The following is a 64544-nucleotide window of genomic DNA, read 5'->3' as shown; positions in this document are numbered from 1 at the left end:
ATTTTAAGCTTCGTCTATTTTGTTGTTAGTTTCTTGTTTCTGTTTTGTCGTAAAAATTATATTTTAAGGGGGCCGACTATAGTTTCCATTGCGCAATATTTCGCGCATCATAGTAAAATGAAGCGTATTTACTCTCTTAAAGCAACTTTTTTCACTTAACTCATAAAACTAAACACACTTAAGAAATTACAGGTCGATTATAATTTTGAATAATTGATTTTTAATACGATTTTTAAACTGACAGGTAGATTGGTGTCGTAATAGTGTGTTTTTGACGTTAGATAACGTGACGCTCTCAAAGATGGGGTAATAAAAAATGTTATAAAAGAAAAAGTAATAAACATATGTTCTTGAATTTTAAAACATAGGAATTTGATAATCTCTCCGTCATATTTATAATTTTTTGAATAAATCCTTTGCATGGGTCATATTTTGTAGTACTCTATAAAAACAAGGAAATTCGTTATTTTTTGGCATTTTGAGACGCCCCCTCAGGAAACAGGGCTGTAGAATTTTGTGGTTCTTAAATATAATGTACAATATAGTATTACCCATCATATATTATAGTTTGAGCAAAAAGTCTATTGTAGTATTTGTATAATTTGCTTTAAAGTGCGAAAAATTGGCACTTTCCTATATAATCCTATAGTAAATGTACCTGTATTTTGAGACGGTCCCTTAAAAATACCTGGGCGGTAGATTTTCCCCAAACTTTGCATGTACAATTAAGTTAATGTAAGTTATAAATAGTATAAAAATGAATAGTTTCGCTATTGTAGTTTTCACACAATAAAGCCATAGTCGGCCCCCTTAAAAAATCTCCCTTTTTATCTCCAGTTCTCTAACTGTGATAATTTTATTATTATTTTTTTCAAGAAGCCACTTCTGTTATATTTATCTGTGAAATATATGAAAATAACGAACAGTATTCAAGCTCAAAAGCCCATTAAATAATACAATATAGGAGCAGAGCAAACACAGACCTCCAAAACATCAGAGATGGGACCAGGTGCCATTGAAAAGTGAGCATCCCCTGCCGACTGGTCACACCCGCCGTGAGCTAGTTGTCATGATTGGGAAATAACAGAACATCCGTCGTAAATTCAGTGTGTAAATAATGACCTAACATTTAGTATGAGAAACGTCAGTCAGTATTTGGCTCAATATTAAATTTTATTTGCTGACAAGGTCATATTATTTGATCGACAATAGAACTTGTCTTACTAAATTATGACTTTATACACAACTGCTGACATTCTTGTTTCATCAACTTGTTTTTCAATAAATTACCTCGTTTTAGAATTATACAAATGTAGAGAATGCTCTTGCGTATCGAATCAACTGAGAGACATAAACCCCGTATGCAGAGTTCATCACTTATATCATAAAGCTTGGTAGTTAGGTTAGCATTAACACCTTTCTCAAGTAAAATATCCAAATTTGAAACAGACGTGTCAGACTCTGTTGTATTTTTATCTCAAGCTTACCGGGATATATCGTATCGACATAAGAATGGAAATAGCCATTGTTAATTGACAATACCTGGTCGATATATCTAAATGTCAAGTTGAAGGCCACAGCAAGTGTTTTCTTATATGCACGCATAAGATTTTTGAGAAATTCTGCTTCATGTGAATACAAAATAGGTCTGCTAATAACGGAGCGCAATTGATTCCGTTAAGAATTACAAAAGCTTGTCGGAAGACCTGGTCTCGAAAAGTAGATAGATATTATCAATCAGAAACTCAAGCATCAGTATATAGTCAACTTCAAAGTACTTGTGTGCACAATCAGAATGTTTTTAACAAAATAATTTTGCAAATGACCAATGACATTAAGCTGTTATTCGAGGTCAAATCTTGTTATTTTAAATTTTCCAAAAGAAAAAAAATCAAGATATATCTGTTAATATGAAAAATTATTCCTACAAAATTATTAATAGGTAATCCCGCCAATGATATGTTCTCTCAGACTAGTATACAGAAAAAAAACATAATTTTATGAAAACAGATAATTAAGTTATGAGAGAGAGAGAGAGAGAGAGAGAGAGAGAGAGAGAGAGAGAGAGAGAGAGAGAGAGAGAGAGAGAGAGAGAGAGAGAGAGAGAGAGAGAGAGAGAGAGTTTTTTCTGTTATTTAAAACTGTTATTTCTTGAATATAAAGATATAACGAAAATAAACAGTGATTTTCCTCTTATCAAAGAGATATCTTCGAGACACAAATTTTCTTTAAAAATTCTTCATCAATTAAATATAGAAATGTTCAGCAGGGAGAAAAGTCTTGTTTTCACCAAAGTTCACCAAAGTCTTGTTAGGTTTGGACAATTAACAATGAATCAAAGAGGAAGACTCACTTCCAAAACAATTGCTTTACTTCAAAGGGGGAAAAAAAATAAACAACAGAAAGAGTCCGGTGATGGTCTCAGATGACAATAAATGAATAAAACTGAATCAATTTTAATAAAAAGAAATCAAGACAGTAGCCGCTGTAGTGATGAGAAAATGTTGCTGCAGAGCAGGAGCTTATACCAGTATTATTCATTGATTAAATATCATCCTAGTTTTAGGGTCAAATGTATTAGTTTGTTCGTCATTATCTGAATTATTTATTTTCATTGTTAAACCTTGTTGATTTGTATTTTGTTTTATTGGGTAATTATCTATTGTTGTTATATGAAGAAATTAATGACAATTTTTCCTTTTTTCATTTTTATTTTCTGCAACCTTTTAAAGCAAATAAAGAGCATAAAAATTACCAAAATAAAAAAAAAATAGTGTACATATTTTTTAAGGTAGGGTACTCGTCAGCTTTTTGGAAAAGTTCACGCAGAACCTCTTACTTCAAAACTATTTATCATATTCAATTTTTATAACATATTTAATTTCAACAATGTTAATGGTTTAACATTCAACGAAAAAACTGCTCAAAAAGCTACAAAGAAGCAAGATTTGTGAGGGACTATTTTTTGTGGTGGAAGGATATTTAGCAGATAATTCTGCAAATCTGCACAGTTATTATATTTAATATCTTGGAACTTTAGTTTCAAATATTTTTACTCAGAGAATATTTTCCATTATGATATTACTAGGAATATTAAATACAGGTCTTCATTTATAGTTTTAGAACAACACTGTAAAAATAAATAACTGTCGTGGTTAATGTTACGAAGAAAACATAGTAGATTCACTGTCCATACAATCACTACCTTAATAGTAATTTTACCAGATATTGGTATATTTACTAGATAAGATTAGTAAATTTAGAATTGATGAGTAACTTTCACTAGGTATCCAAGTATCTATACGACCCCCGCTCCACAACTCACTATCTTAACCAGTAAACTGAAAGTTTACTAATCACGACCAACGCTTTACGAAACACACTAGTTAAATTCACTAGGTTTTTCTTTCAGTGAAGTTTTACACCTTCCTTCAACAAACTTTGCCAAAAAATGAAGATTTGTCAAATAAGTCAATATAAAATTTACACCATTTTTTGCCTTAACATCACATATTTTGACCAATATTTCAAAACTGACATTACTAACCCCAACTTTTTCTTTCCTTATTTTAAAGTACTCGATACTTGTGACTGATCAGCACTTAAGTCGTAAAAAGCTGGATTTAAGAAAATGTTTAATTGCCTATTTAGTTTTTTAATACCCAAAAACATGTTACTTTTTAGTGCAAAAAGCTCACACAATAATTTACGCTCATTAATTTGGCAATTTCACAAAATGTTATATTAGAAGAGGACTATCTAAGTTACTGAACTTGTGTCTGATCCTTTTGACTTTGTCAATAAAATATGTTCAATTCAATTCATTAATTTGCAAGATTTTTTGCATTGATAAATAATATTCAAAATATTTTACGTAAAATAAGATCGTACTTTTAGCCATGGTTACATCTGATAAAATATAATTAAGGTTTAAGTAATTAACTAAATAGTTAAAATTTAAGTGCATAAAGGTAAACGTCATTGTACCGTAGATCAGTAAGATGAACACTGACCATCTATTTTCTCTGCGATTTTGAGTCACTCTATATGAGTACTTATCCAAAATATACTTCTCAATAAATCTATGATTTAACAAATTTCACGAGTGACATAACTTAATCGAAGAACAATGAAAGAAATCAGATGAGTGTTTTGATTTGGAGTAAAAATAATTAACACCAAAACTTTCAATTTTCAACTTTGCAAGTTTAACATTAATGATCGAAAACTTTCTGTCATGGACATACTCCGCTTGCTAAAACACTTGTTATTTTGACATCTTTCACTAGATTTCATGAATTCCTTTTTTTCTTTGATTGGCGATTAAATGTTCGTAAATCTATTTTTCTTGCTCTAAGAACAAGTCCTCAGATATCTGGAGGTCCTGCTTTATTTCTACTTTTTTCAGAATTTTGTAAGACGTCCTTTCTTTTGTCGGGATCTGCCACATCCTGTTGTGTGTTTGTGTTGTCAGAATCCCGTGAACTTGTCTTCAGTTCTTTGTATGTTTCATTGTCAAAGCACTGGATACCAGGTCCCTGAACTTCTTTGAGTAAATCACTCTGAGAGTCCTTGGGCTGTAGGCAGCTATCGTCTGTGCTCCATTTCTTACGTCTATAGATGAAAAGAAACAATCTAATTGCAGTATATTAAACTAGTAGGTGTTTGTCGGTAGCCTGGTTGAGCAATTGACTTTAGGCAGAATATTTCTTGCTTGTCGAATAAGCATAAGCTTAATGTATGTTTTATTGCTACATGTATATAAGTGAGGGAAGTTGATGATAGTAAAGATCAAGTCGCCAGGTCTATCTTAAATTAATTGCAAGTTTGCTATATATCAGTTTCTTTATCAAGTAATATACGAGTATCTAATAGTATGAAACAGAGGTGTCAGACTCCATGCCTTTTATTTCGAGTTCAATATATGAAATGAACTAGCAATATGAATTGATAAAACGACATTGATAAGTAGATCTTAATCTCGAATTGAATGTCACAGCACTTAATACACTTCTTCTTTTCATATGAAGTTTTTGGATAAATTCTGCATCATGATAATAAAATAAACAAATCTGCCAATAAAGGGGCACCATTGGCACCCATGGTTATTCTGATTGTAAGAGGATCAGGTCTCCAAAGATTCCATATACTAGTAGAGATATTGTGAAAGAGAACATTTTGTAAAATTGAAACTTCAGAGTACGTTTGTGTAGAATAAGAAAGATTTTCACAACTTGAAGATAACTTTGAAGATCTATGGCAAATGACTATATTAAAAAAATTCAGTTCCACAATAGTTAAAAATGCAGATGTCTGTGTCTTTAATTTATCTTGTGGGATCGTGGAATAGGTCTTTAAAGCTACGTTTTGATGCAATTGATTTAAGCGATATTTCGATTTTCGGATTTTATAAAAAGGTCGTGGAATTTTTTTTTAAATTATCTTCATTTCATTATGGATTTAACAGTAAGACTCCGTTGTATATAGTGCATTTGCTGCTTTTTTTTTCATGTAAGCAAGCAAACTTTTACCTGTGCATAGATGCTCTAGAATTAAGATTAATATTTAATGAAAACATGAATCAAATTGATTAATTGCGTAAGGCGGATGCCTAATTTGTTTTTTATATAATGTAAAATAGAAAAAAGAAAGAAAGAATTATCCAAATATCAGCAGCATACGAATTATAATAATTTGATACCCCAAAGCTTACCTATATACCCACACAGCAATCAAAGTTCCCGGTAAAATCACAGAAAACAGCGAAACTAAAACAGGAAGCACCACACTGGAGGTGTTCGGTACAGATGTACTCAGCCTGTCCTTGGGGGGCACGTGACACTTTTCCGCGATCCTCTCTATCTCCCCCTCTGTCAGGTTTACCGTTGGCGGGGTCCGGTAAAGCAGGTCCGGGTTCCAGGGAGGGGGACAGGGGGCCAGATTTAACCAGTCGTTCACAGTTAACTCCGACATGTTGTAAGCATTATCGAGTACCTGCTATATTTTCAATAAATTTCCCGTTCATAAGGAAAATCAATAATAAAAAATGAGGATGTGTTGCTCTATTATTAATATTCCCTGTACTTAAATAGCCAATAAATCGTAAAAAGGAAATATGCAAAACTCATAACCCCTACCACAATTATCCTTAATTAGCATTTTTTCTTTTTTTTTTCTTTTTTTGACAAGGCATTTATGAATCAACAATATCATGTATATATGTACGCAACAGTACATGCTCTAGAGTCGAGAGTTCGAATCCCATTGTGGAACGTGGAGATCCTTTTTTTGGACCATGCAGAGATAATGAACAGTATTCAAGATCAAAAGTCAATTAAACAATACAAAATAGGAGCAGAGCAATCACGGACCTCCGAAACATCAGAGGTGGGAACAGGTGTCATGGAGGAGTGAGCACCCAAGGTCCCGTGTCGCAGTAGGTGCTGGCAAAAAAAGATCTCTCACTGCTTCATTGTAGCACACAATTACAATACATGCAGTAAGAACTTTTCCAAGTATAATTCTTTTGGACACTTGTAATTGGTCGGCTTTTCTGGCCCTTACATGTGCGATAATGCCCAACTTTGGTGCCAGGCACATTACTGGAAGAAGAAGAAGAAGAAGAAAAAGAAGAAGATGATGATGTAAGGTGCATACAATAATGTTTGATCTCTATTGGACCTAAATGTCGTTAAGGGTAACATGGGTAATTTATCTCTTAGACTAGAGGGATTAGTGTATCAATTGTGATGTCTTCCCCCAAGAGGCTTCCTTATAAGTTTCAGCTTTTCTGGCTCAGTTGTTCCTGAGAAGATTTTTAACCACCGTTTATGTCTTTTGTTAATAAGTGTCAGATCAAAACGTTAATAGTGGTATAGGAGAAGTTGGGGATAAGAAATGGGTACTCCCAGTATCGAAAGAAGAACATTTTCCGTTTTTTTGCTTTCGGAAACCCAAAGTAAACATATGTGCGATCAAAAAGTAAAAAGTCACAATTACATATATACATGTAGCACTGACTATGTATAAGTCTCATTAAATTTGAGTGGTATAGGAGGAGTTGTGGATAACAGATGAGTACTCCATTTGTATTTTTACTACAGATACCACAGAAGCATATTTTTGTCGCTATTGAATATATAATACGTCCATACAGATGAAATGTGAAAGCATCTAACAGTAACCTTTGCTCAAGTAAAAGAACTATAGGTGTTCTAGAAATAATGAAAAATGAGTAGAAATATGATGGAAAAGATAACGCTCTTCTTTTTCCGAATTGTGTTTAGCTTTAAAAAGTCTTTGAACTGAGTAAATGTTGAATTTGATTTACTTCTCTTTGGTCATGCCCTTCGTAACAAATGCTCATACAAAGACTAATTTTTTATGGATTTGCATCTTTTAGGAGCTAGATTCAACTATATCTTATTCAATTAATTTCCTGTAGTTATGAAGAATTCGAACTTTGATCACATAAGTATCAACTGCAAGTTACAATGCAAAATCATCAAATAATAATCTCTCCTCCCTCGTATTCAGAAAATCGTCAAAAGAATATTAATTAATATAAAGTACTATTATATTTACTAATTTTACTTTTCTATTATTTTTATACAAATAACGTGAATATAACAACATGTAACTCTAAAAGGAAAATAACAATGGAAGAAGTCAGAGGTAAATTTTGATTTAAAGGGTAAAGTGGAGTAAAGCTAATCTACCCTAAAATAACATTCTATAACAATTGTTGGCATACCACCATAGAATGAGACATTGCATGCCGGTGTTCACAAAAAAAACGAGAACTTTCTTGCAAAACACACAACAAAGTTGATATGTACGAGTTGCCAGATATGTCCACAGTGGATTCAAAAGGCTCACTATCTCCTCAGGATCACTTGCCTTTTTGTTAGCTATGCCAATATTCATCCATTGCAGAAATGATTGCGAAACCACATTGCACTCTGAATAAAACCAGCCCCATCACTCCAACATACTCCGCTGCCCTCCATCTCCGAACGATGTCCGAAATATCTGATGTTTTCCAGGCTTTTACGATTTTGATATTTTACATGCCAGGTTTTCTTGGTTTGTAAAATATATATCTAAATCGTAAAAAAGACTTGGAAATCGTCCGATTTCTCGGACTACTCCAAACGATAACGGAAAGGGTTGGTTTTATAGAGGGCGGAGCCCTCTCACGGGCCCGAAGGGCCCGTGAGAGCGAAGCTCTCCCTATAGGTAACACGTATGTATATGAAAAATAAAAGAAATCTATTGTAAACTATATGTCATTTACAATACCTATGGAACTGAGATTCTTGTCGCCAATATGGCGTCGTCGCTAAAATGGCGTCGATTTTATCCACGCGCAAATTCTCGTTGTTGATGAGACTTTCATCAAAGTAAAAAACATTTAATCCAAGGATAATGTGTAGTATTTCTTTTTTTTACTTCAAATCAAATCCAGTAATCAGGCCCTTCCTACTTTCGTTTTAGACGTTTGGATTTTATTTATAGTTCGCGCTAACAAGTAAAACGGCATTTGATTGGTCAGAATTTCCCTAAAGGCGGCGCTGTCGTCTGCACTATGGAGGAGCGGATCTATCTGTGGCCCCTTTCACAAGAATATCAATATTTATTTCTTAAATAAAATTTGCCAATAATAAATGTCTTCAGGATTATACTTGTCAATACATACCAAGCTAGAAATATAGGATTTTTTTTTGACATTATAATTTTTAGAACAGTTAAAAATGTTTTAAAAGTGATAAAATAAAATACCCTGTGAAAAGTCTCACAGGGGACTCAATAAGAGTGTGTGGATTTCTTTTTTTCTTTTCCTTTTTTTTTAAGGTATCCAAATTATTTATGAATATCTACTTGTTTATGAATACATAAATATTTAGCAGATCTATGGAAGTCTGAATCTCATTTTTGTTGTGATTTTTTAAAATTTAATATTTTGTTTTATAAAGTTTTTCAAATGACAAAATTTCAGTTTCTTATAAGGATCACTATCAAAAGAAAAATCTAATAGTACGATGTATGCATTTAAAAAATTCAAAAAGAGTTTTGTTTTTTTTTTGACAATTGCAATTACATATAAAGTCTAAATTAAAGCAGGAAAAAATAAGTTAAACAATGTATAATGTACAGTCTGGAGAGGTAGTTGTTCAGTCTACATACATCTTTCAGTAAATGCATGAAAATATCCACAAAGTTATACGACTTCAAAGTGCAGTGCATGCTCTTAATGTATACATACCTATATGTACACTACAATACTCAAATTCAATACACATCAAGCATATTATTTAATATAGTTTTCAATCCTAATAAATCTGCTTATCTATTAAAAACATGAAGCAAATATTCAGAATCTTTGTTTGACATCGATAAAATATTCTATTCATAACTTCTCAAAAGTGTACCCTATTATTATATTATTCACAAGTGCTGGTTTTGAAATTATATAATTAACTATTTATGACAAGGGTATCAGAAAATACTTTTAATTTTAAAGTTTTTTCCCCAGATATATAACCGTTTTCAAAACAATGTTAGATTTAGAAAATTCTAAAGGCTATTTAAATCATATTTGTTTTTTTTTTAAATTGAAAGGTGAACTATACATTTTTCATTAAAATAAAGAAAACAATAATTATAATTTATGGGTTACCAATAATGTAAAATAAAAAGAAATAAATAAAAAGAAAAAAGATATGTCACAACACGCACATTATGATAGTATTAAATGTCCCTGATCATGCATCCTTTAGTTTGCAAGTTTTTTTCTCATAAAAGGTGTGCTGCTTCTATATTTTCAACCTTGTGATATTAACTCAAGTCAAATGAAGTTTGGGTCCCAAGTTCGCCTTCTGATCTGGTCTTGACAATAATATTGTTCTTACTTTAGATGACATCATAACCATGTAATGGGAGTAATAACAGTTGAGAAATGACTTGAGGTTTCTAGATAAGTGTACAGTTGTTAAATAAGCATATAAATCGAGTAGTGAAAGAAAAAGAAATTGGTGCTCAGAAAAAGTTTATGAATTGATTATTTTTTTGAATTATTATTTGTTGGATATACTAGTATTTTGGAACGAGTTTACTGTTACGTGTATAACTATTAAAGTTTAATGTGTCGTTGGACCGAGGTGTCTCACATTTCTTTGGCCCGGTATGTTGAACCCATTACTGGTCCAATGGCCCAATGCATGCCCCTCTTTTTTCACACGACGTTCTTCGACTTTAAGTGCTCTGGCTAGACAACCATTCATCTCATGATGAAATACACAGTATCTTGCATTATTTGAATGAAAAGTAATGAGGTACATGTAAGAGATGGTAAAACTTTTTTTTTTCAAGAGAACTGAGTTCTTTGTTATGATTTTCTGACACTGACCATAGATCTGCATGAAGCGAACCCTTTGCTTTAGGTCTATGCATTGACAATTTCAGAATTTATCTGATCAACTGATTTATCATTAAACAATAAAATGTAACAATTTTCTCTTCACGGCTCCGCCCTCACTAACGGTCGCACCGTAGAACATATTATCAGACTGACTCACAATTTAACTCTCTGTCATGGAAATGCCCTGTTTTCTATCATTACTTTGCCATTTGATGTCTGACATTTGGAAATTTGTAGTCCTTCGTGGGTGTTTGTATTGTAAGAATGTGGTAAATTCTTGTGTCCCTGCTGGGAGACTGCCTTGTCAGAATGTGGTAAATTCTGGTGGCCCTGCTGGGAGACTGTCTTGTCAGAATGTGGTAAATTCTGGTGGCCCTGCTGGGAGACTGTCTTGTCTGAATGTGGTAATTGTTCAGTCTTCAGTTCTGTGTACGTCTCGTTGTCACAGCCGTGGTGGCCGCGGCCCTGCATCTCCTCGAGCAGGTCACACTTAGAACCCTGTACACAGCTGTCACCCGTCTTGTGTTTCTTGTGTTTGTAACTGGGAATAAGAAAGATTTTGAAATTATTAGTTCGACATCAAATATTTTTAGCTCACTTGAGCTGATCACATTTTGTCTGCCGTCCGTATGTCTGTCCGTCTATCTATGAGGGTTGTTCAATAAATATTTACATTCAGTGTAATTTTCCTTATGAAATCCATTAGAAATCCACGACGTTCAAATTTCTATAACACACCCGAAACCTTGTCACCGCGCGTTAAAATACACAGTAGGAACTATATGCATTTTCAATACTCTAGGAACACCAAAATGTAAAATGTTTTATTTCAATTTAATGAAAAACTTTAACCCTAAAAAATTAACGTAATACGCGTTACGAATTAATTTGTCATTTTTTTCCTCGCAATGTTTGATTGCGTAATTTAACTTTGCAACGTCATTTAACGTCATTTGACGTCATAAACGGTTATTACATCTATTAACCACGGCAGTTTTGAAGGGCGCTAAATTCACATTAAAGATTAACAAAATAAGCAATTATGAAGAAGGAAAATTAGAGAATGTAAATATAAGCATTGAATTCATATTTTTGGATGTCTTTGGCCCTATAACACACCTGGCCGTGCCGACAAATTATCATACCGCGCTAACGCGCGGTATTCAATTTGTCGGCACGGCCAGGTGTGTTATAGGACTGAAGACATCCAAAAATATGAATTAAATGCTTAAATAATGTCCTGGGATCTATGACATACAAAATAGAAATCCTATGTGACATTAAGCTGTCTATCTCTAATGATTGAATCTTTAATGAATTGATTACAGTTTATATGACCACTTTTCACCATATAGTTTCACTGTGAGAAGCAGTAAAACAAGGGGTATTCGAGACACTGCATTATAAATGAATGGTAAAGAATCAATAAAATAGAGTGAAATTAAACGCTTCATGAAAGCTGCTGTTAAACTCCTTAGGAATCCCAAAGATATAATAATTGAAATATGTGAAATTTATAGCAACCAATGTTTGTTTTATTGACACATGAGCAGGTGGATTTCAATCAACAAAATCCATATAATAGGCATTACAAATGGGTACCGTCCTTACAACAAACAGAGTACCGTTTGCAAAAATTCAACAAATATCACTGATGATGTTTGACTGCCTTTAAGACACGTAGCAAAATTGATAGACATTATTTTGGGGGTAGTTTACACTAGCTGTTAAAAATGAAACATTTAAGTGTAATAAAACTTAGTATCACCCTATATTTTGAAAAATGAGTGAAAACGACAGCGTGTAAGAATATCTTACCAATTATTTTTTAAAAATCAAAATCTGTTAAGTTATCCATGTTTTTCTGAAATTCAAACAGATAATGAAACTTGAATCTATTGCTTTAAACCCTCAAAACAAATTTACAATAAGATACACTTGACAAAAACAGCCCAGGTCTGAGAAAAACAAAGAATTGCAAGAGCACAAAAACAGTTTTGAATGCCATTTTGCTAAATATTACTGGTCTTGTTAAAATTCTTATTCGGGAAGGCAGTTTAATTTCTGGAGGAGTCTAGAAAGCACAAATTTTGCAAAAAAATCGAAAGGTTCATGAGATGAAGGAACCAAAATCAGAATCAGGAATCCACTACATTAAATTTATTCATGACAGCGTCCAAACCCACACGCCATGGGGAGTAAAGGAGTTTTAGGGATAACCAGAAAGTTAATGTGTTGTCACACCAACAATATTCGCCAGATTATTCACCCTTTGACTTTTTCACTTTCAAACTTGGAAAAACACCTCTCAGAGAGAAGAAACAAGTCCAGGAAATCCTAGGATCTGCCATATTCCAGTATACGAAGGGCAATACTCAAAAAGGTGTTCTAAAAACAATCAGAAATTGGATAAAAATGTTTATGACATGTGTTTTAATTAAAAGAGAATAAGTAAAATCATTAAGACTAAGTCATTGAAAACCCTTTTTTGTTTCTTTCCGAGCACCGAGGGCATTATTTATTGAACAGCCCTTGTAGCTGTCTGTCTAAACTTTTCACATTTTCGACTTCTCTAAAACCACTGGTCCAATTTTAACCAAATCCTTGGGTTAAGGGAATTTTAGTTCGTTCAAATGAAGGGCCACGCCCTTATTCATGCAAGGATAATTCAGAAAGAGTGAAAATTTGGTGGTATGTCTTAAAAATCTCCCTCTCAAGAACAAATGTGCCAGGAAAGATGAAACTTATAGGGGAACATCCTCAGGTAATGTAGATTCAAGTTTGTTCAAATTATGGTCCCGGGTTAAGAGCGGGGCTACAATGGCCGATCAAAGTTTTATTATATAGAAATATATAGGAAAATCTTTAAAAATCTTTTCAAGAATTTCAAAGCCATGATTAGTCATATTCATAAAGAACCATTCTCAGATATTGTAGATTCAAGTTTTTTCAAATCATGACCCCTTGGGATAGGCCAGGGTCACAATAGGAAACCAAAGTTTTTTATAGAAATATATAGGAAAATTCTTTAAAAATCTTCTCAAGAATGGCGAAGCCATGATTAGTCATATGTACATGGAAACATTCTCAGGTAGTGTAGATTTAAGTTTGTTCCAGTCATGACCCCCGGGGTAGGGCGAAGCAACAATGTAAGATCAAATGTAAAGGGCAATAAAGCAACATGTAGTCAAAGAAATGTGCAAGCATCCTTAGTTAGTGTAGATTCAAGTTTGTTCAAATCGATCATACCCTCTCCCATTTACATTTTTTCAACAATAAACTGATTTCTGCTTTTTCCTTACCACAGCGCTTCGGCGGATTACATGAGTAGTTAGTAGTTCAAACATCACGGTCAATGTCAAAAGGTAAAAAAATCTCAAATGCGTCAAACTTAAATGTCAGGGTCAAGAGATCAAATGTGATTGAGAAAATGTCTTGTTTTAAGGAATCCATGTGTGAATTGACATTTTTTAAAAAGTATGTCAAGGTCAACTAGTAAAAATTACTAGTAAATGGTCCCTAATATAAGACGTATATCCGTCACAAGAAATACACATGTGAAATATGAAAGCCCAAGCTCCAACAATTCAAAAATTATGGTCAAAGTTAATATTTTACAAAAGTAAGACATATTCGAAAATCAAAGTTAAACTGACAAAATTCTTGGTACGAAGGATTTGTTACAAATACTAGTACACAAATGAAATATAAAAAGTAAAAATGTCAAAAATGTTGGTATCTAAGAGAGTCCTCTTCACGTGGAATACATCTGTGAAATAAAAAAAGTCCTGGTATAATGACTCCAGAAAATTTATCGCCAAACTAAAATTGATAAAAAGTTATTCAAACTCCAAGATCAATGTCAACCTGTCAAAAATATCTTCATCCAAGGCATGGTCTTTTCACAATGAATACACATTTAAACAAAAAATATGAAAGCCACGGCTCAAACCAGTCAAATGTTATAGGCAAGGATAGTGTTTTGTGGACAGCTAAACAGACAGACGGACAGGGCAAGAAATATATGTCCCCGAAACTTCTTCTACGGGGGCATAAAAAACTAAATGAACAATATAAAAGTTCTGGTTAATGAGTATAATAGAATTCTTGTGTCCAACTAAATTATTCTTAGTATTGTATTCCTTTTTATTTATCAGTATGAGAATAAAAACAGACTATAAAAATGGACTGAATATATATTATATTTTCTACAAATTATATTTATTTTACCCCAAATCATATAATGTTTTCACCAACAATATTAATCAAGACGAGCATGTTCGATCTGAATGGTTTCAAAAATAAGACATTCAATGGAAAGTAAACAATGAAAACTCCGCCCCCCCCCCCCCCCCAACACCTCGGTTACCTGTAAATCAACACAGCAATCAAAATCCCCAATAAAACCACAGACACCGAGACCAACACGGGAATCAAGACACTGGGGGTGTTCGGTACAGATGTACTCATTATCAGCCTGTCCTTCGGCGGCACGTCACATCTCTCCGCGATCCTTTGTATTTCCCCCTCAGTCAGGTTTATGGGGTGCGGGGTCCAGTAGAGCAGCCCTGGGTTCCATGGTGGGGGACAGGGGGCTAGATTTAACCAATCGTCCACTGTTAAGTCCGACATTTTGTGAAGTAGGATTATTATCGACCACCTGATGCATCTGTCAGGATTTCACTGCAGTAAAATCAATAGGAGGAGGATATGAGTAACTCCCTTATTGATAATCCGTATATATATTTATAACGCAAACCGTGGACTCTGCATAACTAGAACACGCCAATTAATGACATCAATTCACACAGTGCAGGTTTATGACTTAATTATCCGTGCTCATATCGATACTTATCGATGCATATATGTTTTCTTTTTTCTTAGAATTTACACAAAAATAGCCACACCTAGTTATTGTACTCAAAGGAGTTTTTTTTTAACTTATTCGTGTACGTAACGATATGTTTTCTTTCTTTCTTTTTTAATTTACACTAAAATAGCCACCCTAGTTATTGTTCATCAAAGGAGTTTTATGTTGAATATGTATATGAACGCATATATATAATACGTACGTATATTTAAAAGTAAATTAAAAATCCAAAAATATCACAAAACATTTACTGCAAGCGCTTTCGCCATGTTCGGTTGTGATATTTTTGGATTTTTACTTTTAAATATACCAAAAACTGTACCGATTCTTCATTTTGTTTTGAAATTATAATACGTACGTATACACACATACATGTACATTTTGTACAATACATCCATCTTTTACGAATTTTACAATTGTTAAGGCTTCCATAATGTACAAATGTAAACTTTATCTTGCTTTTTATACCCCCGCTTGAAAAGTGGGAGGATATCTAGTGATCAGGATGTCCGCCGTCTGTTTGTGCGTCTGTCTGTCTGTTACGCTTTGAGTTTACCATCTATTATCCCTAACTCCTCTCATACCACTGAATGAAATTTAATAAGACTTTCATAGAATCTTTGTTATAGATAGGTTTTCTATAAATAATGTCATCAGCTCGATGACATGTAACATAAAAATCATATGACATTAAGCTTGACTTTCTCTCATTATTGAATCTTTGATGGATTGATAACAGTTTATGTGACCACTTTTCATCACATAGTTCCATTGTGAAAAGCTGGAAAACAAGTGCTACTCGACTGCATTAAAAATGAATGTTAAAGAATCAGTAAACTAGAGTGAAATTAAACGCTTCATTTAAGCTGCTGTAAAACGTTTTAGAATCCCAAAGAAATATTCAATGAAATTTGTCTGAAAAACAGCAACCAAATTCTGTTTTATACACACATAAGCAAGGAGATTTCAATGAATAAAATTGATAAAATGGGCGTCAAAAATGGGTACCGTCCTTGGCGACAAGGACTTACAACAACCAATGAATGTACTGTTCGGGAAAATTCAACAAATTATCACTGATTATGTTTGATTGACTTTAAGACACATAGCAAAGAAGAAGGTACGGTTTGAGCCCTAAAAATTTAATGTCCTTAAAAATTTATGAAATTGACCTCAACAATAGTTGAGTAGATGCATATGATAAATTATAAAAGAATATGGCATGAAGGAGGACCTTTCTGGAAGTATGACGTCATAAATTTGGCACATTTCTAAGTTTAATGCAGAAAAACTTCAAAATGACGCATTTCTCTGCTAATTTTCATTTAGAAAATAGTGTCTGCCACCGTCGCCCACTTTAATTTTTAGATATTTTGTGTAAACTGCTATGAAAAATCACATATCTTAAAATCTGCGACGGTGGCAGAGTATGTTTTCTAATAGAAAATTCCACTGAAAATTTATGTCTTCCGCAACTTTTTCAGAAAATACGGATAAATGCACAAATTAATTAGACGTCACAATTAGCATTTAGGAGGTCATATGAGAAAAACCATTTGTGAATTCTTACTGCAGAGAATTCCTATGATTCAGAAAGAATGAATTTTGATTTCATATATCACTTTCAAATTTTAGAAAAAATATAGGGCTTAATTTATATTTAAACTGTACCTTCTTCTTTGATAGGCGTCATTTTGGGGGTAATTCACAATGTTTTAAAGGAACGTTGACAGTAAAAAAGCTAATACTCAAAGGTCTACGTTTTGAAAAATGAGTGAAAATGACAGCGTGTAAGAAGATCTAAATAATTATTGTAAAAAATCAAAAATTGTACTTGTCCACGTTTGTCTGAAATTCAAGCAGCAAATGAAACTTGAATCCATTGCTTTAAACCCTCAAAACAAATTAACGTTAATAAGATGCACTTGACAAAACAGCAAAGGCCTGAGAAGAGCAAAGAATTGTTAGAGCATAAAACAGGTTTATATGCTATTTTCTTAAATATAAGTGGTCTTGTTGTTCAAATTCCTATTCTGGGAGGTAGTTCAATTTCTGGAGGAGTCTAGAAAGCAAAATTTTAGCAAAAAAAAAAAAAAAAAAAAAAAAAAATCGAAAGGTTTAAGGTTTGATAAGAAAAAAATCAAGCATTTCTTGTTATTTGAACAAAATGCAATAAAACTCCAGAGTGACCCACCCCACCCCCACCCACCCCGGTAACCGAATAAAAAAGGTCAAGATAGCGAAAAGTAATCGATCAAAAAAAAAATCTTTAACCAATACAAAATATTGAAGAGGACAAAAACACGAAGATACGAGTCTGATTTACCTGCATTGTAACGTGGTTGTAGAAATAACTATGATATTATTAACATTTACTGTACACTGACTCAAAAAATCAAGATTGTATATGAAAAAGTAGTACCCGAGTTTTGACAAGCAGTCAAGTTCTAAAATCTGTCACGTTCTAAATTGTACAGATACTCCCACCCTGTACATGTATCTATCCAAAATTTAGAACATGACAAATATTAAACCAGGTGGTCCTATTTTACATTAATATGTACTCACGAATTATACTACACAAACTTTTTACGGAAAAGAAAAAGATCTAGATTTGATTGATTGATTGGTTGTATATTGTTTAACGTCCCTCCACTCATGTGGAAACGCCACAACTTGCCGGTGGAGAGCTACAAATTTTGTCCTATACTCGGCACTTAAGGCCATTGAGCAGTGAGTGATCTTTTTCGTGTCAGCACCTACTGGGACGCGGAACCTAGGTTTATACGGTTTATACGGTCTCATCCAAAGGACCGGTCTCCAAGTCTTACAGTGGGATTCGAACACGCGACGTAAGGATTGACTCCTTACTTCGCGACTCTAGAGCAGATGCTCTAGATAACCACTGCGCCACGCGGGCGAAGTCTAGATTTGAATATTTTTCCTTGTCAAAAACTTTCAAGTTTGACATTTGTGTTATATTATACTTTCATGTAAATTAGCTGAATCTGATTGGTCGAGAAACATTTGTTAAAAAACACTGTTACCCGCTGAATAATGAAGTCACGCCTTCCAGCGTAGCATCAGTCAACACTGCTTGACGACGGGTGGTATTTCAAAAAATAGCGACTGCGCAGAATTTATGCACGCACGGTTCACTGTTATATGTATTTGTATAACACATTCAGTATAATATAATAAATATAGCATGTAGTTGAGTGTAAATTTTCACCCCTCGAATTAAACTATTGTTGTACTGAGTACAAAACACCACGAGGGGTTCACCATGTATCCTTCTAAATACTCCTTCACCTGGAACTCTGTAGATGTAGGGCCTAACAAAGACCTCATCAGTATGTTTTGTTATTATCACATATTTTCATTCATCATGCTCATAGCTGCGCCTCGGTTGACAATGGTTTTCTTGGGGTGAAAATTTTCAATGTTACACTCAACTACATGCAATATTTATATATTGTAAGTTGATGAGGACCCCCCCCCCCCCCCCAAAAAAAAAATAAAAAGTTCTTCGTCCGGACCTGGTTAACTTTCATATCAAGATCACACCACTTTTATAATTTAGCGTAAAACTAGAGAGCAATTAATATAATTAATTAATTAAAACATGCTAGGGTAAAAATGTGTCCTGGTTATGTTTTCGAAGACTTTGATATTCAAAACCCTATTTTTACCGACGTTGCCCTTTTTGGGACTAGGGGCCATTGTTACATGTACATGTTCCTGTTCGAGTTTTGGGTGCAAGCATGAAATAAGGAGAAAAGCATTATTATTTCCCTTGCAATGGAATTGGAGGGGATAGGAATTGTGTGTGTTCGTTTTTGAGTGAGTGAATAATACAACGCGCTGTACAAAAAGTCTCTCTCGAGTTTTTTTTTTCACTCAAGTGCAGACGCCATCATTTGCCGGTGGGAACCTGCAAAGGATCACTTCATTATAAATAGGGATCTGACCTATAGGACCGGGCTTGGTTTTATTCTCTACAAAAAGCTTGTGGATTTCCGTTCTGATTAATGACATTAGGCTGAATACATATAACTATTTGTTTTTCCTAAATCTTTATTTCAGTGAGTAGAGATAGGAGGAACCCTTTTTATTGATTTTCTGCGTTTGTTATCTCCAAATGTAATAATTGATATTTGTCTTTACTCCTCATTGTGCATAAAGGTAATGTCTACTGTCTCTGAAATTCTATTCTTAATGTCTAGGCTATTTATCCGTGGATATAATAAAAACTTGTCTTTAATGTGTGCAAATTATAAAGGCCTAAATGAAATCCAAGTGAGTGCATTTACTGAAATATGTCTAGCCAAAATAAATGTGATTAAATTCTAAGGAATATATACAATTAAAATTCGTCGCAGCTCAATGCTGCCAAGAATACCTGTACCAAATAACACAGAGTGAGTTATTCTTGTCCTCGGAGAAAGTGTGCTTATACTGAGGTTCGTTACTGTACATTGGATTTTTACGATTTGATATCTCTTTAGTGTTTCTTATATCAAGAATGGACATGCATAAGGGATAGATAATTGAAGGAAAAATACACAAGTCTATAAAAAAAATTAAAATACTCTTTGAAAATGCGAAATTTAAACTATACAAGTGTTGTACCAGGTGGATTCGAACCCCCGCCTTTAAGAAGAGAGTATCGAATCAGCGCATATATCAACTGAGCTAGTCTGACTGTAAAATTAAATGGCATAAATATAGAGAAGATTTTGAAAATCTGGTTTCCTTATTTTTTGTGAATTTCGACCCCAGGGCAGGGGTGCCCCTAAAGAAATCTTATTTTGAATTATTCCTTACATCCTAACCTATCAAAATATCACAATTTTATTTAGGGGCAGGCCTGCCCTGATGGACTTCAAGGCTATACTATACTATACTTACTAGATAGTGAGAATCCTCGTGTAATTTAAATCTATGTCTGCATTTTTAAAGTTTAAATCTACAATTTTATTTCACAATGAAATGGAAATATAAGGAATCACTGTCTAGTTAGTATAGTATGCCAGGGACATCAACAATATTGGGAAACATGGGATTATTTGTGCATAACGGGCTTCGCCCATTATGCAGATTATACCATGTTTCCCACTATTGTTGATGCCCTGGCATACTATACTTACTAGATAGTGATTCCTTAAATTATAAAGATATATGCGCTTTGCGTCTTGCGATACCCTTGTTTTCCATACTACCCATAGTCCTCTGTATCTCCGCACACAGAGACTTTGGTTTGGCACAAACGAACTCTGGCGGAAGTTTGCCTTGTTTTCGTCTTCGGTCCAAAATTAGCATGCAAAATTTAAAGCCGTGTAAATGTTCACCGAACATCCATTCTGACATGTACTTGCATATACCGGTATATGTCAGATCGTATCTTGAAAATTTCGGATTTAATTGTAATAATTTCTTCATGGTATCAGCGAAAGAGTTAAATTGATTATTTGATAAAACTATCACGATGCTTCGATCGAAATTAACCATAACCATGATACATGAAGTAAATAAAAAAATGGTATTCGACTTCAAGAAACAGTTTACAACTCTGCACACTCAATGTTAGGCCAGGTTTAAAAGAATGTTTGGTTGCTCTCTCCCGACTCCGACTGAAAAAATTGGGTCGGTAGGAAGGTGAGAATTTTTTCCCCCAAAAATCTCAATTTCAATGCTAATTTTTAAATTATATTTTTCTAGAGTATTTCCAAGATGAGTATTTCTCTTTTAGTCTATCTTTCTTTTCTGTAAAACAATTTCATTCTTTGAGGTCGTATGAAGAATAAGGCAAAATTTATACATTGCATTCATAAATAAATAATCATATTCTAGATTATTTACAATACAATTTGAAGAAGATAACCAAAATTCAAGCTCAAAATTTGAATGGAACAATACAAACAGGGAGCAGAGACAACACGGACCTTTAAAAAGCAGGAGTGAACATCCCCTATCGACTGGTCACACTCTTCGTGTGCTCTTTGTCATGATCGGGCAAAAAAAAAAATCCGTACATATTTCAGTGTAAAGAATGGACAAACAATTACCTAAAGTGAACACTTGCTTTCTCAAGGCAAAGACAGTTTTGAGTCGGGTCATTTTAACCAGTCGGTTGGGAGAGGGCAACCAAAACATTTTTTAAAATGGCCTTACTTCAACTCTTATATTTTTTTTCAAAAGAAATATTTTATTAAATACGAACAATAATAGCATATCTTATAGGACAAAACAGACATTTCAGCTTGTCTGTTTTACAAAGGAATTATGGATATGACCCCCGAGTCAATTCTCAACTCGGGTCAAAATTCAACGTTACACCGGAAGGACGTAAGTTGAACAACATTAATTAAAACAAGAGGCCCAAGGGCCACATCGCTCACCTGAGCACTGTGGCTAGGAAAAAGTAGAAATTGGTTTATTATTGAAAAATTTAAATCCAAAAGTAGTCCCATGACCAATCATGGCTTTGCTATTCTTTGGGAAGATAATTTTTAAAGAATTTTCCTTTATATTTCTATGTAAAACATTGGTCGGCCATTGTGGCCCCGTCCTACCCCCCGGGGTTATGATTTGAACGTACAAACTTGAATCTACACAACCTGAGGATGCTTTCATATGATATATGATCAATTATGGCTGTGTTCTCTACTCTAGTACCAAAGACAGTACAGGTTCAATTCGATGTCCTTTATTTATATTCACATAGAAATCCTTCGATGTGTCTGACATAGACATAGATTGACTACAAAATAAATTTAAACATAATGAATAATACTACTCAATACTAAATGTACACATAATATAACTTTTTATCTGTATAAATCATGACATGAAAAGCGCTCCTTACATTTAACTTTGTAAACATTGATATTATTAGAAACTCCTACTTCAATTAAACGAAACAAGTAAATATAAACAGCCGGCAGAATGTAATAAACAATCAATAGATAATTACCGTGATGTATGTCTGGTACTTTCAATAACTTTCAGTTAAAACATGTAGAACACAACTTTACACTGAATATGGTGCTCGTGCAATTTTGGTAAACATCATAGTAAAGTATCATTCGGATAAATTTGGAAAATACAGAAATCGAAAGTTACGGACTAAATTGGAATTCAAAATAAAATATACAGGTTGTCCATTACACCGGCCCCTAAATGTGTTTTTACAAAAACATATTTCTTAATAAATCAAAAATGGACAAAACAATCATCTAAAATGAGATCAATCACTTTACGTTTAACTGCACGGAGGTTCACTGATTTGTTTTCTCTTTTTCACAATCTGTTTCCAAAAGAAGACAAAGCTTTGTGACAGGTCGCGTGAGAATGGAAGACACTGTCTTTATCCTTGCAACGCGCACAACATCATACTTGTCCTTTATCACTTCTAGTACTCTGCCGAGATTCCATGTGTTTCTTGGAGTGTTTTCCACGATGAGAACTAAATCACCTTCTTGTAAGTTTCTTTCCTGCTTCAGCCACTTCTGCCTCTGTTGGAGAAGGGGTACATATTCTTTGATCCAACGCGTCCAAAACACATCAGCCAAGTACTGTATCTGTTTCCATCGACGTTTTGCGTAGTTGTCCGATGCATGGAAAATTCCAGGGGGAAAACTCTCTCCTGATCGCATGAGTAATATATGATTTGGCGTTAGTGCTAAAAGGTCATTTGGGTCATCTGAAGCTTCTGTAAGAGGACGTCCATTCATGATGGCTTCGATTTCACAAAACAAGGTTAACAGTCCCTCATCATCCAAATGAATCGTTTGTTCATGCAGAACAGAATACATGATTTTCCTGACTATCCTAATGAGGCGTTCCCATACTCCTCCGAAGTGAGACGCAGCTGGTGGATTAAAGCTCCATTCAATTCCTGACTGTAATAATTGACTAGAAATTCTGTTCGTATTCCAGGAATTCAGTGCTGTTCTTAGCTCACGTTCTGCTCCTACCAGATTTGTTCCATTATCAGACAGTATATAAGTTGGTTTTCCTCGTCGTGCAATAAGCCTTCGAATGGCGTCAATACAGGAGTCTGTATCCAAGGAAAAGGCAACCTCTAAATGTACAGCTCGAGAAGATAGGCAAGTAAATATGACACCGTATCGTTTTACTATGCTTCTTCCTCTTTTAAGCTCAAACGGACCAAAATAATCCATGCCCACTCGAGTAAAGGGGGGGTCATCAGCTTTAAGTCTCTCGCTGGGAAGGTCAGCCATTTTCTGTTTCAAAGCAGGTGCCTGATATTTTCTGCATATAACGCATCTGGAAATGATTGACTTCACAATTGATGACACACCAAGAATCCAATATTTCTCACGGATACGTGCCAGCGTTGAATTTTTCCCCAAGTGTCCGACAGATTTATGTGCTTCCTCTGCTATCAATCTGGCTAATACAGACTCTTTAGGAATAATTATTTGATGTTTACTGTTTAGAGTTGTATCCAGTTTCTTAAGTCTACCGCCTACACGTAGAACTCCATTATGAACAATTGGGTCTAACTTGGCTAGTTTTGATGACCTTTTCACAACTCCATTTTCACTTGAATTCAAGTCTTTAAATTCTTGGGCAAAATACTTCATCTGCACATACTTCAAAATGTTTGTTTCTGCTTTGTCAAGAATGTCTGCATTTAAGGAAGGTCTTTCAGTTTGTTTAGCATTTTTCAATCTGTCATGCTTCTCCTTCATTTCCAATTCTTGTATTTTCTCTTCTGTAAATCCCTCTGATACCATTCTTGATCTCTGTTCACTTTTCCTCTCTACTATTATTTTGAGGTTTTCTAGTGCTAAGAGTAGCCATCCAGTCACTGTTTTCAGCTTCTTCCATGAAGAGAAGTGCCGGAGTAATCTTTCCATTCCTTCCACTGTTTCTGTCTCAACTGCTGTGTTGACACTCTCCTTAATTTCAGCACTGTCAATTTCTAACAAGTCACTAGCGATTTCAGTAGATGGCCATGAAACATCTGGTTTCCATAAAAACTCAGGGCCGCTGAACCATGATGCTGAATTTAGAAATCTACTCACTACTGGTATTCCCCTTGAGGCACAGTCTGCTGGATTTAATTTCGAGGTGACATAGTGCCACTGGTTGATTGTAGTTGCTGCATGAATAATGGCAAGCCTATTCGCGACAAATGTTTGAAAGCGAGTTTTCGTGTTCTTTATATAACGAAGAACTGACATGCTATCTGTCCAGAAGTAAACTTGATCAATTTGGTAATCCAACTGTTTTGTGACTATCTTGCATAATTTCACTGCTAAGGTTGATGCCGTCAACTCAAGTCTCGGTATTGTCACTGTTTTTAATGGTGCCACCCGCGATTTCCCAAGAACGAAGGAACAGTGGATTTTTCCAGTTTCACTGACGAGTCGTAGATATATCACCACTCCAATTCCAACTTCACTTGCATCTGCAAAACAGTGCAACTCCTGACATGTCATCTTCCCGAAGTCCTGTGGTTTGTAGCATCTTCCAAGTGTCACATTTTCAAGTTCTTTTGCTTGTGTCAGCCAATTTATCCAGTCCTTTAGTTGACTTCCTGTAATCTCTTCATCCCATCCAACTGAATTTTTGCACATTTTTTGAAGAAGTGTCTTTGCTGTCATCACAAAAGGTGATACGATACCAAGAGGATCAAATATTGAACTCACTATAGATAGAATTCCTCTTCTGGTCGTTGGCTGATTTTTAATGTTAATCAGGAATCCTAAACGGTCACTGTTAACAAGCCAGTACACACCTAGTGCACGTTCTACGAGTGTTTCACTTTCACCTTCGAGGTTCCATTTCTGCTCATCTTTGGCTCGATCTTCTTCTGGAACAGATTCTAACACTTGTTTGGAATTACTTATCCATTTTGTCAGATGGAAGCCACCTTTACTACAAAGTGTAGACAGATCTTCAATGAGTAACGCTGCTTTCTTCTCTGTGTCAACCGAAGACAAACAGTCATCTACATACATGTTCCTGAGTACTGTGGTCACAACTGTAGGGTCAAAGTCAGAACCATATTCTTTAGCTGTCTGTTGTAGTGCAAAGTTACAGCAAGTAGGAGAGGAAGTGGCTCCAAAGATGTGAACTTTCATTCTGTATTGTTCAGGGCTGGCATCCAGATTGCCGTCCTTCCACCACAGAAATCTTAGACAGTCTCGATCTTGTTCAGGGATAGATACTTGGTGAAACATTGCTTCAATATCTCCTTGAATAGCAACTTTCTCCTGACGAAATCTTAAAAGTACACCAAGTAAACTATTTGTAAGATCGGGTCCTTGGAGTAACTGGCTGTTTAGTGAAATCCCCATATAAACTGCAGAGCAGTCGAACACAACTCTGATTTTCCCTGGTTTTTTATCATTGTAAACTCCATGGTGTGGGAGGTACCATACTCTGCCGTCCTCTCTTTGTAACTGACTCTGGGGAACAGGTTCCGCATATCCCTTCTCAAACAGTTTGTTCATAAAAGTCACATAGTCATTTCTAACCTTTGGATCCTTTATCAGTTTCTTCTTCAGACTCTCAAGTCTCTGAAATCCCTGCATGATATTGTTGGGTAACTGAATCAAAGGATCCTTAAACGGAAGTCCAATCGAGTAATGACCATCTCGAATGTGAATCGATTCTGAAACTTGAGTTAAGAAGCTCTTATCTTCTAAAGAGTTTTCTTTCACATCATCTTCAAGACGTTCTGGAAAGTCATAGTTTATGGAATCTTTCACCATTTTTTCTAAGTTTCTGTCTCTTTCCTGAGCATCTTCTATAGCCACTCTGTTTATGTCAAATGTATCTGATGCATTTTCCCTTATGACATTCCATACGATCCATCCTAGTCTAGTCCTTGTTGCATGAGGAGAACCGCTTGGCCCAGCAATTACCTCGAATGGAGAGTAAGCATCAGGTACATTATTCCCAATCATAATTCCAATTTCTGCATCAATTTCAGATGTTTGAATCGTTGACAGATGTGGCCACTGTTTTAATTCTTGCTGTGTTGGAATGTGTTCCTTTGATACGGGCATGCATTCTTTCGTGTACACATTTGGTAGAGTTATAATATGCTCCATCGAAAGTTCACATACTTGCAACCCACTGACGACGTAAGTGTTTAGTTTCTGGGAATCCCCCATTGTTTTTATGGTGATTTGTTTCTTCTTCCCACTTGCTCCAAGTCTATGCATTATGTTTTCTGTACAAAATGACACACTGCTGCCAGAGTCAAAGAATGCATAAGTTTCTATGCTATATGGTTTATTTTTCAGTTTTACTCTCACTGGAATAATCGCCATAGCACAGGTTGTTTCTCCGGCCCCTTTATCACTAAAGGCACTGATCTGAGGTTTAGAGATCTTGCATGTAGTTTTGACATCCGTTGACACAGGATTAATGTTTTCTTCATCTGTAGGTTTTGCTACACATTTCGTAGGATCATGTAGGATCGTAGGGTGACGTCTGCTGCATATGGAACACTGAAGTCTAGCTTTACATTTTTTAGTAACATGGCCTTTCCTAAGACATCCATAACACTGTCCATTATTTCGCAGGAAGTTGTATCTATCTTGAAGTCCTTTGGTTACAAACTTCTTGCAGTCATTCAGTGCATGGGTACTACTTTCACAGAATTCACACTTCTGTTCTCGTACTTTAAAGTCTTGTACATGTACTTCACTTGTGACATCAGTAGACGCAACAGCTCTCTTCTGGTTGCGATCCTGATTCTTGGAATTTCCACCAAAAGATGCGTTACCATATGTGGGATCGTTCGATTTCTTAGCTTCTGTTTTCACAAAACTAACAAAGTCTTTAAACTTCACTGTTTTCTTGGTTTCCTTAGTTTTCAGCACAACATTTCTCCACCTATCATGCATATACACAGGGAGTTTTGTCATAAGTCTCTTTATATTATCTGAATAGTCTAGTACAGAAACACTATCGATGCTTTCAGCTGCATTCTGACACTCCACCAAGAACAAAGAGAACTCATCTAGCATCTTTGCATCCTTCACTGCTGGCCAATCTAACGCCTTCTTTATGAATGCTGTTGCGATTACCTCATTGTCCCCATACCGCTCTTCAAGTTGATTCATTGCTGCTGTGTAGGCTCTGTCTCCCGACATATGACTAAATCCAGACACTACTCTGTGTGCTTCTCCGAAAGTCAATTGTTCCAGATAATTCATTCTTTCATCATTGTCTTTGGTATTCATTACAACTTTAGTATTGAATTGTCTAATGAAACGTCTATACTCTAATGGATTTCCTCCAAATTTCCTTATTTCTGCTACCGGTTTTCGGAGATATTGTACGACACACTGTATAGCGTCTGATTCAGATATCTGTGGTTTTGTTTTGATATCAAGGCAATGAAGGTCAAGTGGAGGAATTTCTTCACGCTTGGGTGTGAATGTCTCTGCATTCGGATTCAAAGGCCTCTCAAACAAGGACGGTGCTGACGCAAAGTCACTATGAAACAAAGGCGTTTTTGGTGTTGGTTTTGGCGCTAATGTTCTAGGATTTCCAATGTCTATGTAAGAATCAACATCATGCAAATCAGCATCCTCATATCTTTCATATTTCTGAAGAACTTCTGTTTTAGCATTCGCAATAGCGATATTTGTATTCAAATCCAACTCTTCTTCTTCAAGTTTTAGTTTCACCTTTGCTAGCTCTAGTTCCTTCTTATGGAAGAGTGCTGCCTTGCGAGCTTTCAACTCAGCTACTCTTTGTTCCTCCTCAAGGCGCTTGGACGAAATACTTGATGCTATAGATGTGTGAGACTTGGACTTTTGTGATTCCTCCTTAACACTCTGATTTTTGGAAAAGAACTCTTCTATTTCTTTCTTGAAGTTCATGAGGAACACATCATAGTCATAATGAGCCTTAAGCAATTCTTCTTTCTCATTCTTGTCGGTAAATTGAGGTACAAGTTCATCAAATATCACAAGAAAATGTTCATAATCTTCAAGCCAAGAAGCATACTTTTTTCTTACTGTTTCTGGAGATTCATTATCAGAAATAAGCTGTCTAATCGCACCACTTGTTAACCTCAGTGTTCTGAAAATTTTGTTGTACTGTTCATGTTTATATTCTCTTCCTTTTTCAGTCAATTTTCTGTTTCGTGTTCCCGGTTCTGTTTCTTCTGTAGCAGGCATTATGCTCATAACCTGGACCGTTCAGCGACGGAATCACGTCAATGGTGTGTTCTCTACTCTAGTACCAAAGACAGTACAGGTTCAATTCGATGTCCTTTATTTATATTCACATAGAAATCCTTCGATGTGTCTGACATAGACATAGATTGACTACAAAATAAATTTAAACATAATGAATAATACTACTCAATACTAAATGTACACATAATATAACTTTTTATCTGTATAAATCATGACATGAAAAGCGCTCCTTACATTTAACTTTGTAAACATTGATATTATTAGAAACTCCTACTTCAATTAAACGAAACAAGTAAATATAAACAGCCGGCAGAATGTAATAAACAATCAATAGATAATTACCGTGATGTATGTCTGGTACTTTCAATAACTTTCAGTTAAAACTTTACACTGAATATGGCGCTCGTGCAATTTTGGTAAACATCATAGTAAAGTATCATTCGGATAAATTTGGAAAATACAGAAATCGAAAGTTACGGACTAAATTGGAATTCAAAATAAAATATACAGGTTGTCCATTACAATGGCTTTGTTATTCTTGAGAGGAAGACTTTTTAAAAGTTTAAAAGTTGGCTGGGCCAATTTTAACCAAACTTGCCACAAAGCATGCCCACTAGCTGTCATCCCCCACACACTTTTAAGGGAGTGCCTAAGGGTCTAGCCACCAGAATTCGACGCATCTGTTCGTCCCCTGGCTTATATCAGGAGCAAAGTGGTCTTCTTAAGTCCCACCTATGCAAAAGAGGCTACAATGCCCGCAACGTACAAACAGCTATTGATGAGATGGCGGGACATGACAGGCAAAACCTATTACGCTACAAAGAGAAAGAAAATATCGGTAGGGTCCCTCTGGTAACCACATACCATCCCGTCCTTAAGAACCTAAGCGGTATCCTTCAAAAGAACCTACCAATTCTACATTCAAACAAACGAATGGCAGAGGTCTTTAAGGAACCCCCATTGGCTGCATACAGACGCCCTAGGAACCTAAAGGACATGGTAGTAAGAACCAGACTGGACAACCCATTACCTAACGGGGGCTTTAAGACTTGCTCTGACAGAAGATGTCTTCTTTGTAAGCACAGCACTGACACAGACAGATTTAACAGCCCTGTTACAGGCCGCAACTACAAAATACTAGGAAGTTTGTCCTGTCATACTGACAACTGCATTTATCTCATCAGTTGCAAAGTTTGCTCCAAACAGTATATTGGTGAAACAGGAGATCTCCGCAGGAGAGTCAATAACCACCGTTCGACCATTAGGACCAAAAAACTCAATGAACCCGTTGGGGAACATTTCAACCTTGAGGGTCACAAATGGGAGGACATGACAGTAGTGGTGATTGATCATAACCCAAGATGGACAGACGCTCAGAGAAAAAGCAAAGAAAAGTTCTGGATGCACAGATTGAAGTCATTCCGCCCCAATGGTATTAACAAACTGAATGACTTCACCAGAATGAACGTAAACTAGACCCGATTCCTGATGATACCAAACAAGATTATTCTCTCAATTTAGTGTAAACTCCACAGTTAATTTGCGTCACCAACTCTCGAACAACCCACATAACTATGTATTGCTTACGCCTTTGTTAATTAATTATTAATTATTTTTTACCGATAATCAGTCCTAAAACATTTCAAATTAAAATTTATAATAGATCATAATTCATATGTTAAAATGCCCCTTCTATATTATTTTTCTTTGGTTATTCTTTATCAAGTATAGTTACGCCATTTTGAGAGAATGAAACAATGTACGATTTACTGATTGTCGTAATTAATTAGCATAATTAATTCGTTCAATTATGTAAATCGCACTTCACCCGAGTATACCCGATAGACCGGACGCATTTCATAGCGGTCCGGATTCTTTCTTTAATAGTGTTCTTAAAAATTTCCAAATCAACATGTAACTTAGTATGTAAATATATAGTGTTTAGTAGTAGTGCTAGTTGTTTTTTGTTTCGCTTTTTCCTTTGTGACTTTTTAACTCTTTTCTTAGTCCTGAGGAAGGGACAGGGCGTCCCGAAAATTTGACAATTTTTATTGTTCGTGTCGTTGGTCATTTTTAGTGCTTTATATATATATATATATATATGTTACAACAACTCTGAAACTAATATAACTGCCCTAAGTGAAGAAATATTAATATAGAAAGCACAAAGAAATTCACTTTTACATGGATACCCACTTCCGCCCCAGCCCGGCATTTCTAAATTTCATTTAGTAATTTCCAAGTAAGTTGTTTTTACTTACTTGGAAATTACTAAATGAAATTTAGAAATGCCAGGCTGGGGCGGAAGTGGGTATCCATGTAAAAGTGAATTTCTTTGTGCTTTCTATATTAATATTTCTTCACTTAGGGCAGTTATATTAGTTTCAGAGTTGTTGTAAAATGTGCTTTATAAATAGTAATTAATTTCATTACAACATGTATTGATAACAATCCTCTGTTAAAACTAATGTCCAATAACTGTATCTCACTTCTATTCTCAATGACCGTGTAGTGTAGGGCAGCGCCGCGAGAATTCCATCGGCATCGAAAGCAAGTTTTTTAACTTGCCTAGATAGCCGAGCGGTCTAGCGCGCTGTTCCTATACTGCTAGGAGACAGATTCCGAAGGTCGAGAGTTCAACCCCGGGCTGGGGCGGAAGTGGGTATCCATGTAAAAGTGAATTTCTTTGTGCTTTCTATATATATATATATATATATATAAATATATATATATATATATATATACTGTACTATCTCCCGTGGTGTAACATCTTGTCGATCCGTAATGCATGCACTGTTGAAAACCAACGAATGAAAATGAGATTAAGCTCCGCCCATTCTGTGACGAAAGCGGTCCAACATCTCTTCAACCGGTCCAACATCTCACTCAGTGGTCAAACATCGTTTTTTTTTATGCCCGGTCTGCAAACATTAGAAATGTTAGACTTTTTAAAGACAAATAATGTATATATTTGTATATCGGAACAAATTTTGAAAGGTATAACAAATAATATTGTTTAATATTTGACACTTTGAATATAAATAAGAAGTATTAATTAAGTTACATATGTTTATTTTCTTACTGCACTAAAAAATATTAAGGAACAAGCATATAGCTCTCTCGTATACATGGTTACACCTGTACAAATGCATTTTTTTCTTTAAACATGCACGTGTCGCAGCGCAATCCGGCTGCACTGATTTTTGCCGAGTTGGGAATTTAGAACAAAACGCGGCGTTAATTTTAGAGTAAATGATCACGAAACACCCACAACAAGGTCAAGTTTGTTTTCTTACGTAAGTAAAAAAAAATTTAAACTCATATACTAGTATTTAATTTCTTGCAAAAATATAATAATAAATAAATATATAATTATAATTTTTTGTCTTCTCCGCCATCCAAACATGGTTTTATTAAATCCTTTTAAAATTCATTTACTTATTTGTTAATTTTAGTTTTTGATTTTAGTAACTTCTTTTTTACTTTTTTTCTCTCTCTCTCTCTCTCTAATTAATATACTTGCATCGATATATACCATGGCATGTGTACCATGTACATGGTACACATTTATATTAAACGAAATCTACTGTATATTTGTATCCAGTTCTGAGTGAAATTATACATACTCCCCTCAACATTATATTCTCTATATATGTACATGTGTATTGTTTTATAAACAATTTTCTTGGTTATATATAAGCTAGACGTGAGAAACTACTTCACACTTAGAATTCATGTCATCCCGGATCGACGTTTAACGTTATCATTTCTAATTTTATGTTATTTTTTTCTAGAAAGCACAGTGTTCGCATGTCAGTCGTCCGTGTTACAGGGCTACCTTGAGATGGTAATTCTTCCTGATTACAATCGTTTAGAAGGAGACACTTCACTTTAGTGGAATCAATATGCCGAAATCATCACGTCCGCCTTGCTATTTGGTTAAATATTCATTACCCAACTGTCAAGGTAAAGCCACGAGGAATTCCGCATGAATGTAAACATGGCCGAGGTGAGTAGCGTACGTGACGGAGCGAACATCCCCATGGCGTGTCAGTTATGCAGCTCCGACGAGCGGCTAATGGTCTGCTCAGGGTGCAGGAGAACTTGGTATTGTTCCAAAGAGCACCAAAAACTAGACTGGAAATATCACAAGAAAAACTGTAAACGAATGAGAGAGGAGGAGGGGGAAACTAAACACAAGCATGGCATCACGTTAACTCCTTCATCGTTGGAGATTCCACGCTACAAAGGTGATGGCATCGCGCAAAAAATGTCTGCCGAGGCAATGACCCAGAACATGAATAAAATGAGCCAAAGTTTACATGATGATTTAAAGCTGACAGATGATAAACCTATCAAGAAGAAAATATCGGAAGAGTTTTACACCAGTCAGTCCAGCAGCTCAGGACGTAAGGTCCTGACAGATGAAGGGAGTTCCGAGTCGTACATTCTTCATTCAGCCGAGTCTGCACTAAACGAGCCCGTGTACCACAAACCCCCAGCCCAGATCTCGTCCCACAGTCAAGAACTACGTTACACCCCCTCCGTCCGCTCTTACGAAGATGAGCCCGTCGACAACATGCATGCATACCTCAGTGTTCTAGAGTCTCGAAATGAAATGTTAGGAGATTACGTTGTGAAGTGTCTCCATACTTATGGAATTTGTGTTATGGACAACTTTTTAGGAGAGACAAAAGGATTATCTATTCTGGCAGAAGTCAAGACGCTTCACAAGATGGATAAAATGACGAGCGGGGAACTGGTCAACCGCAGTCTTGGATCTAATGCACAGCGAATCCGTGATGATTTGATCACTTGGGTGGATGGACGTGAGCCAGGCTGCTCAAACATTCAGTTTTTAATTTCATCCATGGATGCAGTGATTTTAAAATGCACTAAGAAACTGAAAGACTGTACCATAAATGGTCGTACAAAGGTAGGCTTCCAGATGTTACAGTGTTTTTTGGGTACCTCTGTGGTATTGTGCATTGTATTCATATTTTATGCACTTATTACACCTTCCAAAATTATAGGTCAAAGGAGAATATACATTTTATTGTGTCTGTCTGTCTGTCATTGTTCATTTTTCAAAATGCCAGTACTCCTGTTGCAGAGTGAGACTTCCCCTACATGTACAATCAGACTTCCCCCTGGAAGCTTGGCTCTATAGTGTGACTCCCCCCCCCCCCCCTACCCGAGGGGAATTCTTCATGTTCTTATCCCAAAGTTGTAGTTCCCCCATAGTCAGATTCCCCCGGGAAGCCTGGCTATAGAATGAAACTTCCGCCTGGAGGAATTATGACTTCAGAATTAGGGCTGGGACGATACAACTTTTTCTATATCGATACGTATCACGATATTTGAGCCACGATACGATATGTATCACGATATGTTTAATTGCTTATAAAATCTGTTTTTGCATTGAAATAAACAAATTATTTCTTTGCAAATAAGAATAATTTATTCAAAATAGTTGTTTATATGTTGTAAAGCAAAAATATTGTACTCAAGTGGTGTTAATTATTATTTATTTCATATCTCTATTTATATTTATCTTATTTACTTTATATATTAAACCTTAAATGTTAAATAAACAAAGAAAAATAAAAGTCAGATTTTTTTGGCAATACATCGATATTTCTTCATATGTATCGATATGCATCGTCCTCACAGATATCACGATATATCGATATCTCGATATATCGTCCCAGCCCTATTCAGAATGGGAGTCCCCCGTGTGAAGTTGAACTCTCCAGCCACACTTCCCTAGGAAGACCTACTCCACTACTATTGTACAGTCAGACTCCCCCCCCCCCCCCCCAGCAGGTTTTTCCCCTTCATTATACCCCCAGCTTGAAAAGTGGTAGGGTATAAAGTCCATGGGGTGTCTGTATGTCTGTCTGTTTTTATGTCCTTCTGTGCATTCGTCGGTCCGTCTGTTATACTTTGGAGTACCCTTCTCTTATCCGCAATTTCTCCTACACAGCTCAATGGAATATAGTAAGGCTTTGTCACATAATGTCATTGTGCATCTCCTATTTTACTTTTTGATCTGAGAGTTAGTTTCTGTTTCCCAGAGCAAAACATGCACTTTGCAATTATAATGATATGGGAGGCATGGACTGGGGGTATCATTTAGTGAACTCAGTCTTCACAGTACTGTACAGGAAGTTTAATCTTGCTTTTACTACATGTACTAGTGGTGCAGTGGTTGCTGTAGGTGCTGGCATGTAAAAGATCCCTCACGGCACAATAGCCTGAGTGCTGAATTATAGGACAAAATTTGCAGCATGTTGGCGTCTCCATATGAGTGAAAAATTCTAGGGAGGGACATTTAACAACATACAAACTCTTAAGAAACAATTTAGTAATAACCAAAATGTAGACAGCCATGCATTAATCCCCCCTTCAATGAAGGATCTTGATTTAGCTCTGCCTGTCCTTTTGTCCATCTGTTTGTCTGTTATTCTGTCTGTGCATAGCACTTTTGTTGTGGACAATATAAAAAAAATGATAGCTCTTTTCATCAAATTTTATATCATTTCATTTTGCTCAAATTAGTGCACCATACATAGGCAGATGTCTAATATAGTTACATGAAGTAAAAGTCAATCTAAATCTAAATTGAAACTAGATCCGCAACTGCAAAATATTTCTCTGGCTTGCAATATGGGGTTTATTCCTGAAAGCTATCAAAATATTTCATAAGTTCAATTGACCTCTCAATATACATGATGTATATTGTAATTTTTCACTGTGAAAAATTATATTGTTTCTGCGGGTATTCTGAGCAAATTTCATGGAAACTGTGAGATATACCTAGTTGGGTAAATTACTGAAACTTAGAGCATACCCCACCAAGATACTTCACACTTTGATGCTTTGCACTTTGGATATATTTGTTAAAGTTGGAAATAATTTTTTTTTCCATTGACTGCTTTGAAAGAGTTTCTGGACTAATCACACATCTGTTTCGCTTTGTTGACACAATTGCTTGAAGTGATACTGTGATACATTTGCATATTTCTCTAAATGTAAGAAAAAGTGTAATCTGCTTGCATAGAACAACATATGGATATCATAGACAGGGAAATCTCATATTTTTCACAATTTAAACTTTTCACAATTTTATCTTCTTCTCCAGAACTACTGGGCCAATATGAACCAAACTTGACACATATAGTAATTTCTTGAGTGAAAGGGATTCAAGTTTGTTCAAATGAAGGGGCACCCTGACCTCGAAGGTAGTGATGGAACGATTGTCGGCGACAATCAATTGTCGGTCGTTAGAAGCTCTTCGATGCTACTAATCGATTATAAAATAAATGTCGCCGACATCGCTAACAAAAAATAAAATTATCATACTTTAATTTTATTACCAAATCCAAGTGCAAAGAGCATAAAAGTAGTGATGAATGTTGAAAACATGGAAGCATCCCGTGTCTTGTCAATACTTTTACCGCCATGATTAAATATTGGGTTAGACTAATACCAGGAAACGGTAATATTGCAAGTAAAGGAAAACATAATTAGTCTAGTCAATCTTTAAACGTAATTACAGGGCTCGACATTAACTTTTTTTCCTACTTGTCCATTCGGACAAGTGACCAAGGCATTTACTTGTCCGAATCTCAACTTCACTTGTCCAAAAATTTTCAATAAAGTTCAATAGTTTCAACTTGAAAATTAAAATTAAGTCCATTTTATTTACACATGTCATGCGCTTGATTGATTCTTGATGTTATTGATAAATACCGGTACAACAGACACATAAAACGAAATTTAATTTACGCTTTGGGTAGACTTTACTTTATCGGGCCCCAGATCCACAAGATCCTCGCGCTTATTGGACTATGACGTAACGGCTATGTCACTCAACTGAAATGGGTTAAATTTGCTCACTATTCGACTGATTAGGGTTAGTCTTGCACCCACCTGAGAGATTAGGGTTAGTTCTTGCACTAGTATTCGACTGATTTCGGTTAGTCTCGCGTCCATCCGAGAGATTAGGGTTAGTCCTCGCACATTATTCGACTGATTAGGGTTAGTTTAGCATCTGCCCGGGAGATTTCGTCTGAACGTCTTAGTCCTTGCATACCATCGATGAATTAGGGTTAGTAACTCGTTCTTTTACATAAGATAAGAAATTCAGTTGTTTCTGTAATTTTTCGAAGATCATATAATTCAACTTTAAAGACATTTCGTTCGTTTGTTTACATGGAAGAATGGCTAAGTCCGAAAGAAATGACACTAAGCATGCGCCGCACGCGCTTCGTTCAGAATTATTCTTTGACGATTTTTTCCATGAATAAACAATATTTATTAATTTCTTTCAGAGATTGAGGTTAAAAACTACGTTTAAAAACGAAGTTTTAAACTAAACTTTTAACCGTAGAATTCATTTTTTGGGTCAAAAGGCCAAAAAACCTCGTATTTAATTTTTTTTTCGATCGCTCACGCGATCTCATATATACTGAAGTCGCCTTCGGCGACACTACATTTTAGCGCGTTTTTCTGGGGACCGGTAAAGTAAAGTCGTTCCTAGGCTTTCTGTCCTGACAATAACGTAAATGTCCACAAGTGAACCTGTCAACATCAAACAATATTCACACTTCGGTTCGTATCTTCCATGACTTTTCATTTTAGTATGCAATTAGTGAACTTCGATCCCGATCGAATGTGAACACAATATTAATATAGCGATACATATCGGGATCGAAGTTAGGATTTTATGTACAGCTTCCGTCTTGAAACTACCGATTTAGCTTTCAACAGTCGTTCTTTTTATTATTTAGAGACCCCTTTACATTAAAATGCACTTGTCCAATCGGACAAGTGCCCAGCAATATTCACTTGTCCGAATTTATTTTTCATTGGTACCGGACAAGCGGACAAGTGTTAATGTCGAGCCCTGAATTATAATCATAAATACAAGTCTAACTTCTGGATAATTACTTTTAAAACTTGCAATTTGAACTAATTAAAACTAATTTTAAGAAATAAATATGTACATGTATTAAATTAAAGGTTGGACTAATATCAGTAAAATACCCATTGCATGGACTTTATAAAAAAATAAATTCCACTTCTGTTTCATTAATCCTATATTGTTTAAAGTAAACAAAATATTAATTTCCACTTTTTAAAAAGAAATTTCAATTAAAATTTTTGAATATTTTATGTAAGTAAATGTTTTTTTTTTTTTTGGTAAAAGTCTGACAGAAATCTAAATAAAATTCAATTTTTCTATATTAATTTCATTAAAGTTCAGAATTTCGATTATAATCGATTATTAATCGATTATGCCCAGCCGATTTTTACCGATAATCGATTATGATTTTTTTCCGATTCCCCATCACTACTCGAAGGGGAGATTAATCATGTTAATAGGAAATAGTGGAAAATGAAAGGCATCATTGAAAATCAATTATCAATAATCAAATTATTGCACAGATTAAAATTTGTTCAAATCATGACCCTCATGGGTAGGGTGGGGCCACAATGGACATTCAGGTTTTAACATAGAAATATATTATTTAAGGGAATCTTCTCAAGAACAGGAAAGTTTAATATGATTGAACATATTTATATTAAAGCATATGCAGGTGTTGTAGATTCAAATCATATGACCCTCAGGAGTAGGGAGGGGCACATTAATGGGTGATCAAAGTTTAAATTAGGTATTTAAAAAAAAAATCTTTAAAAAATTCTTTTCAAGAACAGCAAAACCATGGTTGGGCATATTTATATGAATTAGCATCCTCAGAGAGCTAGACTCAAATTTGTTCAAATCATGACCCCATGAGTAGGGAGGGGGGGGGGGCACAATGAAAGTTTAAATTTGTAGGGAAAAATGTAACCATAATGATGTAAAAAAAAATTATGTAACCATCCTTAGTGTAGATACAAATTTGTCTCTTATCATTTTACCCCCCTCTTTTAAGCTTTTGAGTACAATAATTTTTACTTACCTGCAATGCTCAGGTGAGCGGTGTGGTCCCTCAGTGGTTCTTGTTGGTTTTGATTCATACTTGTAATTATACTTTGTATGAAAATTATGTCAACAAGGCATATTTTGTCATTAACTACGAGGGTTGTCCCATAAAATCGTGGACAAAGCGTTTTTCTCCAAAAGTAAAGGGCGCACTAAGCTGAAATTTTCAGTAAATGTTTATTCATCATATTTAAGTGAATCATAATGTTTTTGATAATATATATTCAAAAATAAAGATTTTATTATGCTTGAATGCGCACAAGGTACGGTCCTACGGCGCACGGTAAAAATAGCAAGGTTATATTAGAGAAGACACTAGAATTAATTCGTAATAAAAGTTTCTATATATAATATAAGGGTGAAAATTATCCTAATAAGATTCCTTAATCAATTCTGTCGTCTTTTGAAAGATTTCAAGGCATTTGGTTAATTTTTGGCAGTTTCCCGAGCATTCGAAATTGGAAAGTGGTAAACACATACACGAAAAATGGCGACTTTTGATGACGTTACGGCGCACCGGAGAGCAGTTCAGATAGATTAGGATGTTGTAATGACGCCTTACGAGACTTAAAATGAATACAGAAGAACGAAAATATGAAAAATATAACCAGATCTTTAGTATATAAATGAAATGAAAGTTTTCTTAGCGAAGTCTTCGTGGTCGAGTCCCCAGATAGTACAAAACATATGGACAGACTGCCATTGTAATATCAAAGGACGCAGTCACTGTCGACCATCGATGTGAGATTCTCTTTTCGTTGAATGATGGTGAGAATACTGTCCGTAACTTGCTAATAAATATTCAGAACATCGCATTAGTGTGCCACGTTGGTTCCTTATCTGGTTATAGACACTCACGTATGTAAATCAATAAAAGTTCTAAATTTAAGTGGGGCTTATCCAACTTTAAGTTTAGCAAAGATGAAACGTGACGCTGTTTTAGACACTTTGACGTTATCATCCGTGCGCCGTAGGGCGATACAGTACATAACATAAAATATCATAATTTGATTATTTATGCATATATCTATTTGAAATTTGCTATGTATATTCATAATATACGTACTAAAGAGTGGTGAAAATTTCAGAACTCAGTGATAATTATTTTTCAAACTAGCCAACTTGTCCACGATTTTACGGGACAACCCTCGTACTTTTACCATGTTTACTCCCTGAATTACTTTATTAAAACTTTTTGTTTGAAATATATGATCTATGCCAAATTCAAATTACTAGAAAATTAACCTTCATATCTTTCTAATCTTCATTAAGATAGATCTAAATGATCTGTAGAAGCAAATTTTCATTTCATCATCAGAATTAGATTGGTCTACCGTGATGGATTATATGAATTCGTAGTTTAGCAATTATAGTACTGTAGACATACTTTTTTCCGCGGGGTCATAATTCCGCGGAATCACAATTTCTGTTTAATCCGCTAGTAGAAAATTACGCGGATTTCTTAAACTGTCACTATATGCCTTACATTAATATTAAGTACGCTTGGACAAATTTCCGCGGAAAATTTGTGACCGTGTACATAGTGTAAAATAATACCACACGGAAAAAAGTACTTCTATAGTATTTCCTATTGTAATTTTATTACAATTTATTCTCTAATAATATTTAATGAACATAATACCTGATATGGATTTATTTAGTCATTTGTACACAATTTGATTAAGTATTTAATAGGGGTTAATAATGAACAGTCACTCGCGTGGCACAGTCGTTGGAGCATATGCTCTCTTGCGAAGTAAGGAGTTGATCCTTGTGTCACGGGTTTGAATCCCACTGTGGGATGTTTAGACCGGTCCTTCAGATGAGACGGTATAAATCGAGGTCCCATGTTGCAGTAGGTGCTGGCACAAAAAAGATTCTTTGATCCTGCTCAATGGCCCTGAGTGCCAAATAAAGGACTAAAATTTTGGCAGTTTAGAGTACATCAAACAAATCATTTTATACCCCCTTCATAGTGTTATGGTTTGGGCATCGGCCTGGATAGCTCAGTTTGTAGAGCACCTGACTGGAGATCCAGGGGTCCCGGGTTTGATTCCCGGCCCAGCCATACATTTTCTTCCTTCCTGTTCCTGTTTATTATAAATCTGTAGCAGGAAAGGGAAAATGTATGGCTGGACCGGAAATCGATTGCGGGACCCCTGCATCTCCAGTCAGGTGCTGTTCCAACTGAGTTATCCAGGCCAATAATCCGCAGTCAAAACCATTCCATATTATTAGAATAGAGGGCATATTGCTTTGCTGCTATCTGTATGTTGGTTGGTTTGTCTGTTGTCCACCAAGTTTGTTCATTGTTAGCCGGGCTTATTGCTCAAAGAGCAATTGCCGGCTTATGTGATCCTGTTCAAGGCAGGATGTTAACCCAATAGGTGCCATTTTAAAGTTACGTGCGAAAATATAGTTCTTACTCTCAACCGCTTTTGAGATAATACAAACGCTGAATAAAGCAACAAAAATAAAACGGAAGTTTTATCTATATAAGATAAACATTTGTAGTAATGACTTTGAAAACTTCATAAGTCAAAGAACATAGTTCATTAGCGTAAGGATTTTTGATAATCAGTGTTACCGTAGTTCTCTACACATACGAGGTAAAGCAGGAGAGGGAACCAGACTGGCCTGTTTGTTTACATTCAGCTGTGGTACCAGATTAATTCTGATTCTGACAAAATCGGACCATGGTATTAGGATTGAAAAACTCACTGTCAGTGTCTTATCATTTATATTGATAGTTTTAAAATAATTTTTTCATCAGAATATAAACGTGATTCATGTAATAAGAAATCCGTTCTACTCTGTAAATGAGCCCGGCTCTCTGAACTTCTGAGTACTTTGATCTTCTCAGTGGTTGCACATACTGAAATGACCATAATGAAACAGTTAACTATTACATTGTTTCTAATTTTAAAAATTAAGACTTTTCAACTAAAATTTACCACAAGTGATCATTAAGATTTCTCTATAATGATTGTAGTAAATGGTGTACTTTTAATTGTAAAATTTGATGACCTTTAAGGCCGTATGGCCTTCTGTTTTATCGTAACTATTTTGAAATCTGAGAATTATAAGATTGACTTACATTTAATGTGTTGATTAAAATGTTAAGTTGAGAAGCGGGAATCCCATGATTTTTAATCACTGGTTAACCAGTATTTGAAATGTGAGGTCTGCATTGTAATGGTTGACATTACATTGTTTTTTCTCTTTGTATAACAAGACACGTCACTTGGGGTTCAAAATTTAATTCTTATTGAAAATTTTGGAGACATTTTGATGTGTAATGTCAGCATAGTCTTGTTTTGAATTGATGTAAAAAAATTAGGTGTACTTTAATAAGAAACAGATGTCAATATTAATGCAGATTTGTTGCAGATGACACTAAATTCATGAATGCTGCTAAGAAATCGTATGAAAATACAAGACACAACATGTAAAAGGCAAATTCTTAATTATGCTAACAACTCCATAATTATCCACTGATTGGGCGAAATTTTAAATATGCCAAAGTATACATAGTATATGTCATCAATTCTATTCTTCAAAACAAAAAAGGTCTGACAACATGGCACTAAGTAAGAGTCGTGAAGTAAAGCGTCGTGATCCAATCAACTTCAGGGGTCCCACTGAGGGACGGAGAGAAGGCGGTCCTTTTGATGAGATCGGACAAACCGAGATCACATGTCACAGAAGGAGGTAGCAGGAAAAAAAGCTTCCTTAACTGCTCAAAGGCAATGAGTTCCAAGTACAGACTTGAATTTGTAGCCCTCTAAATCTACTACATGTAGCTGGCATATGGTTGTGTCTCAATTTGAGGGAGAGGGGAAAATTCTGAAAGGGATGTTAAACAACAAACAAACAAACAAAATTATAAAGGGAGATTTTACAGGTTTGCATAATATTTGCATTTCCACCACCTTTTTAGTCACCTGAGTAAACTCAGGTGACCTATTGCTATCTGTTTTCGTCCGTCGTCATCCGTCGTCTGTCGTGCGTTAACATTTAAACATTTTCAGCTTCTTCTCTGAAACCGCTGAACCAATTTCAACCAAATTTGGTATATAGCATCTGTGGGTGAAGGGGAACAAAAATTGTGAATTTCATAGTCTCTGCCCCCCTGGGGCCTGGGGGGTGGGGCAAAAACCACTAAAATTAGTGCAATCTTTAAAAATCTTCTTCTTTACTCCTGGACATCAAGCAGTCAAACTGCTGGTATGATTGTAATCAGCATTGAGTCCTTTACCAAAATTGTGAAATTTATGGCCCCAGGGTCAGGGGCTCTGGTGTTAGGGCGGGGCTCTATTGATTATATAGTGAAAATGCATTAATTCTTTGAAAATCTTCTTCTCTGCTCCTGGGTATGCTTCTCTGCTCCTGGGTATTAAATAAACTAATTAAGTTCATAGTTATGATCAGCAAGAGTGCCTCTACCAAAATTGTGAAATTCATGGCCCCAGGGTCAGGGGTTCTGATGTTAAGGTGGGACTCTATTGAATATATAGTGAAAATGCATTATTTCTTTGAAAATCTTCTTCTCTGTTCCTGAGTATTAAATAAACTAATTAAGTACATAGTTATGATAAGCGAGAGTGTCTCTACAAAAAATTGTAAATTTTTTTGCCCCTGGGTCAGGAATTCTGGTGTTAGGGTGGGGCTCTATTGATTATATAGTGAAAATGCATTAAATCTTTGAAAATCTTCTTCTCTGCTTCTAGGTATTAAATAAACTAACTAAGTACATAGTTATGATGAGCAAGAGTGCCTCTTCCAAAATTCTGAATTTTATGGCCCCAGGGTCAGGGGTTCTGGTGTTAAGGCGGGGCTCTATTGATTATATAGTGAAAATGCATTAAGATTTATTCTTTGAAAAGCTTCTTCTCTGCTTCTGGGTATTAAATAAACTAATTAAGGACATAGTTATGATGAGCAAGAATGCTTCTACCAAAATTGTGAATTTTATGACCCCAGGGTCAGGGGTTATGGTGTTAAGGTGTGGACTCTATAATGATTATATAGTGAAAATACATTACATCTATAAAAATCTTTTTCTCTACTCCTGGGTAATAAGCAGATGAACTACTTATATGGTTATGATGTGTAAGGGCTTTTCTTCCAGAATTGTGAATTTCAAGGCCCCTGGGTCAGGGATACCAGAGAGGGGGGGGGGGTTTCTTATATACTAAAAATGAATTGTTTGAAATCTGCTCCTTGGTATTAATCAAACATTTTTGATAAGCAAGTGTGCATTTCAAAAATTGTGCAATGTGTAGACCTAGGGTCAGGGGTTCATTTGTGGTAGGGGCACTCACGATTATTGCTGAATATTACTGATTAGTTGACATGCATTTTTGTTCCCTTACCCTGCTTATGGGTATTAAGTAAACAAACTAAACATTTGCTAAGTGTATAGTTACGATTAGCAATGGTGCCTCTTTCAAAATTGTGAATGCCATAGCATCTAGCTAAAAACATGAACCAAATTCAATCATTTGAAAGTTGTTGCATGATGCTCAGGTGACCTATAAGGCCCATGGGCCTCTTGTTTCCTTTAAGTAAACTCATTGTTAAATATTTAATCAGTGAGTTTAATAGCCGTCAAAAGTGGGAAACTTAAACTTAAACAAAACCTGTGGAAAGGAATATTTTTTGTACTTGTATCACATCTTGTCTTGCCAAAAGGTCAGGAATTTTTTCAGAGATTAGCTTGTGCGCGGCCTAGTACAAGATATCTAAATTTCTATGTCCATCTTGTCTAGATCTAAGAGTATGTGATCTGGCATAAGTTCCCATATTCTGTGAATGGAAATGTATAAAAAGCTTAAATATTAATGTCTTGGGAAGGATTATTTTTTTTTTATTTTCTTTGAAAAAATATTAGACGGTATTTGATACATATATACTTGTAGCTTACATTTAAGGGCTAGTACTCCTCTCAAGGTCATTTAACAAAGTCATGGCCACTGGGAAATAGATAATTACTGGTGGTAAATCGGAATAATTACACGTACCAAGAACAACTTCTATTCATTGTTCTTTCAAAAATCTGAATTTTATAATGATGCACATACCAAAATGGTACTTAAATAATAGTATATTCCTCACAAAATAAGATACGTTTTCTTTAACGGTAATTTACCCTTTGAGGAACTGTTTAAATGTGATTTTGTCGCTGTGAGATTTTTCTTGTTGACTTAAACGGGTCCTATGCTGTCGTCTATACGTGCACCTCAATTTAACAAATCTTTTCTAATTAGTGGGGGTTTTGAACTTGTACTTAGTATGAATTACTTAATATGATGTCTATGACGAATGGTGAAAAGCTAGGCTGCATTGTTTATGACATTCTGTCACTTTATTCCTGGATCAAGAAAATTCCTAACAGGTGGAAAGGCCTACGTGACTGAATGGCCGTCAACAGCTCTTCACACAATCTACACCCCCCTCTATTGCTGGAGAAGAAAAAGAATCATTATGCAAGGCGCTAGACATTAGAATAAAAAAAATAGCTTTTGCCAAATGCTACGACATTCAAGTTGAACTTTAAATGTAAACTCTTTTGGAAAAAAAAAGACAATCAAATAATTTGTACATGTATTTATCAAAGTGAACTTTGTTTTGTTTTCAAATTATACAGTTATCTTGTAAATTATATATTGTTTTGATGAAATTTACTTAGTGCTACCAGGTGGCATGATAGCTGACATTACATTAGATTAAAGAATGCCTTTTAAATGTGATGCCAGAGTATAATGTGAAAATTAGTTTTCCTGTTTGAACCTATACCAGCCTGTTTTCAGATCTTGACCTATTGATAGATGTAAATTTCACCGGGCATTAGTTCATCCCACCTTTATCTCAGAGGTCAGTTTGGAAATCGGTCAAAAACATGATCTCAGCATTTCTTGATATCCCTTTTAATTTTTTTATCTATTCCTTAATACTCATTTTTTATATATAAAAAAAAAACCCAGCAACTTTTGTTTTAATGACCAGAACAGAAAAATTAGATGAAAGCTACTAATAATATGCTTTTGACTAGATCTTTTAGTCACCCTCCTGGCCCAGTGGTAAGAACATCTGCCCTAGATCGAGTCACGAAGTAAAGAGTCGATCATAAGGATTGACTCTTTACTTCGTGACTCTAGAGCAGATGTTCGAATTTGCAACGTATTAGGTTGCAAATTCGAATCCCACTTTGGGACATGGAGACCTATCTTTTGGATGAAATTGTATAAACCCGTTAACCGAGGTCCCATGTGTCGCAGCAGGTGCTGGCAGGAAAAAGATCTCTCACTGCTCGATGACCCTGAGTGCCAAATAAAGGACAAAATTTGTAGCTCTCCAAAAACAACAAGAAATCCCTCAGTGTGACCCTTAATGGCCATAAGACTAGTGTGGAGGATACAAAAAAAAAACAAAAAAACACACCTGAATTAAAGATAAAAAAACAAACAAACTAGATAATTGTCATCTGTCAAATAAAAAGATTAATATTAATCCAAATAAGTACATCTTAGCTGCAGGAAGAAATGATTGGTACGTTATACAGATTTTGCACTTCAGTATAGGTATTTGTCGAAAACAAAAGGATTGACTTCAATTTGACAAAAAGTAAGAAAACCTGATTGGCTACGTACTTAATATAATGGTGATCAAGGTTACAATGTTTTGTTTTTTACTGCAGCCCCGTGTCTCAATCATTTTTCTAGATTTCTTTTCTTTCAAACATCAATGTTTAGAATGATAAAAGTAATAAATCAGCTAATTGCAACCATGGCAACCATTGCTTATTTAATACCAAAAATGTTTTGTTTATTCTACTTGTTTGTTTATTAAATTGTAGATTTTTTCCTTCATATTTCTTTTAATAAATGCCATCATAAAAATAATTGGTATATTCTGACGTTTAAGGCCAAACAAGATGTTCCTCAATATCTGTTTTGTATATCTTATGAAAAATATTAAAAATTTTAATTACACTATGATTTCTTAAGCAGTTAAGTCTTTAAAAATCCAAACACTAAAAAATTGGAAAATAATTTTTTTTCCCCAAATGGATAAGAAAAACTACCCTCTGGTATCGAGCAAATTTCCTGGTAAGGTACCCCAATTCTTTGTGAGTGGACATGTCTAAGTAGCGATACTTGACAAAATCTTGTAAGAATTTATAAATTATTGAGGAACGTATCGTCTGTCGTTAAAGCTTTGAATGGAAAACGCTGATCCTATGAGGGTTATAACAAATGATTCATTTACCCCCACCCACCTCAGCAGTTTTTCAAAATGGGAAAAGCATGTGTTGTTGATTCTATGCATTTAAGACTAAAATTAATAAAAGATGCCAATATTTTCGATTTGTGAAATTTAAAAAAAAAAATCAAAATCCTATTTAAAAGGGTACTGAGACCTGTACCAAAAAGGTTACTTAAAAAACCCTATGATGGATCTTAAATGCCATTGCTGAAAATACAATGTCTACAATGATTGAATTAATATCAATTAGAAATTGCTTAATAGCCTGTGCCTTTATTTGCATTACATTAAAACATATTCATGATTTAACAATTTTCCATAGATATAAATTAATGATAAACTATACAGTAAAACTCGTTTAGTACGAACACAGATATTTCGAATCCATGGATACAGTGAAGTTATCTTGGATCCCCAGCTAGCCTATATAGATTTAATGAGATTCTTATATGGTTATAACGAATTAGGGATATAATGAAGTAATTTCATAGGTCCCAGCGACTTCATTATATCTGAGTTTTGCTGTAGTAATATATTATTTCAGTAATGAATTTTTAAGAAATACCATTGCTATAAAATACATGTTACTTCTGGAATTTGTAGCAAATTTTGTGAGGATTTTCAATAACTAAGCTCCTGATCATCAGAATCTGTCAGGACAAAAAATAATTAAACCTATAATCAAATGTGGTCTCTGAAAGAATTCGTGCAGTATTGAATCATGAATTTGAGCTTGGTGCAGGGTAACCAAAACATTCTATGGACTTTAAGTGATAAAATTCTGACTTGCATTTTTTGGGGGTCATTTATTTTTAGATAATGTGATCTTTAAAGTACACTTGTACTTCATATAGCTTTAATGCAATTCTTAATCTGTGATTTCGATTTGTCGTTTTTAATTTTCAAGCCAAGGTGGTCTGTAAATGTAATGACTAAATGAGTGCTTATTAAATCCATGATTTCCATTTGTTGTTTATTTTCCGGGCAAAGTTGTTGACCTTAAAACATGTAATGAGTTTTTTTTATTTTCCAGGCTATGGTGGCCTATATCTGTAATGAGTCCTGATAAAATCTGTGATTTCCATTTGTCGTTTTTTATTTTCCAGGCTATGGTGGCCTGTTATCCGGGTCCTTCCTCTGGATATCTCCGTCATGTGGATAATCCAAACAAAGATGGCCGAGCTATCACCTGTATTTATTACCTCAACAAGGACTGGGACTCGAAGGTTAGTCAACAATAACAAAATATCTCTTACTCCCAGGTTGTAACCATTTTACAAAACAGTAACAAAATATCTCATAATCTCTGTAACCATTTTACAAAACAATATCAAAATATCTCATAATCTCTGTAACCATTTTACAAAACAATAACAAAACATGTTGTACTCTCTGTAACCATTTTACAAAACAATAACAAAATATCTCATAATCTCTGTAACCATTACACTCTCTGTATTTGAACCTTGTACTTGCAAGCTTTAAAGAAAAAATTCTTTTCATGCTCATGCATGTATATATATACTGGAATGCCTTATTTTTTGTACGTTATTAAATATTCTACCACGATTATTGAAAACACCTATGGAAACCGGCGGACATTATTCTCCAATAAATCACGAACATCATCAAAAAATTATCAGATCAGAAACAGGTATCAAATCTGAACAATTCAAATGCATGTTTGGCTGTAGAATGAAATACTTGTTTAGACCGCATCGATGTGTCGTCTTTTGCAGTATAAACACTGTTAATTGCATTAAATTGCTGATGAATGTCGGTTTTTATAGCTAAGCGGGGCTAGTCCACGGACCTCCCTACACATTAAACTTGATTTTAGCAGTAAAACAGGAACATGATTTTGTTATTGTATATTCATTCTAACTGATCAATACATATTACAAACAAATCTGTAATCTAAAAAGGCTATTTTTAATGTAACGAAAGCTCAAATCGTCTGCATTCTATACACAGGTAAGCAAACAAATTTTACCTCTGGTGTTAAATGGAACAGCGTAATCGAGACATGGTGACCTAATTCGTTTCTCTATAGAGGAAACGATCCGCCGTATTTATCGATCTTGGTAGAATAGAAATAACGTCCTTGTTGTCGTGAATGATGCAGAATAACCTCCTCGGTCTCGAAATGTTGTTTGAAATATAAAAGCCTCGGCTTTTATCTTTCAAACAACATTTCTCGACCTCGGAGGTTATTCTGCAACATTCACGAAAACGCGGACTTTATTTCTTAAATATTTACATTTGCTGTGTTTTTCTACTACAATGAAGCGCATTGAAGTGGTAAAATTTTCCATTTGGACGAAACGTTCTGAGTCATGTTTTGAACGTCAATTATAACATAACGACATGCCCATTTCTTTAGAAACGAGAAAGGAATATTCATCATAATGTTTTAGGACACTACACTTTCTGCGACAAGCAACATGAGTTACATTGAAATGAAGATTTTTAAATAAGAAAGAGCTGTGTATCGAGTTCCCGCTGATGTAAAACGAATTTATACATAATTGTGATTTTATCATGTTTATTGGAGTTAGCATAGCGCATGTATCAGTCGAACACTTGCTTACTCGGTGTTTATGTAGACCGTCAATTTCATTGGGTATTATATTTATGAAATACCTGTTCTACAGTTATTCGATTGAATTATTTTTCCTTTCTAAAGAAATGGGCGTGTCTAAAGATAGCTCAAAACGTTCCATCCAAACAGAAAATTATACCACTTCTATGCGTTTCATTGTAAGCCAACTGTGAAATTGATTTGAATACCATTTTTGTGTATACTCAGGCGTAGAAATATACATGGAGAAACGTATGTTAATGTGACGTCACAATAAGGCTGCAGCGATGTTAGTAAAATGCAACGATATAGGGCAGGGACATATTCAAATATTTACTATTAGTATATTATAGTTGCTTCCAAACATGTAAAATGTAAATATAAGGAATGTTTTTAAGGAGCAACAGGACCTTTCGCTGAAAAAATTCCTGTCAGTGAATTTTTTTCGTATTTTTTATATTGCTAATTAAATATGTACTTAACATTTTAAACATGTTAAAATGGTCCTGTCATGGGATTTCTTGACTTATTTAAAAGATATCGCCTAGCAAATACCGCCCTGTTTAGAGTTTGTATGGAGTTTAGATACTTCATGTTTACGGGCCCATAACGGAGTCCATAATGCGAATTTTTATGCACAAACGATAAATATGCATGATAGATAACACTATATATTCAAATATTTCAGAATATTCATAGTGTTTAAATTATCTGAAAGCAATTGTTTTAATTATATATTAAGTATTTGGGTGGGATAATTTCTGCATTTTTCAAGGCAGCTTCAACGACAAAAACCTCATTTGGAAAAAATTCTGTCAATAAATATTTCTAAATTTACGATTGAATGTCAGTCCTTCATAGTAATTATTTACTGCATAAATATCACAGGGTGAAGCTTACCTCAATATCACACAGGACATTGTTGAATTAGACGTAAGCGTGATAAAAACGCTTCACGTTCGTATTTTCCGAGTGCGGGAAATCAATTGTGACGTCACACGAAAACATAAACATTCAAAATTATCTAAATAGAGAGAATCTCTGCCACTAAACACGAAAAAATACTAATTAAAAACAAGTATATACTGACAAAAAGTCAGAGATACTCAAGCTGTAGAAAATCAACTAAGAAAAGTCATTAATATCCTAAAATGGTATAATGTGGGCTATTGAGTTCAATCTTCTATTGAATTATATACATGTACATGAAACAAAATTCATATAATGAAGTTAATTAGAATAAATATAATTTATCGTACTATACGATGAATTTACGTTACTCACTTTCAGGAATATTTTATAGAGTATAGTAGACGTTTCTTGAATTAATAAAATATTTTTTATGTAGACATTTCATATACAGGTAAATATCAGTATCTCGAACATGGGATATCTCGAATACACCGCTTATGTCAAAGTCGGTCGCCGGTCCCGGCCGTTTTCTCTATATATCTGATTTAAAAAACACCTGATATCTCGAACACGGTAATCTCGAATACCCCGCTTATGTCGAAGTATATTCAAAGTCCCAAGCCCTATTTTACCTGGCTTTTCTCGAAGTGCAGTGAATTTTTCGGTCTACTGAACACACCTGGCGTCGTGACGTCACACATTCTTGCCAGTGGCTATTAATTAACACCTTCAAACTGGGGTAATCTTAATTAATCCCAAGCTCATGTTGGGTATCTGTGGCAGGGTAATTGGTATCACAGCTTGGGTGTTTGGTGTAGTCTACGACCGATAAAACTAACCACTTCGCAACAATTCAGAAAATAAAAACAGGCAGTATTACTGATATTGCATTTAATAATATGCTTTGTATAATTAAAAAAAAACACAAAGATTTTTCACGATAAACTTAAATTAAACAGTTAAGTTGCAGTACGTAATGCACAGTGCAGTGATTGATTACATGCATGTTAATACCTGCGTATAAATAGATAACCTTGACCGCCATTTGCATTGTTAATTTCGTAAACTTCGTTCCTCAGTAGTACTTCGTAATGTAATACACATAAGCTATTAATATTATTCAAATACACAGTTTAAATACTGATTATTCTTTAGCGCTTTACATAACATCTGAATTTCATTAAATAATGTTTTTAAAAAACTCGTCTTTTTCTTTTCTTTTCGGAGAAGGTTTTCAACTATAACGCTAATGATACATCCCGTTTGACCACGTAAGCATGGCCTGGAAAATGTACAATCGCTGTATATGCAATGTTATAAGGCATGTATATTACATTGTTTTACAATTATACACGATAAAGAAAGAAACAAACATTGTTTGTCTTCTTATTTATTGTGAATATGCTTGAGTCTTTACCATAAAGACTACATGTTTGGTAATAAAGGATAGTGTTATGGATGAAGATGAAAAAAAAAAACCGGGAAATTATTGATTCGACTTTTGAAGATTACTTCGGATATCTCGAACCCCCGGATATCTCGAAGTTGTGTCCAGGTCCCCTCAACTTCGAGATACTGATATTTCACTGTACTTCAAACTATACGCTTTTTAGCTCACCTGAGCCGAAGGCTCAAGTGAGCTTTTCTGATCACATTTTGTCCGTCGTCCGTCCGTCTGTCTGTCTGTCCGTCCGTCTGTCTGTCCGTCTGTAAACTTTTCACATTTTCGACTTCTTCTCAAGAACCATTGGGCCAATTTTGACCAAACTTGGTACAAAGCATTCTTGGATGAAGGGGAATTTAAATTGTTAAAATGAAGGGACATATCCCCTTGCAAGGGGAGATAATCAAGAAAAGACAAAAATAGGGTTGGGTCATTAAAAAATCTTCTTCTCAAGAACCACTGGGCCAGTAAAGCTGAAACTTAGGTGGAAGCATCCTGGGGTAGTATAGATTCTAAATTGTTCAAATCATGACCCCCAGGGGAAGGGCGGGGCCACAATGGGGAATCAAAGTTTTACATAGAAATATATAGGAAAAATCTTTGAAAATCTTCTTCTTAAGAACCACTGGGCCAGAAAAGCTGAAAGTTATGTGGAAGCATCCTGGGGTAGTGTAGATTCTAAATTGTTCAAATCATGACCCCTGGGGGAAGGGCGGGGCCACAATGGGGAATCAAAGTTTTATATAGAAATATATAGGAAAAATCTTTGAAAATCTTCTTCTTAAGAACCACTGGGCCAGAAAAGCTAAAACTTTTGTGGAAGCATCCTGGTACAGTGTTTCCGTTAACGCATATTTCTGCGTATTTTACGCATTAAAATCACTTTTTACCCCCAAAAACGTCACCTAGAGGGTCATCATGACGCAGAGAAAAATATAAAAACAAGTTTTAAAAATCCAGTTCAATATTGATGTTTTCATAGAAAAAGATATTTTGTATGTTTAATTTACATTCTGGACAACTTTCTAGGAATTTATCATTCCTTTTAGTTTAATTTCAAAGTGGCAGTGATTGGAATCGGCATTTCCATGTCAACAATCTATTAAATATTCTTTTGTACGACCTATCTAATTCTTAAGAAAACCGGAAGCGTAGACAAAAATGGCGCTTCAGCATGTTCAGTCTTACGGTGTCACAACAGTATTAATTTCTGCTATATATTCTTACCAAAAATGCGCAAGTTTAAGTAGATGTAACTAATTCAAAACAAACTTCTGAGAAGTTTCCTTTTCAGATCTAGTAAAACCATTCTTTATAAAGATTTTAGTACCAAAAAATACATAGCCATCCAGCAAGGCACGCAAGTTTGTTTCGGTCGAAGTCGAGCAGGTGCTTGAAAATCTAGTCCAGGGCCTAATCACTCCCCACTCTTGACAGTATACAGAAAAATCAGCACGCCCTAAATTTTAATAAATCTGGTCAATACAGGAAGTTTACATGTTGTTTTTCATCTCATAAAAAAATTCACCTCCAGTCTCGTATCAAAATGCCCGAATCGGAAGGGAAGATTCCGGGATTATTTTCCGTCAGCCATGATTTGACGTGAACCAAAGTGTAATACTGTTATGACACCTTTACATCGGCATATTTATATCAGCTCGGCTTTGTCAAAAAGGCTAATTATGGTGATGAAAAGGTGAGGAAAGTTCAAATCTTTAATAAACAGTCTTGTAAAGCAATCAAACACTTTCAATTGTTATCTTTTGATTGAGGTATTCACGAAACCCTAATGGTGTAATCGGTAAAATGTAACTGTGTACCGAAACAAAAGAAGTATACATGTACCAATCATATTTTACTTTCATTTTTTTGAATTTTTAAACATCAAATATATGATCTTAGAAGGCAGAGCTAATGTTAGAACCGAAAGCAAAACCAGAATATATTTTGACCCTCAAAAAATCTTTTTGACCCCCAAAAGTTTATATCAAAGGGTCATAATGACCCTTGGTTTTAAAAATTAGCAGAAACACTGTGGTATAATGTAGATTCTAAATTGTTCAAATCATGACCCCCGGGGGAAGGGCGGGGCCACAATGGGGAATCAAAGTTTTACATAGAAATATATAGGAAAAATCTTTGAAAATCTTCTTCTTAAGAACCACTGGGCCAGAAAAGCTGAAAGTTATGTGGAAGCATCCTGGTATAGTGTAGATTCTAAATTGTTCAAATCATGACCCCCGGGGGAAAGGCGGGGCCACAATGGGGTATCAAAGTTTTACATAGAAATATATAGGAAAAATCTTTGAAAATCTTCTTCTCAAGAACCACTGGGCCAGAAAAGCTGAAACTTATGTGAAAGCATCCTGGTATAATTCAGATTCTAAATTGTTCAAATAATGACCCCCGGGGGAAGGACGGGGCCACAATGGGGAATCAAAGTTTAATATAGAAATATATAGGAAAAATCTTTGAAAATCTTCTCAGGAACCACTGGGCCAAAAAAGCTGAAACATATGTGCCCATGGAAGGATCATGGGGTAGTGTAGATTTCAAAATGTCTAAATTATGATCAGTGGGGTAGGGTGGGGATGCATTACAAGGGGGAAATCTGGTAAAGAACAGAATGGTCAAAGCTTCTCAGGTGAGCGATGTGGCCCATGGGCCTCTTGTTTAATTTTGCTTAATGACGTACATAAAAACATTTTATAAACATCAATCTAAATAGCTTGTTGCAAGTCGGAAGAAAAGTTTTTCAAAGTGGAGGGGGGGGGGGGCTCAGGGCTCCAAAAAGCCACGGAATTACCGGTATACGGGTACATCTAACTGTGCGGCATGTACAGTACATATTCCGTTCGAATCCAAAAGAAGTTATTTAGGTTCCGTTACCAAAGCTGAAGAAAGTACGATTTTTTAAAATAAAAAAAAAACGTATGAGGGAGAAATTAACATTAATTTTGCGCTATTATTTTACTGTCACTCAAAAGAAAAATCGGTCAAATGATTTAATCGAATACCTGTAGAACAGGTATTCCATAAATATAATAGCCAATCAAATTGACGGTCTACATAAACAGCGAGTAAGCACGTGTTCGACTGATACATGTGTTATGCTAACTCCAATAAACATGATAAAATCATAATTATGTACAAATTCGTTGCAGTGCGTCTTTTACAAAAGTGGGGACTCTGTATATAGTTTTCTCTTATTTAAAAATCTTCATTTTAGTGTAACTCATGTTGCTTGTCGCGGAAAGTGGAGTGACCTAAAACATTACGACGAATAATTCTTTCTCGTTTCTAAAGAAATGGGCGTGTCGTTACGTTATAATTGACGTTCAAAACATGACTCAGAACGTTTCATCCAAATGGAAAATTTTACCACTTCAATGCGCTTCATTGTATATTGAAATCAGACCAACACTGCGAGAATAAGCGTTTCGAAAATTTGTTAAGAGAAGGACAATTAGAAATGGGGTAACCTGCGTCACCTTTCAGAGTAACCAGTGGACTCGTCCAAGGATGCTTTGTCGGCGACTGTAAAAAGTACCTGAGATCCCTACGCAAATGAAAGCGCGAAATCTCTGTATAGAAACTGTTGCAGCTGCGACGCTTCACTCATTGTTCATACGCTGTAGAATAGAATCCGACTTTTAACACTTAATATTTTTGAATATACAGACGTTTTCAAAATAAGCTTCATTTTTGTTTCTAGAAATATATTTATCTACAAATATAATATAATTTCGTGTTTTTAAACTGAGTAAATCGATGACCTAGCATCGTTTTAGATAACTCAAGCCCCTCTAGGGCTTGAGTAAAAATCTGCTACAGAAATTTATCACGATACATTGACTGTGACCTGTTTATTATGAAATAAAACTGATCTAGATGGGTGTATGCACTGAGAATTCAAACACTACGTCTATGACGTCACTGACGTCAGACTGCAGGGTAAAGAGAAACAAATGTGTGGATTGGGCAACTTCACAATATCTAAATGATGGCAAGATCTTTAAAAATTTTATTAATAATAATTTCTAAAATTAAATGTTTAAAAAACAATTTTAGAATTTAGAATAAAATTACACAAGAACTGTTATTTTAACAACGTTTAACATGTATATCATCACCGATTATGATGTAATATGTCTTTATAATCATGTGACATGTATCCTGTCTCCCCTTAAGTTTAGTGTGAATTATTGGTGTGTGAATCACACAGACTTGCACGTAGGCATATTTTCATGAAGCCCTAGCCAAAAAAATGCTTGTAAAGAAGGCTTAAGAGAAATAACAATGCAAGCACTATTGTAGGTGAAGTTTCAATTGCAACCTTTTCTCTGCTTTCATTATTTTTAGATTTTTTTTCTTTCTCTCTCTGAATAGACTGATGGAGGAACACTGCATATATACCCTGAAAACGAGAGTCGTATCGCCAGCATCGAGCCCAACTTTGACCGACTTCTGTTTTTCTGGTCAGATCGACGAAATCCTCACGAAGTCATGCCAACGACCAAAACAAGGTATTATTATTATAACTGCAGTTACCATGGTTACCAAGGCATGCCTAAAAGAAAATATTATTGTTCTATAGTAACTGAGGCATGCCTAAAAGAAAAAAACAGCATATAGTAACTAAGGCATGCTTACTAAAAAAACGGTATATATTAACTAAGGTATGCCTACTAGAAAAGCATAATAATTGTTGCTGCAGTTACCAAGGCATGTCTAAAAGAAAAATATTAATGTTTCTATAGTTAATATTGCATGCCTGACAGAGAAGCAACATAATTATATGAAATCAGCAAGGTTTCATACTCATGTAAAATACAAAATCTCTGGCCAATACCTATGCAGCCCAAAGATAAAAAAAATTTGTCTGTCCATCCGTCCGTCTAGCTGTCCGTCCGTCCGTCTGTTAACTTTTCACATTTTCAATATCTTCTCAAGAACCACTGGGCCAATTTTAACTAAACTTGGTACAAAGCATCCTTAAGTGAAGGGGAATTTAAATTGTTAAAAGAATCCTTAAGTGAAGGGGAATTTAAATTGTTAAAATGAAGGGCCAGGTCCCTTTCCACGGGGAGATAATCAAGAAAATACAAAAATAGGGTGGGGTCATTAAAAAATCTTCTTCTCAAGAACCACTGGGCCAGAAAACCTGAAACTTATGTGGAAGCATCCTGAGGTAGTGTAGATTCTAAATTGTAGAAATGATGACCCCCGAGGGTAGGATGGGGCCACAATAGGGAATCCAAGTTTTACATAGAAATATATAGGAAAAATCTTTAAAAATCTTCTTCTCAAGAACCAGTGGGTCAGGAAAGCTGAAATTTATGTGGAAGCATCCTGGGGTAGTGTAGATTCTAAATTATAAAAATCATGACCCCGGGGGGGGGGGGGGGGGTAGGGCGGGGCCACAATTGGGAATTTAAGTTTTACATAGAAATATATAGGAACAATCTTTAAAAATCTTCTTCTCAAGAACCAGTGGGCCAGGAAAGCTGAAACTTAGGTGGAAGCATCCTGGGGTAGTGTAGATTCTAAATTGGTAAAATCATGACCCCGGGGGGTAGGGAGGGGCAACATTAGGGAGTCATAGTTTTATATAGAAATATATTGGTAAAATCTTCTTCTCAAGAACCAGTGGGCCAGGAAACTGAAACTTAGGTGGAAGCATCCTGGGCTAGTGTAGATTTTAAATTATTAAAATAAAGATGGGGGTTGGGAGGGGGTAGGGGACCACACTAGATGTAAGTAGAGGGGGAAATCTGGTAAAGAACTGCATCACACAAAGCTACTCAGGTGAGCGATGTGGCCCATGGGCCTCTTGTTTGGGGTTGGGGTTGGTGAAAGCCTTTAAGGAGGAATGTGGTGGTCAGATGGGTTTAATTGCTGCCATGGTAACTGTAGAGCACCTGACTGGTGATTCAGGGGGACCATCACGTTTTCTTTCCTAGCTGTACACTGTTAGTAGATCTTGTGTTTTTAATTCATATGCATTATCAATATGTGATATTACAATGCTTTATGCTTATAAGGACATATGCAACATACTTTCCCTTGTGATAATTTTTCAAAATAATAATAGTTTCAGATCGTAGTATGATAGTGCCATAAGATGTTTGTGGACAAAATTTTAGCATTCAATACCAGAGGTTTTGAAAAGATATCAATTAATGAAAAAATTAATTAAAATTAAAAAGAAAAATTACCGTACTAGTATCTACTAAAGTTAGTAGTAAAGAAAAAAATAGTAGTATATTATAGTTGTTTTGTTTATCCAAATTTTTTTTTTTGGAAGATAAAGTGTACCACAGCATATATGGACATTGAAATGTTGCACTTAGTTTCTATAAGTAATTGGAACTCTTCAACTCCAGGGGAAAAGACGATAAAGTTCTAACTACGTTGCCTTTGTCTTTAATTTGCCTAATTTTTTTGCAGTAATTACCGATATGCATGTCATTACTATATGGTATCATGACGGTTTTAGGTCTAATTTTTGTTTTTGTTGTATAATTACAGATACGCCATTACTGTTTGGTATTACGATGCTGTCGAAAGGAAACAAGCCGTGGAGAAATTTACAGGTATGGATAATCTCCCCTTTCTGAGAATCGTAATTTTAAATCTCCTGAGTCACATTCTTCTATTCATAACCCTCCATAGCCATTAATCATGCCATAAATCATTCATAGCAATGAGGAGACAAGGGGGGTATAAGACATTGTAGGATTAAATTATAGAAAGTTTATTTCTGTAGGATGAAAAGCAGTGCTTCATTTTGTATGAAGATGAAAATTTGTTCTCAATACATTACCACATTTGAATATGCTTTTGAATGTGTATGAGGGGCTTCAAAGAAATATAAGGGAATAAAGGGGAAAAAAGAATGACCTGAAAAACAATGTTACTCAGGTGACTGTTGAGGCCCACAGGCCAACAACCATTCAAAGCTCATTTCTTCATTTAAAAAAAAAACATTTCATTTTTGTTGACTGCTTCTTTTTGTTTTGATTGTATCTTTTAGTTTGCATTACCTGTAGATAACACCTGTTTATTTTGTTTTGGATACCTGTGTTTTACCTGTATTGTAGATTACTGTGGGTTGTCCCCCCTCTCTAATTCAGTGCTGGGGGTCCAGCAACTCCTCCCTATCATGACCTCCAACCAGGGGCCATCAAGGAAAAAGTCCTATGATGGCTTCGAGAGTTGTCTGGTCAATCGAAGACGAAGCAAGCCCAAGAAACATAGCTGTTAATTTTAGAGGGTATATCGTTGTTGTCGATCATAGGTGAAACATTTCTGTTGTGAATATAGGCTTTCAAAATGTACGAGGGCCATAGAGATGTTGTGAACATTATTGTTAATTTGGAAGGTATATCACTGTTGTAAACAAATAAGGTTCAATAAGAGAACTTAATTGCGGAAGATTGTTTATTATTTGTGTATTTTTCAAGAGGGGACTTGTACTTAAACTTGCATAAATGTTATACCCTATAAGCAGAATTTTTAGCGAGGATTTAATTTTGATAATATTAGCAAGGGTGCCAAGATTGCTAAAACTTTAATATCGCTTAAAATTATTGCGCTTTATTTTTGATAGCTTCTATGATGAGCTTTTTAAAATTGCTAAAATTACTTCTCACTAAAAATAAAATACCAATTTTTAAAGACAAATGCTAAATTTGTGTCTCTTTAAAATTTTCAGGTATATGGTATTTTGTAAACAATATATAGAGATCTCTCTAAGAGTATAGGGTATGTCGCTGTTGTCAGATATCTATAAGAATACCCCCCTTAAAAATCACGTAATATTCACGAGAACTTCAATTTTTGTGAAAATACCAGAGACAATCTACTCGTGAAATTTGTTTTCTTGTGTGTATTTTTATAAGCATGGGACAACAACCAGCATTCATTGAAACTAATTTTCGACTTATAAATACCAAATAAATAACTCCTGAAAATATGGTGTCGCAAGATTTTGGTGATTTATAGAATTGGTATTCGAGATGCCTGTGTTCTAGATATAAAAGTTCTATGTGATATCATTTTTTTTTTTCAGTTTTGTTGTGTTTGGGATATGGGAACGTTTGCTTGTTGTTTTTGTTTTTTTTTGTTTTTGTTTTTTTTTACAAGTATTTTAGTATTCTTGTTTATCATGCCAATCTCATTCTCATTTTTTTATCATAATTGTTGGTGCAATATATTTTCAATGTTTATTCACTATCAAAATGAAAATAATATTTATCAATTAAATTAAAAAAATGAAATTAAAAGAAATGTACAGGTTTACAAGTAAGAGCCAAGAAGTAAGAATTAAACTTTTGTATTTTTTTTTCCAGAGGGTCAGAAGCATCCTAAGCGATAGCAGAGATACATTGGATTGTGGGTATTTTTTTCTGTGCTAAGCAATATGTCAGTTGTACTCTCCATGTTGTTTGCTTGGTGCCTTACTGTGATGTCATAATACTATGATGTCACATTACTGTGATGTCATAATTACTTCTTCAGTCAAGTGCTCGGCTCGATCTTTGACTTCAAATATTTATTTCCAAATCCTTGCAACAAGGTGTTTATTTCAAGTTGTAAATTGTACACATGCTTTGTGTCATTCAAATATTCTCCGGAATAAATATATTGAATCAAAAAAGTGTAGCAAGCTCACATCAACTCTTGATTGTTGGTCATCTCACAAGAAGACTTATTTTTACGAAGGAATCATGTTAGACAGTTAAAATCACAGTCAAGTGATGCGTAGTTTAGACAGTTAACATGTCTGTTGTATCTGATTGTTCACAAATGAATAGCGGACAAAATGATTGATATATTGTGTGCTAAATGGACATGAATGTAGTGATTATGAATAGAAATCTGTACAAGATACAGATTTTGATTGGAGAGACCGAGAAATCTGTACTACAGATTGTTTTGATCAGTATTGTTACACTGTTGTGATATTTGTGACAAGGTTAAAAAAGTTTTGTTTTGTTTGTTTTTTTAAATCTGGATGATAGACAAATGTGACTGAAGTGAAATATGGAAGGATCCAACAGTTCAGAGTTCCAGGGAAAATAACTCAAGGAAATGTTTACACAAGATGGTGTATGTTGTAAAGAAATTTTTCATATAGAATATATGTTGTTGTTTTTTTTATTTTTTGTAAAAATGATGAGAAGTTTAGAATGTAACGCATGAAGATATAAGATTGTGTTGATCCATTATGCTACCGAAGAATTATCCATAGCAGAGCGTATGTGTACTATAAATCAACTTTTATTTGGTTGCAAGATATATACCCGAGTTTTGCAACGTGTTTTTATACTTGCAAATATTTATTTCTTTGTGGATTTATATATAAAGAGTCATCATTGGTTAAAATTGTTATATGTTGATGAATTTCACATTACTTTTAAAAAATGGTTGCAAACAATAGTTGGTTAACAGTATTTTATGGCTAGAGTGAACTAATGTGCAAGTGTATGTTTTCAAGGTCTCATTTTTCCAGCCTCATTTTAATTTTCCAGCCTCATTTTGAGCTTTGGTGAGGTATTTCACAGAATGACACTGCTTGTACAATATGTTTACTGAAAGTATCCAATGTACTCTACATGTCCATAAAATGGTTAAAATTTAGTTTGAACGTGCAAGCATTTGTTTTAACATCACGTCTAAATAAAATTGTACAATGCATTATGTTATGCTATGGATTGCTAAGTTTAATTTATATTTTCATATCATCATTTGTGACACTGTACATGTATTATTACATTCCAATGCCTGCAGCAGTTAGAGTAGCTAGTGTTTTACAAGAAATGGGATGTGAGAGCTAGTATTTTTATACCAGCAAAGTTTGAAAGTATACTGTAACCACTTTGTCCATCTGTCTGGCTTTATACGTTTTTGCTCTGAAGTTATCTCTACATCTCTTTAGTATTTTTTACAAAACATTTAATATAAATTATTTTAATGTCAAATTTTGAAGAACTTGGAAAATGTGCAGTTGTAGGTTGGAGAAGCATTAGATCATACTTAGCTCAGAGGTTTTCGGATAGGTGGTATGCAGGGTCTTTCTCAAAACTGTAAATTGTGGTGTTTTTATCTCAACAAATTTAGGTATCTTTCAAAATCTGAATGTGACAAACTTAAAAGGTGCTATTTCCATGCCCTGCTTTTAAGGTATTCAATGATTTTACACACCCTTCTTTTTCTGCTACTTTGTTAATTTAGAAATGGTGCATTCCTATGAAATATTTTGTGTAAACAATTTGGTTAAGGAAATCTATGGTGACCTTATTATTTCTAATTGTTCACAGTAATTAACTAGTGCTAATTGTAACGGGGACCGTTACAGATGTTCCCCAAACGCTCCCCATGTCCCTTATCGTGCCTTATTCCTCTAAGACCTTTTATAAATATGCTAAGTATCCCAAGATTTCATTTAAGAATATAAAAGTTACAATGATATCAACTATCAACGATATATTGTTTAACGTTTTGCATGCGCGCACACGTACATGTACATGCATATGCAAGATGATTATGGCATGTTGATTAAGCGATTAACATATCTTTCTATCCCGCGAATCAAAGAAAAAAAAAATATATGAATTTACCATTTTTCAAGCATATTTCATATTTTTAATATATCGATTCACATTTTATTTCTCTACTTATTTTAACCTCGGGCTCAAAGTTGGTTTTATTCCGACGACAAGGCAGGGTTAAAGTCGACTAATGGTATCACGCCAATACCTAACCAATCAAAATGAACTTATTCAATAGTAGTTCCATACATGGAAAAGGGATTTTCCTTTCTGTTCAGAATTTTTTAAATATTTCCTCTCAGGCCATTTTGACAACTCTGATACCTGTGCCTGGTAAATTTTATATACTTTGTAAATAAATATATAAAGGTTTTTTGACCGGAACTATTCATGTTTTCCAATGCATAGGGGGCTACTCTCTGGGTTTTACAAGAGAAGTTTAAAAAGACATTCGTGTCAGCTAATGTGACCTATATTGTTTAACACCTTCTTATTAATATTTTTTCATGAATGCAAATATCTGATTATTTTACGAAGGAGCGTACATGTATATTGATTTTTTAATATACCGAAAATCGCTATTTCTGGGGATTGCGTAATTCTAAAAAAAAATTCAAATAAATTTCAAAGGTAAATTTAACAAAGGATGCTTGGTATTAAAATATTATTTCATATCAGTAGAATCGAATGCTTTTAACGACATCTGAATAAATAGGCTATAAAAGGCTTATATGCCAAGTTTGGTCATCTGCACTTAAATTTTAAACACGACAGGATTTGTAATTTTTTTCTGTATAAATTAATAATTCCTATACATGTATACTTTGGAAACTCAAATGAAATATTTTAATACACTTTCCTCGAGCTCTTTTCTGCAGTTTTCCTGAAATTTTATGTGGGTCCGAGGTGTTATTTGAGTTTAACAGTGATTCTCTACGTTGCCATTAATTTGATTTGTTTGTGTGTGTGTGTGTGGGGGGGGGGGGGTAATTTCAGTCTTTACCTATTTAATGTTGGAGTTGAATCTTGTATCTTATTCCAAGAACTTAAGATTGATTGTGACATTTGGATGAAAGGTCAAGGTCATTAAAAACCACCACCTCTTTAACTTCTAACCTGTCAACCGAAATATACTCTGAAAGGTGTTTCTAGATACATGTACATGTACTTCATGTTTCTTTATACCCTTTGGTCAAGGACAAAGGTTAAGGTCGATTTCAAGTTCATAGGTCAAGGTGATTTTGGTAAATAGTTAATATCTACATTTTATTCAGGTTACCAGTGACCTTGATCTAAGTGTCAAGGTCAAGGGTAAAAAGATCTGCATGCTTCAGTATGTTACATGTCTTGACATTTAGAAGTTCTTAATTCTGCATGAACATCAAACACTCAAGTATACTGTCTTTTAATACACTGTGTGCGGTCGCATGTGCATGCACGTCCATGTATTTACTTTTGATAGTAGTATAATGTAGGCAATCATTATATCTATTCATATTTGAAATATCACCCTGTATTATTGAGAACCAAGAAAGTTGTAGGCATTTAAAGTTTTAGCCAATCAGATTGCAGCACACGTGCATGTGCGTGCGTTCATGATTATTCTTATATATCATGCTGTAGATCTTCATAATGTAAGACTATGTTCAAAATTTCAAAGGATTTTGTCAGAAAACAAAATAGATATTTAGACTTTAAGTTTCAGCCAATCGCAGCGAAGGGCACCTGCATGCGCGTGAGATCTTGCTATTTTGACCATGTCATCATGTCTATACTGCTTTTATATCCTTATATTATGAGTTTCAAAGCATTTCATCCAATATTTAAAAAGTTACGGCTCAATCTATTATATTGGTCATTTCACGTGTTACACGTGCGCGCACCTGCACGCACGTGCGCGCAAAATGACCTTCGTTCCGCACATTTACATAACATACCTAGTGACCCTAAAAAGGTTTCACCTAGATCGGATGAGTAGTTTACGAGAACACTCGCGGACAAAAAAGTACCGGAGAACAAAGAAAAAATTCAGAAAAAGTAAAAACAATATGTTCCCAAACTTCGTTTGGGGAACATAATTAAGGTGACTGTATTGAGTTTTTATCAATAATTTTTATGGCATTTGAGTGTCTCTTTGTACAACGTCTGAATTGTTAATAAAAATAGTGGGTCTCTAAAAGATATTGTGATGAATAGAAAAAATGTTTCCTCTTAGAATATGTCCCACAGAAAGTTTGTGCACTGTGAGGATTTTGAGAAAGTCTGGATGCATAGTACTCTGGTAACCATATAGTTGTCCT

General features: G+C 34.9%; 5 protein-coding genes across 5 annotated transcripts; 1 reads left to right on the top strand and 4 right to left on the bottom strand.

The window, feature by feature from the left end:
* Positions 1–4290: 4290 nt before the first annotated feature.
* LOC134264148 (uncharacterized) lies at positions 4291–5999 on the bottom strand. The gene is made up of 2 exons (XM_062746447.1): positions 5714–5999; positions 4291–4614 (listed from the first exon to the last, which is right to left on the bottom strand). Exons 1-2 carry the CDS (start codon positions 5971–5973, stop codon positions 4368–4370), a joined length of 507 nt encoding a protein of 168 aa, XP_062602431.1. The 5' UTR covers positions 5974–5999; the 3' UTR covers positions 4291–4367.
* Positions 6000–10560: 4561 nt separating this feature from the next.
* Positions 10561–15242, bottom strand: LOC134264080 (uncharacterized). The gene is made up of 2 exons (XM_062746391.1): positions 14790–15242; positions 10561–10961 (listed from the first exon to the last, which is right to left on the bottom strand). Exons 1-2 carry the CDS (start codon positions 15050–15052, stop codon positions 10592–10594), a joined length of 633 nt encoding a protein of 210 aa, XP_062602375.1. The 5' UTR covers positions 15053–15242; the 3' UTR covers positions 10561–10591.
* A 6706-nt stretch (positions 15243–21948) lies between these two features.
* Positions 21949–23933, bottom strand: LOC134264072 (uncharacterized). Its single transcript, XM_062746379.1, has 2 exons — positions 22267–23933; positions 21949–22053 (listed from the first exon to the last, which is right to left on the bottom strand). The coding sequence occupies exon 1, from the start codon at positions 23900–23902 to the stop codon at positions 22571–22573; it is 1332 nt and encodes a 443-aa protein (XP_062602363.1). The 5' UTR covers positions 23903–23933; the 3' UTR covers positions 21949–22053; positions 22267–22570.
* LOC134264062 (uncharacterized) lies at positions 23914–28468 on the bottom strand. The gene is made up of 2 exons (XM_062746368.1): positions 24053–28468; positions 23914–23946 (listed from the first exon to the last, which is right to left on the bottom strand). Exons 1-2 carry the CDS (start codon positions 28466–28468, stop codon positions 23914–23916), a joined length of 4449 nt encoding a protein of 1482 aa, XP_062602352.1.
* A 3807-nt stretch (positions 28469–32275) lies between these two features.
* Positions 32276–60564, top strand: LOC134264112 (egl nine homolog 1-like). The gene is made up of 5 exons (XM_062746414.1): positions 32276–33425; positions 47858–47977; positions 56078–56214; positions 58220–58284; positions 60043–60564. The coding sequence occupies exons 1-5, from the start codon at positions 32478–32480 to the stop codon at positions 60066–60068; spliced, it is 1296 nt and encodes a 431-aa protein (XP_062602398.1). The 5' UTR covers positions 32276–32477; the 3' UTR covers positions 60069–60564.
* Positions 60565–64544: the final 3980 nt, after the last annotated feature.

This window comes from Saccostrea cucullata, unplaced genomic scaffold (genome assembly GCF_032062105.1).
Source record: "Saccostrea cucullata isolate Sc308-1 unplaced genomic scaffold, CSIRO_AGI_Scuc_v1 ctg3048, whole genome shotgun sequence".
Classification (NCBI taxonomy): domain Eukaryota; kingdom Metazoa; phylum Mollusca; class Bivalvia; order Ostreida; family Ostreidae; genus Saccostrea; species Saccostrea cuccullata.
This window is presented reverse-complemented; position numbering and strand designations above follow the sequence as displayed.

Excerpts from the sequence above, each read along its gene's own strand:
- LOC134264112 (XM_062746414.1), top strand. The coding sequence starts at position 32,478 with ATGAATGTAAACATGGCCGAGGTGAGTAGCGTACGTGACGGAGCGAAC. Across the intron at positions 33,426-47,857 it reads CCATAAATGGTCGTACAAAG|GCTATGGTGGCCTGTTATCC; the intron begins GTAGGCTTCCAG and ends TTTATTTTCCAG. Across the intron at positions 47,978-56,077 it reads ACAAGGACTGGGACTCGAAG|ACTGATGGAGGAACACTGCA; the intron begins GTTAGTCAACAA and ends CTCTCTGAATAG.
- LOC134264080 (XM_062746391.1), bottom strand. The coding sequence starts at position 15,052 with ATGTCGGACTTAACAGTGGACGATTGGTTAAATCTAGCCCCCTGTCCC. Across the intron at positions 10,962-14,789 it reads ATTGCTGTGTTGATTTACAG|TTACAAACACAAGAAACACA; the intron begins GTAACCGAGGTG and ends TCTTATTCCCAG.
- LOC134264062 (XM_062746368.1), bottom strand. The coding sequence starts at position 28,468 with ATGCCTGCTACAGAAGAAACAGAACCGGGAACACGAAACAGAAAATTG. Across the intron at positions 23,947-24,052 it reads GTGAACAGAGATCAAGAATG|ACATTCTTGACAAAGCAGAA; the intron begins GTATCAGAGGGA and ends CCTTAAATGCAG.
- LOC134264072 (XM_062746379.1), bottom strand. The coding sequence starts at position 23,902 with ATGAAGTATTTTGCCCAAGAATTTAAAGACTTGAATTCAAGTGAAAAT.
- LOC134264148 (XM_062746447.1), bottom strand. The coding sequence starts at position 5,973 with ATGTCGGAGTTAACTGTGAACGACTGGTTAAATCTGGCCCCCTGTCCC. Across the intron at positions 4,615-5,713 it reads ATTGCTGTGTGGGTATATAG|ACGTAAGAAATGGAGCACAG; the intron begins GTAAGCTTTGGG and ends TTTCATCTATAG.